Source organism: Sphaeramia orbicularis, chromosome 21 (assembly GCF_902148855.1).
Source record: "Sphaeramia orbicularis chromosome 21, fSphaOr1.1, whole genome shotgun sequence".
Lineage (NCBI taxonomy): Eukaryota > Metazoa > Chordata > Actinopteri > Kurtiformes > Apogonidae > Sphaeramia > Sphaeramia orbicularis.
Genome location: NC_043977.1, coordinates 34,609,243 through 34,681,331, shown reverse-complemented (window position 1 = coordinate 34,681,331; position 72,089 = coordinate 34,609,243). Strand labels below are relative to the sequence as shown.

At 36.1% G+C, this 72,089-nt stretch overlaps 1 protein-coding gene across 3 annotated transcripts; it reads right to left on the bottom strand.

Moving 5' to 3' along the window:
- Positions 1-41,758: 41,758 nt before the first annotated feature.
- rrp1 (ribosomal RNA processing 1) lies at positions 41,759-69,610 on the bottom strand. Of its 3 annotated transcripts, none has more exons than XM_030125328.1 (17): positions 69,406-69,610; positions 67,950-68,032; positions 67,045-67,102; positions 66,877-66,962; positions 65,136-65,197; positions 64,924-65,053; positions 62,510-62,574; positions 62,054-62,268; positions 59,774-59,904; positions 57,819-57,916; positions 54,442-54,461; positions 54,201-54,350; positions 48,377-49,791; positions 48,191-48,310; positions 47,015-47,185; positions 44,201-44,267; positions 41,759-42,518 (listed from the first exon to the last, which is right to left on the bottom strand). In XM_030125328.1, exons 1-17 carry the CDS (start codon positions 69,530-69,532, stop codon positions 42,313-42,315), a joined length of 3,204 nt encoding a protein of 1,067 aa, XP_029981188.1. In that variant the 5' UTR covers positions 69,533-69,610; the 3' UTR covers positions 41,759-42,312. The 3 variants fall into 3 exon arrangements, with proteins under 3 accessions (XP_029981188.1, XP_029981189.1, XP_029981187.1); XM_030125329.1 differs by having other exon boundaries at positions 48,191-49,075; positions 49,364-49,791; XM_030125327.1 differs by having other exon boundaries at positions 48,191-49,791.
- Positions 69,611-72,089: the final 2,479 nt, after the last annotated feature.

The following is a 72,089-nucleotide window of genomic DNA, read 5'->3' as shown; positions in this document are numbered from 1 at the left end:
TTTCCCAAAATGTAATCAGATCTATTCTGGGTCACTGGCAATCTATAAACCCAATTTGGTATGAATTCAACCAATACTTTTGCTGCTAGATTGTTAACAAGCAAAGAAACAAAGAAGCCAAACCAAAAACAATACCCCTTGCCTCCCCTTTGGAGGGTGGGGTAATAATAATCCTCTACCTGTCTGAAAAACCCTCTATGGGGCCAAAACCTCCTGTTACAAGGTATATTTTCTACAGTGTCCAGAGCTCTTTCTTGTTTCTTGTAATACCACTTTTACAATACGCTGATCAGTTGCTATGGAACTATCTAGCACCAGATGACTTCACACATAAAGCATTTCGACTTTTTCCAAAGTAGTTTTAGTGTATTCTAATTGGCGGAATAAATGATCCATGCACAGTAATACCAGACTTTACAGCTACAGTCCCTTTTTTCGGTTCATGTTGCTGGTCTATGTTAGATGTCGGTACAGCTGGGGATTCACAGTCATTTGGTCTAATTTCAGGAGCATTTTTCAGCTGTAAATCTCTCTGATTGCTTCATGTTGTGTTAAATGATGCATACGATGACTGGCAGGCAAAGCTACAGCTCCATCTCACAGAAAATAATAATCACTGCTTCACACGGCCTGTGACAAGTAAACGCACACAAAGCCATGCAGTCAGACATGTATGTATTCCCCCTCCCACACACAGCTGTAGGACAGTTAGAATAGTATTATATGTAGAAACTACTCACAGCGGAGGTAGCTCTGACGTCAATAGCTCATTTTGTAATCACGATTTCTTCATGAGGATACAAAAGACATGGTTAATTATACAAGACCAAAGAGTATTATTCAAACAGAAGTATAGGCCAAAGAAAGGGGTTTATTTAGTCTGAACAATGAAGTAAGAAAGACTTGCAGGTATAGGGAAAACTGTCATTTCTGTGCTTTTTGTGTGGAGTTAGAATTGAATGAATGAATGTTTCTCTCTATTTACACTTTCTTATATGATTTATCACCATTTATTATAATGTTATTCTGTATATTTTTCACTTTTCACTGTAAATCACGTATTTTCCTGTATTCAATTTCCTATACTTAATTCAGGGTCTCATTAAAACTCACAGTAAATTCATGGGTTATTAGATCAAAACAGAAAAAAAAATTAAGAAAAAGTTACTTTTATTTATTATTTATCATTAACCCAGTGCTGCTTTTGTGTTAGTTCCCAAATGAATTTTTCTCTATTTTGAACCTTTCCTATATGATTTATCACCATGTACTCTAATATTACGTTCTGTGTTTTGCATCTTTAAGTGAAAATCCGGTATTTTCCTATATTTAATTCATTGATCATGGTAATGTTCATTAAAGCTCAGATTAAAGTTAAGTGTTTTATTATCCACAGAACACGGAAAAAAAAAAAAAAAAAAAAAAATTCTGTAAAATATATCATTAACTGAACATAAAATAAGTGTCTCCACTCACTGTCATTGATCCAACTCCAAGGGTTTTACTGGTGAATCAATGTTGTAGAAGATGATGGTGTTTCCACGGTAACTACGGAGCCTCTGAGCATCCAAATGGGTCATATCTGATGACCATGAATACATGACAAACTGTATTTTACACTAATTATTTACATGGATTGATAGAATTAATGGATCAACGGGTATTAAACAGTTTAGATCAGTAGATGCTTTTGGTCGACGTTGGCTGTTTGGGGGTTAATCTAAATTGCTCATAGGTGTGAATATGTGAGTAATTGGCTGTTCATCTCTATATGTCAGCCCTGCGATGAACTAGCGACACATCCAGGGTGTACCCCTCCTTCACTCGAAACGTAGGCGGGATCAGCTCCAGTACTCTCAGGACCCTCTTGAGGATAAAGTGGTTCAGAAGATGTATGAAAGAATGAACAGTTAATCCAATATAAAGATGAGAAAATGTGAGATTTATTAGATTTTAGTGATTTTTTTCTTAGATTTTAGCTTTGGTTTGAAATTTCTGTTTAGTTTGAATTATTGGTGTTGTTTTAACCCTTTAACCCCAGAGACGTTATTTCTGCTGTGAATTGTTGTCTGTTTCAGTGTCATTAAAGCTGCTGTGAATATGTGTTTGTGTTACTTTTCTTCAGCGGTTTTGCTTTACTGTGTGTTTTAGGGTCAAAGCAGGGTGGAAAAACAGAAAAAGACAAAGAGAGGAATTGAAATTTCATAGGTTTTTACTAAATAAGGCACTCTGAATGTACACCAGTAAGAGATTTAGGATGTTGAACATGAACTGTGAACTGGAACACACTGAACAACAACTATCTGAATTTGGGCCCAGCAGTTTTTGTTTTTTCTGTTTTTCTAAATCAGTCGAGCTGCTTTTTGGCACCTGGTTGAACTCCAAAAATGCAGTTACATGGTCAAAACTCGATAAAAACAGTAAAAATGAAATAAATAAATAAATAAATAAATAAATGAAAATCATAACAACACTGCAAACGACAGTGAAAACAAAAAAAAATTACAAGGAAAACGGTGTTAAAAAAAATCGTCTATTTTTTTTTAAATAGCAAATTGTGTTTTGCCCCTTCCATTCCACAGGTGCACTGAGCATGCTCAGACACCTATAGAAGGAACAAGGTCTATTCCATCAGCACATTTTAAATTTTTTCCTATTGAGCAAATTGTTGAATTTTTAGGAATATTTAAAATAAATCATACATACAGAATGCTCACCACAGACGCATCAGGGGTTAGTTATTTAGTTAGTTAGTTAGTTAGTTAGTTAGTTTGATCCACATTAGCTGCTGCACACCACAGCAACTACGCTTCCTGGGGTCTTTAACAACATAAAAACAAAGCACCACAATTTCCCACAGCTCACTCAACAAACAGGATGTGCATACACTCAACGCAACAACACAAAAACCAAAAATCAACAACAGCACACAATACAAAACAATAACAATAATAATACTAACAACAACAACAGAAAAAAAAGAATAAATAAATAAACCAAAAAAAAAACAGAAACAAAAAACAAAAACAGCTCCACAACAAACGAAAGAAAAACAAACCATCTAGATGATGTCACTATAGGATGTGCAATAGCTCAATTATTCTTGGTTAAATATGAAAATTCTCAACCTTTTAGAAAAACTGCTTGAATTTCTGAAATTAAAAATTACACTGAAGATATTAACAATCAATAGTGTAAAAATCATTTTATTTCTGGTTCCATACATACACATATAAACCAATTAGATCTCAGTTGGGTCAGACCAGAAAAATATTATTATAACAACCTATAAATAATGACAACTGCAGATTTTAATCTTTGTTTGAGTGTAAAAAAAGTACAATTTTATGAAAATGTTTACATTAACAAACTATCCTTTTACGAAAAATGTAAATAACCTGAAGAAATATGAACAACATGAAATGTCTTGAGAAAAGTAAATGCAATTTTATCAGTATTATACCTGTTACTAAATGTTTTGTGTGTTTGTAATTGTAATGTAAGTTGTAATACACATGTGTAAATGATAAACTGATGCAGAATATTGTTAAACATGCACTTGTTTTTCTTAAGACATTTCAAGTTGTTTACGTTATTCAGATTTTTAAGGAAATGCTGTAGATATAAACATTATCATAATGTAATTTTACTTTTTTCACTGGTATTATTTTACTGGTCTGGCCCACTTGAGATCATATTGGGGTGAATGTGGCCCCTGAACTAAAATGAGTTTGACACCCCTGGGTTAAAGGGTTAAAGAGCTGTGTAGGTGGTGGTATTCCCATGTCTGGTTTTATAATGCAGTCTCATATATGGAACTCACTGGGATGGTTGAAATGGGGCGTGTCATGGAAGACATCAGGTTGTACCAGTAACCTGTTGCAGCAGTAATGTGAATAAAGTACTCTGCAGGGGTTGATGATGAAAAGTGACCCGATTTTGCAAAACTATTTTGTTTTTGTAAATCACAGACCACTAACACAGTCCAACAGCAGAGTCAAACAACATGCAGTTTGATTGAAGATGTGATGCTACAACAAACTATATACACTGGTCTTTCAAGGAGATCTCAAATACAACAGTGTATTGTACCAAAAAAAAAAAAAAAAAAAAAAAAAGAAACCACCCAAACCTCACAAGAATCATCAAACACAGGACTAAAAGCACCACTTATGCTGAACCCTGAAACCTTCAGAGCCTTGTAGTGAAAATAGACTCCACCACTGATGCTCCATTATGTTTTCATTCACTTCAGAGAAACATCCATTTTGAAGAAGTTAAAATATATATATTCAATACTGCTACTTCTTTCACTTTATTTTATTTTTTATCCTGTTTCATTACTACTACTAAAAATAAAATAAGACTACAGTAGAATTAGATGAACAGAAATAAGACGACTCAAATAGTTAATCAAAATCATTTTATAGGAACGATCATCAACAATTTCATGATATGACAATGATAATTACAATGTGATGAGTTGAAAACAAAAGACTTCAAATCACTGATGAGGGAATGCAAAAAGATGCATATAAATATAACTGTAATTAAAGGAAAAGGCGGGTCCTCTCCTCCTCTCTGTCTCCTACGTCTGATGAATGGTGAAAGATGATGCCAAAGCTGACATTAAAAACTCAGTGTGTCTACCTGCTGCAAACATAATGAAGCTTGATTCACTCTTGACCTTTTACAATGACAAACTGACAGATTAAAAACACCCCCGTCCTATTCTTTCCAGAGGTTTTAGCCACATCTAAGATCTCAGCTGTCGCCATGGAGATATGATGCACAGTAGTAAGTCAGGGATGATGTACAGAGAACTTGTTAATATAGAGAAATACATTTCTGACCAGGTGATGAAGGATATTGATCACCTTGATGGGCTTTATTTTTGTTTAATTTGGCTAATTTACTTATATGACAAGTCTACTGAGGACCTAGAGTCACTGTCAGACATCGGCACAGAATGCAACTCTGTTCATTAGGGCTGCAACTGACGATAATTGTAACTATCAATTAATCTGTAGATTATTTGGTAACACTTTATAATAAGTACACACTATGAAGCATTAGTTAAGCATTAACACATACTGAATCCATCATTTATAAAGGATATTTCTGACATGAATACTCATTAGTAAATGGTTTATCAGCGCAATTATAAATGTTCTACTAATAATTAATAAGAACATTAGTTATGGATTAACAAATACTTAATTCAGCATATATAAAGCATATTTCCGACATGAATACTCATTAATATATAGTTTAAGGCACAGATATAATGGTTTTACTCATTATTAATAAGCTCATCTACAATATGCTTAATGATTGTGTTTTTAAACTTTATAAATTATGGATTCAGTGTTTAAAAATGTAGTACTCAGACATGTACTAATGGTTAGTGAATATGTCAGTGTGTATTTTATACTAACTCACACATTTATTTTTCAATAGATGTCTTATAAACAGTTATTAATACAAGAATTCATTATTTCAGGTCATTATAAAGCACTTACTACTCATTAATTAAGTCTATGGTGTGAGCTCATGTAAAGTGTGCACTATCTATGACATTTATAAATGAGATTTAAAGGTTGGCAATGCCTAAAGACTCACAAAAGTGTCAGTTATTCTAATAAAGGAAAGACAAAGCACATGGGATTATCAAACAAACTGCATGATTGAATGATGAATGATTATGAATGATTAGTAAAACATTTATAACTGTGCTTGTAAACCATATACTAATGAGTATTCGTGTCAGAAATATGCTTTATAAATGATGAATTCAGTATTTGTTAATGCTTAACTAATGCTTCATAGTGTGTACTTATTATAAAGTGTTACCGATTATTTTAATAACTAATCAGTTCATTGGATAAACACAAAAAACTCAATTCTCAATGACTGGTATTTAACCTAAAGCTTTACAGGCTGCAGACAAGTCACTAATGATTACATCCCCACAATAGCTTTGGGTATAGTTAGTGAGCACTAGCCTGCTACCTAAACTTGTTATGACTAGAGACTACCAAGATATAGTCTTCGACCAGCTCTGGTTATAGGCTATCAAACTAGCATTGTATGTATTAGTTCCAGTCAGTGATAGGTAACGTTAGTCTGGTGGCCTGATAAATGGAGATGGATGGAAACGTGTCTAACTAGCTAGCAGGCTAAAGTAATCACGACATGTAGGCTATCTTAAAACAGGTTGACATTGTGTTCCTGGTGGCCTGTTTGCCTGAAACGTAGTGCACCGTGGGATTTTGACCATTTTTTTCTCCATATTCAAGATTTGTTACATAAACAACGCACTACGTTTCAGACAAAGAGAGCTCCCATGGCCTCCGCAAACCTAATGTAAACCTAGCTTTAATAATCTGGTCCGGCATCCGAAGCCTCAGTCATGCTGCTCTGTGTTTTCCAGTGGCGGCTGGTCGTCTTTCAGACAGGGGAAGCTCATTGTCGGCTTACATTAAAAAAAAGTCATGTCATTTAAAAGTAAGTTCGGCCCTCCGTTCCTTTTAATTAAATGGTCAGTGACCTTATCGTACCAACTAAACAAGAAAACGCTGAAATTATGTTAAATTGAAACAAGGAAGTACCATGAGTGTATTTTATTTACAATGCAAGAAATCAACAAGTAATTTCGTAGTGGTTTCTCTCTCCATTTCACAGCAGAATGCGCCGCAGTATTAAACTGAACTCTGTCATGTGAAGGCGTAGATCTCAAAATAGCTGTCAATCAAATGGGATTCAGCCTTTCGACTGATCCTCCAATCAGCATCTGGAAGCTTGGCGTCCAGCCCAGCCAAGGTCCGCCCACAGCTCCATTCACCCCCAGAGATGCCGAGCGTCCAGGGGCAGGAAAACAATGTGGCATTTATCCAATTACCGTCCAGTTTTGAGGCAATAAAAAAAACTGTTCCACTCAGTCCCATTGAAGTGCATGGACGCCGGGCTTCTATGAGCAAATACACTGACCATAGATCGCATGAGAAAACAGCGCAACAGGAATGTATGAGGAGTGAACAACATCAAGTCCATTGATTTGTGATAAAGCTGATTCTGAACGAACTTGTCTTTGAGATGAACGTGTTCTAACACATTTGTAGTCAATGAATTGTCAACACAACCGTACATATTTAACCATTTAATTTTCGCAATTTTAGGGGAAGCCGAGCTTCCCTTGCAGTCTATGAGAAATCGCCTCTGGTGTTTTTCACTGTTACACTACACAGCGAGCCTCAATATAATGTGTTGAAGACCCAACAAATGAATTGCTGAATTCATTGCCAACTTTTTTACAAATCGATTTGGATCGATTTAATCAATTCATTGTTGCTGCTCTACTGTTCATTTCTATAATTGTGATTTTACAATGTCAGAAAATCGTGTTATGACAAAGTGAACAATTTTAGGATGGACAGACTCTGAAGAATAACTATAAAAAGACTTGGATAAAGACTTAAGAGTTGGGCAGCTGTGGCTCAGGAGGTAGAACAGATGAATCCTGCTCTGTCCTAGTCATGTGCCATTGTGTCCATGAGCAAGACACTTCACCCACCTTGCCTCCAGTGGTGCTACTCACACTGGTGTATGAATGTGTGTGAATGTTTGGTGGTGGTCGGAGGGGCCCCAGGGCAGCTGTGGATACAGATGTAGTTTACCACCACCAGAGTGAAAATGTGTGAGTGAATGACTAATGGATCCAATGTACACACTTTAAGTATGCATTAACCCTTTCATGCATACTGGTCACTACAGGGGACAGCTATTGTTTTCTTGTTAAATTCATGGGTTTTGTTGTTTAAGTTTCATATTATCCAACACAGTGGACATGTAATGCATCATCCCATACACTGTAATTCACACCATTACTGTGACTTTGCTTTTCTTGATAAACCTGATCTGCAGTAATATGTTTTAGTGTAAATCAATTGTTAATTGTTATAAGACTATTAATAAAAGTTGTCTTAATCAAAAAGTTGTCTTTTTTTTTTTTTTTTGCATATTATCTCCATGAAGTGAGTAATAACTAGTGTTAGAGTATGATCAAATGTGACAAAACATCAGCTACATGAAAAATGTTATTATTTCATAGTTTTCACACAGTATATCACTTTCTGATGATGGGTTTTAAATACATGTTTCTTTGCTTCAAAAATGAAATGCATGGTGTTCAGATGAGTGGACAATTTTGTAACTCCATGAAAAATAAGTTCATAAAAAAAGAAAAGAAAAAAAAAATCAATTGCATCATTTTTTCATGCCTAAAGAGGAATAAAAACAGTAAAAAAAAAAAAAAAAAAAAAAAAAATCTCGACTAATTAATTCATGCATGAAAGGGTTAATAGAAAAGCCCTATAGAAATCTAACCCATTATTATTAATGCTGCCATTGACCATGATGAAACTGCATGGACGATGGCCTTGTCTACAGTCCACATCCACACTGTGTCAATGACCCTCTGATGAACACTGAAGTGAAATTTGATTAGAAGTGTAAGAATACTTATCTTCTGAAAGGCATCTAACCCCATGCAATGCTTTAACATCCAAGGAAACTGGTCCACTTTCATTACAGAGCATAGGGGCAATTTTACAAAGCAGACATGGACAAATAAAAGTAACATACACATGATTTCATTGGACTGCTTTTAGCCCTGATTACAGGATGCATTCATTGCGGCACTACATTGTGTTTTGTTTTGGGTTTTTTTTTTTTTTTTTTACAGCGTCTTGTATTGATTATAGGAGTCAGACTGCTGTGTAAAGTCTGCTCCAGTAGATCCTAACGATTCTCAATGGAATTCAGGTCTGGACTCTGTGGTGGCCAATCCATGTGTGAAATTGACATCTCATGCACCTTAAATTATTCTTTCACAAGGTTAGCCCTGTGAGTCCTGATATTGTACAGTTAGACTATCACAACTCCATATGGAACTAGACATAGTGAATTATACAAGACCAAAGGGTACAGTTCAATCAGAACTGTAGGCTGATGAAAACAAAGGCATGAAAGGGGTTTATTCAGTTTGAACAATGATGTAAGAAAGACTTGCAGGTATAAGAAAGAAATAAAAAAGGACTGTTCAATACTTTCTGCCTCTTCTGTGTGGAGTTTGCATGTTGTCCTGTGTTTGCGTAGTTGATCTTAACCCCCCTTAGGTGTGAATGTGAGAGGGACTGGTTGTTCGTCTCTATATGTCAGTCCTGTGATGAACTAATGACACGTCCAGGGGAGAACACCACCTTCGCCCAAAATGTAGCTTGAAAAGGCTCCAGCACCTCCTCGACCCTTTCGAGGATAAAGCACTTCAGAAGATGAATAGCTAATTCTCTACAGAATTCACTATCTCCTCTAAAATATGGATTTATACTGTTATATAAAAATTATACCCTTGGATTCACGAAGAATAGCAATTATTATACTATTAGCAATATCATTTTTGCCGCATTTTTGTCAGAATTCAGATATGTTTTAAGGACTTATTCACAAAATACTTTGAGTTAATGACAACACATTATCAGACAGCATCTGAGCTTTTAATGTTGGCAAAATTATTATGGTGAAGCAGGTGGGAAAATATTTCTGACATTGTGATGTTGGTTTGACTACCATAATGAAGGAAGGACTCTGAAGAACTATTTTTCTGCAGAAATGAAAGAAACCTTTTGAGGCTGTGGGAGTGAACTGTAATTTAGACTTAAGTGGACAAAAGGTGACTAAAGTGGGAGAGTGACTCCATTACAAGAAGATTATTATTATAATTATTATCATCTTACTATGTAAGTGTTACGACCTGGTATGACACACTCTCATGGATTGAGAGAAAATGTGTGATAAATCTTAGATTATTTAAGTCAGAGTCTGGACACATTATTTTGCAGAGGCTGTGAATCTGATAGCGACAAGACAACAACTAATTCCCCTGTAACTTCTGTTTTGTTTTGTTTTTTTTTAACCCTTATTGTTTTTTACTTTTTAAGTGAGTTAGATCTCCACATGATGGTAAGAGTCTAGATAATCAGATATAAGATTTAGTGACGCAGAGTTTGTGTCATATTTATGTGACTTTTGGTCAATTCACTTTAAAACAGAGAAATGAAACATACCGGAGATGTAAAAATGTCTTTAGATGACCAGCAGTCCTGTCTGTGGATGGAGTAACAACACCTTTAATGTTTAAACCACAGAGTATGACTAAAATGGAGGAAAACATAGTCAACTCATACATTTATGAGTAAATGTTTGTTCATGATCATCAGTCCAGAGCAGAAACATAATTCTTTCATAAACCAGAGGCGATTTCTCATAGACTACAAGGGAAGCCCGGCTTCCCCTAAAATTACGAAAATTAAATGGTCAAATATGTACGGTTGTGTTGACATTTCATTGACTACAAATGTGTTAGAACACGTTCATCTCACAGACGAGTTCATTCAGAATCAGCTTTATCACAGATCAACGGGGTCAATGATGTTCACTTCTCATACATTCCCTCTTTTCTCATTCGATCTCTGCTCAGTGCATTTGTCCGTAGACGCTCAGCATCCATTTACTTCAATGGGACTGAGTGGAACAGTTTTTTTCATTGCCTCAAAACTGGACGGTAATTGGACAAATGCCACGACATTTTCCCGCCCCTGGACACTCGGCGTCTCTGGGGGTGAATGGAGCTGTGGGCGGAGCTCGGCTGGGCTGGACACTGAGCTTCCACGTGCTGATTGGAGGATCAGTCGAAAGGCTGAATCCCGTTTGATAGACAGCTATTTTGAGATCTATTCCTTCACTGACAGAGTTCAGTTTAATACTGTTGTGCATTCTGCTGTGAAATGGAGAGAGAAACCACTACGAAATTACTTGTTCATTTCTTGCACTGTAAATAAAACACACTCATTGTACTTCCTTTTTTCAGTTTAACATAATTTCAACGTTTTCTTGTTTAGTTCATACGATAAGCTCACTGACCATTTTCTTAAAAAGGAACGGAGGGCCAAATTTATGTTTAAATAACTTGACTTTTTTTTTTTTATGTAAGCCGACAATGAGCTTCCCCTGTTTGAAAGATGAGCAGCCGCCACTTTCATAGACAGAACACACAAAGAACTGGGTTTTGCTCTAAATCCAACATCTGCCACTTGGAATCCAAGTGTAATTTAATATGAATTACTGTTTGGAGTAATTTGAGAGTGAGTCCATCTATCAGTTGTTGATAATGTTCCCAACTGTTTGCGAGAGCCAAAACTAAAACCTGAAAAATCAGTGTAAAAATGGAAGACTTCAAACAGCTTGTACTCAGTTCACTTTTACACCACTTTACACAAAATAATCCCCAATGATGGGAGCACGCCTCAATTCTAAATCTCCCAGGATTTTATTGTGACAGTGAAAATTTGTCTCTGACATTGAAACCACATGACAAGTCATCTGGGCTTCACTGTGTGTATTACATACCAGTTCTATTCAACATTGTAAGAATGTAGATAAAGTTGAAATAAAGGTTTAAAAAAAGGACTTTAACATCACGCTCAATGAAATCTCAAAAACCATCCAAATGTATTAACTTACAATACTTTCTTATTACGACATTTTGCCTTTGTTTTGTATTTCACTTTAATATTTATGTAAAGGACAATGATTCTGTTTACTACAAGATGTGAAGATGCACACATGATGAGAAACAAAAGTAGGTTAAGATAAATAACAATAAATCCAAATGGGATTCATTATTTTCTTTGTTTTTCACACTTTTCAAGCCAAAATATTAAGCTTTCTCTGAAGGAAAATGTGTCAAATCTGACAGATGAATTCCGCAATTGCAAAACAAAAGATTCCTTAATTTTTTTTATAAGACGTGCAAAACAATCACATTTTTTATGACTGTCTAAACCAGTAAATCATTTTTAAAAAATGGATCACTGAAGCATAAAGTGAAGAATTACAACTTGTTTACATCATTCGGAGATGTCATGTTTTCCTTTTTGGGGACAGTCATTTCAGATGTGTGTGCAGCTGGCAGTGCTGTTCCCCAAATCCAATTATGCTGTGCAGGGAGAGGCGCTAACAGAGGAAGGACGATGAATATATTTGCCAAAGCTTAAGCGCTACATTCATAAAACTGCATAAATCCTACATCCTTAGCCTTCTGTCATTACCAGCAGCATCTGGAAGACTACTGTAAGTGCTCTGTGTTGGCTGTCTATGTCAACACCACGAGATTACTTCTGTACTGAGCGACAGAGAAAAAACTGAACAGAATAGCAAAGGGCGGTGAGCCAAGAATACACCAGTGCAATTTCACAAACCTATCTCCTACAGCTGTAAAAGTAAACATGTTTCCTGTGTCAGAACCACTAAACATCAATCAGTATGTTTCATGGTTCTAAGATTGAGTCTGTACCCCACTGCAAATACCTCTGTATTTTAATCAGTAGTCCTCGCTCCTTTATACTTCATATTCAGCTACTGGTGAAAAGAAAATGACAATAGATTCTTTTTATTGTAGAATCAAGTTCTGCCTTTCCTTCAAAGCCAAAAGCAAATGGATGGTTGCTATGTTTATGTCTCTGACCACAGTAATGTAACATACATGCATATATCTTTTCAATGCTCTGTATACAGTACAGTCATACATGTTTAAAGCCTTCAATTATAAACAGTCTATGCGGAGAAAAATGTCTTTTCTTTGTCTTTGTGGAAAATGTAAAAACAGAGTAGTGGCCCAAGCATGAAAAAGACGTGTAAATAGTAAAATACTAAAGTAGACTGAACGCAAATGCCTGGATTTTCCTTCTTGGTGGAGGTTTGTTGTGTTGCGGTTGTATTTTTTTTTTTTGTTTTCTGTTTCGTCGGATTAGACTTCACAACCCACAAAGACCCAAACATCCACCAAAATCATGTACTGATATAAAATGTTTAATAACTGCTGATCCACTAATCGATACATGTAAATAATTGGTGTAAAATACAGTTTGTCACCTTTTCATGGTCATCAGATATGACCCATTTGGACGTTCAGAGGCTCCGTAGTTACCATGGAAACACCATCATCTTCTACAACATTGATTCACCCGTAAAACCCGTGGAGTTTGATCAATGACAGTGAATGGACACAGTTGGTTTATGTTCAGTTAATGATAGATTTGCTGAGAAAAATCACTTTTTCTTCATTTTTCACTGTTTCTGATATAATAACCCTCAACTTTAATCAGAGGTTTCATGAACATCTACATCAGGGGGGTCCAAATCCGGTCCTCGAGGGTCGGTACCCTGCATGTTTTAGATATTTCCCTCTTCCAGCACACCCGATTCAATTAATGATCAGCTCATCATCAAGCTCTGAAGAAGCCTGATAACGTAATGGCTTCCAGTTGTGCTGGAAGAGGGAAATATCTAAAACCTGCAGAATACCAGCCCTCGAGGACCGGATTTGGACACCCCTGATCTACATGATCAGTAAATTAAATACAAGAAAATTATTGATTTAAAAAAAGACAGGGAAAATACAGAGTTTAATATTATTATAAGTAATGATAAATCACTTTAAAAAGGTGAAATCTAGAGAGAAATTTATTTAGGAACTACCACAAAAGTAGCACTGGGTCTTTATGGGTTAATCAGGCATCTCCAATTTTTTATTTTTATTTTTTTCTGAACAAAAGAAATAGTTTTCTTGTTCTGCTACCAGTTATTCCATAGGTGTCAAACATGCGGCCCGGGGGCCAAATCCGGCCTGCCAAAGGATCCAATCTGGCCCGTAGGATGGATTTGTGAAATGCGAAAATTACACTGAAAATATTAACAATTGAGGATGTCAAAATCATTTTAATTCAGATTCCACATGCAAACCAATTAGATCTCAAGTGAGTCAGACCAGTAAAATACTATCATATTAAACCTATAAATAAGGAAAACAGCAAATTTTATCTTTGTTTTAGTGTAAAAAAAAGTAAAATTACATGAAAATGTTTATATTAAAAAACTGTTATTTTACAAAAAAGGTCAAAAACCTGAAATGTCTTAAGATAAGTAAATGTAATTTTACCAGTATTCTGCCTGTTACTAAATGTTTTGCGTAATTGTAATTGTAATGTAAGTTGTAATGCACATGTGTAAATGATAAACTGATAATCTGAGGCATAATATTGTTAAAATTGCTCTTGTTTTTCTTAAGACGTTTCTAGTTGTTCGTATTATTCAGATTTTTGTAGATTTTAACATTATCATAATGTAATTTTACTTTTTTCACTGTTATTATTTTACTGGTCCGGCCCACTTGAGATCATATTGGGCTGAATGTGGCCCCTGAACAAAAATGAGTTTGACACCCCTGAGTTATTCCATTACTCTTCCTAATATTGTTTCCTTATCAGCTAGAGACATAGTTAGTGAACACACTGAAGCAAAGTATTCATATTGCTATTATAACAACACTAAGCCAAGAAAGCAGGCATGACAAATCCACATTTTTGACTTAAGCCAGTATTTCAGCCTTTCCCACACATAAACCCAACCCCAAATGCCACTCTAAGCCCTGATCACTGAACTTTCACAGACTTATCAGCTGATGGGTGAATTAAACAGGCTTTAAAAGGGGTTTTATGTAGTATTAATGTCCTCAACTGGATGGGGAATGCTAAATAAACACTATGCATCCACAGACTGTATCACTCACTTAAAAAAGTATAAACCTCATTCTTTACCCACAGCTGTAGAATGGAATTATCAAGTTTTCTCCTTCAAGTTAAAACCTCACAGTCAGTTATTTTCACAGTCGGTAACAATAACACTGTGTCTTATGATCTCATGGAGGTTGTTGCACAAGTCGATAGTTTACATTATAGCTCTGTTAGCTTAGCTCTGTTTTTAGACAGTAAAACCACAAATCACCTCCATTTTTGGTGTAGTTTATGTTGTCAGTAACTACATTAAAGGTCTGTTTGGAATCGTCCAAACAAGGTCAGGACTGTCACAGTTTAGTCAGAACCATGGATCACCAAACAGTAAATTAAGCAAGGATAACTAGAAAAGCACTCGGAGAGCATAGACCTCTGCCAAGGCAGATCAATGCCCCCCCCCCCAACAATACTGAACAGTATTGTACTGCAGAAAGTAGTGTGTTACTATAAAAGTGGAAAACAGGAAAAGGCAATTAATGATAGAAGAGAGACAGACCATCATAACACTTAAAAATGTAGGTCTGTCCTACAGAGAAATTGCCAAGAAAGTCAGGGTGTTAGTAAATCCAGTTTCCTTCACCATCCAAAGGCACTCAGAAACTGGGGGGAATGCTGACAGGAAGAGGTCTGGCAGAGCCAAAGACACAACAGAATCAGAAGACAAGTTTCTGACAGTCAACAGCTGGAGTGAGAGGAGACTCACAGGACAACAGCTTCAAGCCCAGCTCAATAGTGGTCGGAGTAAGCAAGTCTCTGTTTCAACTGTGAAGAGAAGACAGTTGCAGGTTTAATGGGTCGAGTTGCAGCAGAAAGCCATTGCTGAGACTTCAGAATAAGAAAAAGAGGCTTACCTGGGCCATGAAACACCACCAGTGGACTACTGAAGACTGGAAGAAGGTGTTATGGACTGATCAAACCTGCAACTTGTAAATTGTACTTACTGACACCTTGACTTTCTTGGCAATTTCTCTGTAGGAAAGACCTACATTTTTAAGTGTTATGATGGTCTGTCTCTCTTCTATCGTTAATTGCCTTTCCTCACCATTTTTGTAGTAACACACTACTTTCTGCAGTACAATACTGTTCAAATAATGCTCACAACGGTATGGTACCAAAGTGTGTTCCAACACTACTTTTCTGCAGACACGGGGTTGGAAGGAATTCACAAACGTTGGGACACCTGGAGGAATTGGTAGCACCAACTTTCGAGGCTTGATCAACCTCCATTGCTGCAGAACTGCTTTAAGTTGTTAACCCATTTCTTGTTCGTCTTTTTGTATAATTCTGAAATGTACATTATTTTTCAGTTTTGTTTAACCTTACCTTTTTTTCACCTCTGGCAGTTCACCACTTACCTTTGTACCATTTCAAGCTGTTCATTGGACTTGAACTGCTTGAATTTCAATACAAAACTGGAAAAATTGGGGTTTTCTAAAACTTTTGACCGGTAGTGTATGTGCCAAGTCTGAAGTAAATTGAAACAAAATTGATGTTTTCATAGACATGTGAAATTTCACCCATTATAAGTAAATGGGAGAAAAAAAGATCTTAAAAATTCATTAAAAAATTTTGAATTCTGACCTACTGTTCTCAAAATGTAACCACATCTATTCTGGGTCACAGGCAATCTATAAACCCAGTTTGGTGTAAATTCAACTAATAGTTTTGCTGCTATGGACATTTGAAATTTTGCCCATTCTAAGGAAATGGGGAAAAAAAGGATTTTAAAAATTCATAAAAAATTTGAACTGTGACCTACTTATCCCAAAATGTAGTGAAATCTATTCTGGGTCACTGGTAATATATAAACCCAGTTTGGTATGAATTCAACCAATAGTTTTACTGCTAGAGCGTGAACAAACAAACAAGTGGTGCCAGGCACAGCAAACCCCGCCCCTCGCATATATTGTAGCTTATTTTGGCATCGATCCAGCTGATGTCATCATGTCTATGCGTGTGCTGATGTCAACATATCTATTACCTCTATATATGTGCCAAGGTTGAAGTAAACGGAAACAAAATTGATTTTTATAGACATGTGAAATTTCACCAATTGTAAATAAATGGGGAAAAAATGTGAACTTTGACCTACTTTTCCCAAAATGTAATGACGTCTATTCTGGGTCAGTGGCAATCTATAAACCCAATTTGGTATGAATTCAACCAATAGTTTTGCTGCTACAGTCTTCACAAACAAACAAACAAACAAAACAAACTGAAAACGATACCATTTGCCTCCCCTTCAAGGGGCCGGGTAATAAGCTGAAGAAAAGAGAGTACATGTAATAATGTTAAACATTCAAGTGAGGGTTGCATTAGTTCAATTTGGACTTGTGGATTATTATTTTTTAAGTTTCCTGCAGTTTTGCACTTTTATTTAACTTTTGTGCCTCACTTTAAAAAAGTTTATATATATTACATTATATTATCTATTCATGTTTTTTAATTGTGGAAAATGGGAAAGTCTTGAAATTTTGAGTCAAGAGACACACCTGTACCGAATGTTATCCATTTGCATTAACTTAGGTCAAAGGATCAAAGAATCCAAACTTAAAAAGCCAAAAATATCCTCAATGAGGAACAGCGATTGTATACTATTTCTCATTAATTCGAGGAGAAAATGGCAGAAAAAACAATAAAGAAATTCAAAGTGTGGCTGAAAAGAACCTTCATCCTATGAAGATGAAATAAGTCAGAAAAGTACTTCTTTCAGGTCAGGGAAAAAGCTTTCTTCCTGACCTGAAAGTATTTTATTCAGTCAATTTGTCCTAACAGTCTATGGTTGGCTGGCAGAAGGCTTTTATCCAACACCATCCAAACTGTGACATTTTCACTCACAGGTGCTTTATGTAAGTGTTTTCAAAGAAGGAAAGTTACACTCCTAAAACTAATGATTGTCAGAAAAGAGAAATGGAACATTTTAGACATACTTTAGGATGCCCTAAAGACACAAATAAAGAGAAATGATCGCAGGAATAAATTTGACTGATACCTCTATAGTAAATTAGCAGAGGAGGGAAGTTACAAAGTTATGCTTTTACTGTACTTTAGGGAATTTATTTTTCTGACAACTTTTGACTCTAACGTCATACATTTTAACACATTTGCTTTTCACTTCCTCATTTTCAGAAAGGCTTTGTTCATGCAACCTACTGGGATGTTTTATATTACAAAGAGCCTGCCCTGAAGAGGATGAAGCTGATACTAACATGAAAAAAGTCGACACTAACCCAACAGACACGTCTAGTTCAGGCTAAAACTCAAACAGCCACAAGTAACCATATAATCTACTGATCTAAAACGTTTAAACTTTGGAACCACTCATCAATACATTTAAATAGTTACATTTGTTAGTATCAGATATGAGCCATTTGGACGCTCAGAGTCCAACACCGTCATTTTCTGCAACACTGATTCACCAATAAAACCCATGTAGTTTAACAAATAGCAGAACTCACAGATGCTTTGTACTCCTGCAACCGATGTCAGAACCTGTACCATCTGTCTATGTATCTGTCCATCAGTGTCAATTGCCCCATCTCCTTCATGTTTGGTATTTGGTTGCAACTCAGGAAACTCTTGGGTTCTTTGGGCATTGAATGTTCAACACCAAATCAGAGTCAAGGTGTCAAATTTGGCCTTTCATAATCTTGGTTTGTTTATTTTCACTAGACAGCAATGTTCATTTTTCAGGTCTTTTTCAGTGTATGGTCATGGGTGCAGATAGGAGGGGCTAGCACAGATAAGGTGAGGGAATAGTGGTACTGGTAGGGGAGCAGGGAGCCAGAGGAGCATAGGTTCAACCGTTAACCCAAAAAGACCCAGTGCTACTTTTGTGGCAGTTCTAAAATACATTTTTCTCTATACTTAACCTTTCTTAAATGATTTATCACAATTTATTGTAATATTATCTTACTTATTTTCTATTTTTTCAGTGAAAATCTGGCATTTTCCTGCATTTAATTCATGATCATGTAGATGTTCATAAAAATTCATAGTAAATTCAAAGGTTACTGGATAAAAATCAGGAAAAAAATTTGGAAACAGTGACTTTTCCAACAAAATATATCATCAACTGAACATAAAACAAGGGTCTCCAGCTACTATCATTGATCCAACTCCATGGGCTTTACTAGTGAATCAATGTTGTAGAAGATGACGGTGTTTCCACGTTCACTACGGAGCCACTGAACGTCCAAATGGGTCATATCTGATAACCATAAAAAGATGACAAACTGCATTTTATACCAATTATTTACATGTATTGATAGGATTAGTGTTTCAGCAGGTATTAAATATTTTAGAACAGTAGATGATTCTGGTTGCCAGTGTCTGTTTGGATCTTTTTCTGCAAAATACTGTATATCATTAACCGATAAAGTCACTTTTTCTTTGTATATATAGGAAAATACACAATTTTTACTGAAAACTGCAAAATGTATTTGGATTTTGAAGGAAAAACAAATCACTTTCCCCACATTAAATGTAGAGAAAAGTACAAAAATAGTTAACTATGAAGCAAACCAACATCTAGTAGCACTACTCTGCTCTCACAGTTCTTTTGCAACTTTTCAACTAATTATTTCAACTATTCAGGCTACGTGCGACAGGATTAAAATAAAAATATCACCATGTAACAACCCTGGGAAAGCGAAATAACAACATTAGCCGTGGGAGAAAGGAGCTGGCAGGGAAATGGGATGTCACAGAAAAACAATATACAGTGGCATCATTTCAAAACGTTAATTAGAGTCGTAGTCAGGACAGTGTGTTCATATCCAGCTGCTTTAAATGACTCATGTACTCTCACGTTTCATTTATGGAATGTCTCGTACATTCATATCGTCATTATACAGTTGAATCACTCACTGTTGAAGTATGTGTTAATACTGATGTCACTGGCCTTGTGTTGCTATCTTGCATGAATCATGCATGATGTGGCCTGTGTTAATGTAAATCATATGTATAAATTAGCAGTCTGCTGTGAACATTTTAGCATTTTTAATTAAATTGAAACACTGCTTATTGTGGAAATATTTCCCTTATTATGTATAACATTTTAGCGCCATTCATTTATTATTTTATATTTGATTTGGTTTGGATTAATTGATTTCTTGTGAAAATAAAAGAAATATGCTGTAAAAATGAATGCACATTTTCTCCGCATAACTATGATGAATGTGTCTGTATATGCACAGTGATAATTTCCAAGTGAATGAGGAAATCATACCACTTTTGTGTCATTATACAAGTCTGATAATACAGTATTTCACTTTCTTTACAGGTGAAAAAGCTCTAATGTGAAGAAAGGTCACATAATATTATCTTAAAAAAGAAATCCAGCCAAAGAGAGACACCTTTGATAATCATAATTTCACTTATAAATATGCTGGATCCTTTTAAAATTGTCATTCACAATTGCTGAAAAGCCTGTCAGAGAGGTTTGAAATGATAAATCCTATTCAACAGAAATTTAAGCAAAGCAAAAATATTTTTGCTTGGTGAGAATATAAGCAAAGCTGTTACAAAAACCTGTTTGCTGGTGGGAGCTAACATTCCATCTATTGGTTCTTTAATCAGTTGTAGGAGAAAATGAAACACACAGAAGCACCTGGGATCTCTAATTTCGATGGTGAAGGTAAAATACAGGTTCATACAAAAGATGAAAACAAATGCAGAGAAGTATAGGACATGACATGATAGTGAGCTGTACTCTGTAAAAGGCTCTTGTATCCTTCCATCTCATAGTGTGTGCTATTATGACCAGAGGTGTCAAGTAATGAAGTACAAATACTTCATTACCTTACTTCACCCATAAAGACCCAGCGTTACTTTTGTGGCTATTCCCAAATGAATTTTTCTGTAGATTTAACCTTTCTTGAGTGATTTATTACCATTTATTTTAATATTATTCTCTGTATTTTGCCTTGTTTTAAGTAAAAATCATGCATTTTCTTATACTTTCATTATAATTTACTGATCATGCAGATGTTCATAAAACTTCAGATCCAGTAAAACTTAAGATGAAGGGGGGAATTACACTCTTTAATGCAGGTGAAATTTTTTTGACAGTTCCAGACTAAGGTTATTATCGTTAACGAAAACTAACGAAATGACGAAAACTACAATTGTAAAAACATTTTTGTTAACTGAAATAAATAAAAACTATAATTAAAAAAAAAAAAACAATAACTAACTGAAACTGTATTGTGTGCTTACAAAACTAACTAAAACGGATAAAAATTCTGAATAAAATTCCCTTCGTTTTCGTCTTTGTCAGTGTCAGACTGATTTAAAATCGATTTATTTCCCTCAAGCAATTTTTAGCTGCTGGCACCATATGATATTTAACCGTCCATCACTTGTTGTCACTTGTGGTTTAGAGTCGTCTTCTGGTCCCCACTCTACCTGGAAACATGGAGACTAAAGTTGGGAGAAAGCAGCAGAGTCCTGTCTGGGATTTATTTGAATACGATGGAGAAGAAAAGAAAAGATATATTAAAAAAATAAATAAATAAATAAAACTAAGCATTTAGAAAATAACGAAAACTAATAAAAACTAGCAAACCTGCTCTAAAAACTAATTAAAACTAACTGAATTAGAGAAAAAAAAGTCAAAACTAAATAAAACTAAACTATAATGAAAAATCCAAAACTATTATAACCTTGTTCCAGACTCTCTGCAAAATAATGTAAATTGTGTATAAAAGAAGTTAACCCATAAAGACCCAGTGCTACTTTCATGGCTTTCTTAATTGATTTATCTTCATTTATTGTAATATTACTCTCTTTATTTCATGTTTTTCCAATGCATATCATGCATTTTTCTGTATTTAATTTACTGATCCTGTAGATGTTAATAAAAACTCAGCTGCTCTTATGTGTTCATATCCCCTATGTAACACTGATATTCATTTTTTTAACCTTTGATTTGAGGCAAATGCAAGTGTTATGTTTGTCAGGGGTAGGATTGAAAAGTCGAGTGTGGGAAAGGCAGAAGATACTTTATATTCATATGAGTAAGATAAGATAAACTGGACATTGTAGGATTTGAGTAACTCCTGGATGGATGGATGGATGGATGGATGGATGGATAGATGGATAGATAGATAGATAGATAGATAGATAGATAGATAGATAGATAGATAGATAGATAGATAGATAGATAGATAGATAGATAGATAGATAGATAGATAGATAGATAGATAGATAGATAGATAGATAGATCAGGGTGAGAAAGAGAGCCAAATGAAATGATTACCCATCATGCCTAGTGCTTTAACACTGTTCAGGGTCAGTGTGTTATTGCACATGGAATAGATAATAGCTAATACAAAAGACATTCTATTGTTGAATAGAGCAGCACATACCTAATGACTAATGTAGTGGTGTAAAGGATGTAAAAACATAAAACAGGCAAGAGAGAGACTTGACCATGGTGAGCATTTTAATGAGATGCCCAACACCAGGATAGCTATTACTGACATCCTTTTCTATAGAAATATAACTGCCTGGTTAGAAAAAAAAAACAAAACAAAAAACAATCAGTATCATGTTGCCACAAGAAAGGTTTGTTATATAAAATAAAGTGGTGGAAAACATTTTGCATGTGTGATATACACTACAAAAATCAAAATCTTACCATGTGTATTTTTCTCATTTCTAATAAAATATGTCATCATACTTAAAATAATACAAAATTTCCTAAAGAGTAACTTTTCAGTGAGAAATCAGAATTTATTTTTAGACAACAGATCTTGAAAATCTTATTTCAAGAAATCTTACCAAGATAATTTTCACTTGTTCCACTGGAAGATTTTTTTTTTTTTTTTTGCTTAATTCAAGATTTTTTTTTTTTTTTTGTTTAATTCAAGCAAAAAAAAAAAATCTGCTAATGGAACAACTGAAAATTATCTTGGTAAGATTTCTTGAAATAAGATTTTCAAGATCTATTGTCTAAAAATAAGTTCTTATATCTCACTGGAAAGGTACTCTTTAGGTGATTATATCTTATTTTAAGTGTGATGAGATATTTTGACTAGAAATGAGAAAAATACACTTGGTAAGATTCAGATTTTTTCCAGTGTATCGCGTTAACAGTCACTCTTATGTCATTGAACTCTGCTATTCTCCAAACCCATGTACTCCCTTCTACAAGTTATTTTTTCAACAAACATAAAAAAAAAAAAAAAAATCACGTGCATTTGTTTGCGTCTAATGCAGTCACACCTATTGAAACACAAATACTTCATGATAATATCTGAGATTGTGTAAAATTTTAAGGGTGTCCTATAACTTTTTTTCACTACTGTATGATAATTCATGTTGTTGAAATGTAAAAATGTTCAAGTTATAAAATGATAACTGCCTATATTAAAATGTGAAACTCATGTTTAATGAGATGCTCCATAGACAAAATGAGATTGAGCTGTTATTGAGTGCAGTGGGTGATATTGTGATTAGTTTGTTCACACAGAGGGTGATTTTCAGATGTATGGGGCTGTAGAGAAGGAAGAATGAGCTGAAGCCTCAGTGTCATGGATTCATCATTACAACAGGACTCTTTAGTGCATGTGCATCCATATGCTCAGAGGTTCATGATCCTCCAGCTGATCAATGACAAAAAGTCTCCTGGGCTGATGCTTCATTATGTGTCATTATCATGTGCAGCAACAATATCTCTGTGTGCTATGGTGTATTATTATAAAGAAACAACTTTATGAGTTAGACATGCAAAATGAACCCATAAAAACCCAGTGCTATTTTTGTGGGAATTCCCAAATTATTTTGTCTCTATTTGTAAGTTTTCTTAAATGATAGATTATCGTTTATTCTAATATTATACTCAGCATTTTGCATTTTTAAGTGAGATTCAGTTATTTTCCTATATTTAATTCACTTATATCTATCTATCTATCTATCTATCTATCTATCTATCTATCTATCTATCTATCTATCTATCTATATATATATATACAGGGTGGGGGAGCAAAATTTATGTGGAGTGTCCATAAAGACTGTTTATAATGTAAAGAAGAGAATGACTATGAGCAAAACTATTACGAGAAAGTCTGGAAGTAGAGGAAGCAACAAAAAACGTACCAAAGCTTTTATTAAAGCTCTCAAATCCAAAACCCTAAAGGATCCAACCAAATCCATGAGAAAAATGGCAATTGAACTTGAGGTAGACAACAAGATCATTAGAAATGCAGGAAAATATGATTTGAAGTTAAAATCTTACAAAAGAACACCAAAACACTTGTTGACAACAGCGAGAAATCCAACTTCAGCAATTTTTGGGAATCATGTTTATGGCCGCCTTCTAGCCCAGATCTAAACCCTCTAAATTATGCTATTTGGGGTGTTTTAGAACATGCTACCAATAGAACATCACACAGGAATGTTGACTTTCTTAAAGATACTATTAAAGAAGAATGGGAGAAGTTGTCACCCGAATATTTGAGGAACACTTGCGCAAGTTTCAGGAAGCGTGTGAAGGCAGTTATTGAGAAAGAAGGAGGACACATAGAATAAAAACATTTTCTATTATGTCAGTTTTCTTGTGGCAAATAAATTCTCATGACGTTCAATAAACTAATTGGTCATACACTGTCTTTCAATCCGTGCCTCAAAATATTGTAAATTTTGCTTCCCCACCCTGTATACATATATATATATATATATATATATATATATATATATATATATATATATATATATATATATATATATATATATATATATATATATGGGGAGGCAAGGGGTATTGTTTTTGGTTTGGTTTCTTTGTTTGTTTGTTTTTTAACACTCTAGCAGCAAAACTATTGGTTGAAGTCATACCAAATTGGGTTTATAGATTGCCAGTCACTCAGAATAGATGTCATTACATTTTGGAAAAAGTATGTCAAAGTTCAAATTTTTTATATCTTTTTTAAATATTTTTTTTTTCCACATTTACTTATAATGAGCGAAATTTCAAATGTCTATAAAAATATAAATTTTGTTTCAATTTACCTCAAAGTTGGCACATATACAGGGGTTGGACAAAATAATGGAAACACCTTAAAAAATCAACAAAATATAATTTAATATGGTGTAGGTCCGCCTTTTGCGGCAATTACAGCCTCAATTCTCCGAGGTATTGATTCATACAACTTGTGAATTGTTTCCAAAGGAATTTTAAGCCATTCTTCAGTTAGAATACCCTCCAACTCTTTTAGAGACGATTAGCGGTGGAAATCGACGTCTTACTTAAATCTCTAAAACTGACCATAAATGCTCAATAATGTTGAGGTCTGGGGACTGTGCCGGCCATACGAGATGCTCAACTTCATTGGAATGTTCCTCATGCCATTCTTTAACAATTCTAGCTGTATGGATTGGGGCATTATCATCTTGAGGTGAAGGTGTTTCCATTATTTTGTCCAACCCCTGTATGTAGAGGCACTTGATATGCTGACATCAGCACATGCATAGACATGATAACATCAGCTGAATCGATGTCAAAAGAAGCTACAAAATGTGTGAGGGATGGGGTTTGTTTTGCCTGGCACCACTTGCTACATTATAATAATGATAATGGATTGGATTTTTATCGTGCTTTTCTAGGCACCCAAAGCTCTTTACATTATTGACCAATTATTCATTCGCTCTCACATTCCCCCTCTGGTGGTGGTAAACTACACCTGCAGCCACAGCTGCCCTGGGGCAGGCTGACAGATGTGAAAGAATGATGTGAAAGTTTGTTTGTTGAAAAAATTAATCAGTATCACTTGATTAATTTTTATTTTTCTGACTCAGCAGCAACATGCCTTCATTCATTCATTTTTTCTTTTACCAGAGTAATTTTTTTCATAGGTATCTATACTTGAGTAAAGATTGTATATACTTTTGCCACATCTGACTCTAATAGGTTAGTTTTACATTGCGCTGCTGATACGTCAACTGTGAAGGATCTGAATTCCTCCTCCAGGATTATTAGTTTCAATTGGCGTCATGCTTCCCAACAGGAAAACTGCCATTCACATGACTAGAGAAGAATTATTTGCAAAAACAAAAAACTAAAATATGTTGAAAACCTATGAATGCAGACACTTAAGCCTTCAGATTCCTCTCTACAGCAGCAGTGTAATTACATGCTGCAGGGATAACTGCAAGCTAATTTGGACTGATTTTCATTTCACATGGAATTACATGTAAATGCCTTGAGAGCATGTCCTGGAGTCTTTGATTAGCAGAAGTAAAGAGGGGTCCTCGAGGCTGGAAATGTGCTGTAGGTGAAATATGCAATAGGGGCTCCTAATCCTATGGTAAATATCAATCATCTCTTCATAAAAATGAGCTTATGCCAATAATAAATCTCAACTAGGGGGATGGGTAGACAATTCAGCGTTGGTAGAAGGGTCTGAAATGTGGACACAATCAGAATGTATCTGTTATGAGAGCAGGAGGAGGGACAGGATGATGAGGAATACTGGTCATAGCTGCAGGAGGTTTTCCATCACAGCTGGAGGGGTACTTCGAGGGAGGCATTCATAATGAATAAATGATCTTCCAGCTCATAAATTAGGCTTTGTCTGGTAAAAATTCAAAGCTAAAAGTGACATTCAAATGTACACAGTAGAAGACAACATATCCAAATACAGGGGTTGGACAAAATAATGGAAACACCTTCACCTCAAGATGATAATGCCCCAATCCATACAGCTAGAATTGTTAAAGAATGACATGAGGAACATTCTAATGAAGTTGAGCATCTCGTATGGCCGGCACAGTCCCCAGACCTCAACATTATTGAGCATTTATGGTCAGTTTTAGAGATTCAAGTAAGACGTTGATTTCCACCGCCATCGTCTCTAAAAGAGTTGGAGGGTATTCTAACTGAAGAATGGCTTAAAATTCTTTTGGAAACAATTCACAAGTTGTATGAATCAATACCTCGGAGAATTGAGGCTGTAATTGCTGCAAAAGGCGGACCTACACCATATTAAATTATATTTTGTTGATTTTTTAAGGTGTTTCCATTATTTTGTCCAACCCCTGTATGCACAATACTTTAAAAAGCCAAAAATTTCAACAGCACAAAACATATTAGAATACCTTCTTGTACTAGAAGTATCAGTATAAAATTATGGTTTAATGATATTTGCTACTAAACTGGGTGCTCCAGTTATTTTACCCCAAATATGGGTTAAATGGTAAATGGACTGCACTTACATAGTGCATTTTCTACACCTTCATGGTGCCCAAAGTGCTTTACAAAGCCTCACATTCATCCATTCACACACACACTCATACACAAGTAGACAGCTGCTGCCAATGCAACGTGCTTCCAGGACCTACTGGGAGTGTTTTCAGTGTGTTGCCCAAGGACACTTTGACATGTGGACAGTCGGTGCCAGGATTCGAAGCACCAACCCTTCACTCATTGGACGACCTACTCTACCAACTGAGCCACAGCCGCCCACTGGTAGTGCACATTGGTTAGGAGGGATAAGGAGGGGGGGAATAAAAACATCCTTCTGTCTGTCTGAGATTTTGTCCAACTGATTTCTTGGACACAATTCACTTGATTTTTTTCAAATTTCACACACATGGTCTTTAGCTCTAGAAGAGGCACTGTGCAAGGTTTGATGGTTAAATTTCAATTTTTGGATTTTTTTTACAAATTTTTGAACGTCAACTTAGAAAATTTGTCCAACCAATTTTTCAGACACTATTCACCTGATTCTTTTCAAATTTCACACATGTTCCTCACATGTGCCTTTCTCTACATTTTTTTTTTTTTTTTTTTTTTTACACATTTTTTAAGAGTTCTTGAAAGATAGAAAGTTAAGACCCAAAAGTAATCCCTGGGTATCCAGGATATCAGTGAGTAGGAGGGGTATTAGTAAGCTCTGCTTTCTTTTTTATTTATCTGTTTCCACTGCTTTCAGGCAAACCCGCTATCAGCAGCATAATACAACCACTTATGCTAATTAGGCCAAAGTGGAGTGAATGCATAACTAAAGGTTTCTGTTTCAAAATGAGCAAAAACCATATTATCAGACTGAAATTGCTCCTCAGGTTATATATTATCTATTCACCATGATGATTGGTGTGAATCATTGTCTGACCATATTCAGCTCTCCTGTCAGTGGTTATTATTAAAGGTTAAAGGTTAACTAATGTAATTATCCCATAAAATTCTGTCTGCAATTTACCCTGACAACACAGCAACTACCATTAGCATTACTGATTAAGATTAGCATTTAACCCATTAGTAGCAGTGAGCTGCTATAGAATGTATCCTGGCCTAGAGCTAAGGTACCTGTAAGGAGAACCAACCTACATATACATGTTTTGATGGCATTAAAGCGGGTGGAAACAGGCAAACTCAACACAGAAAGACCCTAGAATAGAACCTTCAAACTGTGAGGCAGAAGTGCTACTAAAATGTTAAAGGTTATTAAACCCCATAGGGAAATTCATTCTGTGTATTTTACTCATAATACACACACAGAGTGCATTAGCATGAGAAGACTTGAGGAGCACCAACTCCAGATGTTCATCAGCACTGACAAGAGAATGAACCTATATGTACCTGTTTTTAATGGCGGGGGAAACTGGAGGAAACCCACATGGCACGGAGTGAACAGGTAAACTTAATAGAGAAAGGCTCTGAAAAACAAAAATAGAGAAACACAATGTGGATATTTTCTAAAGCATAAAGAAATAGACTCACATCTTTACACAACTACAAGGGAGGGCTCTAAATGATACAAGCACATGCCTCTTCCTGTCTGTGAGTTAGACATAGACTGAATGCTGTCAGGCAGGAAAAAGCACACACAAACCCTATGTTTTCACATTTCCTTTCTTCTGAATTTTGGAAAATTCAGTTAAAATGTTAAATACAATCTGATGGAAATGCACCCACTGTGCCCAGAGTCCAATCTATAGGCTATTTCATGGTCTTTTAAAACCCAGAGTGTCCTTTAACACTATGCAGAGCTAATCTACAGGTGTTTTTCTGACTTCTCAGACACCCTGAAATAACATTTTAAACCTATTTCCCAAAGTGCCACATCTACAGGAAGCTGGACAGGACTAATTTGTCATTCTGCACAACACGGAAAAAGGAAACCTTATTTTTGACACTGAAAAATATAACCTTCAGTTCATACAAAAGCTTTACTTTACACTCCCTGTTTTCTTCTTTAAAAAAAAAAAAAGTCTGCTTTCAAAGAAAGCTTCATATTCAAATTCCTGGGTGTAGCAAATAGCAATAAAAGATCTGTATTTTCCTGTCACAACCAATAACCCCCAACCAACCCCCAGCAATTTAGTGGTAATTTAAGTGAAAGGACTTTTCAATCAAACATTGAAGCAGTTGGCAGCGTCTTTACAGAATGATATGGAAATTGGACCTCAAGATTTTCATATATGAATGTTTAGCCATAGACAGAGGTGGATGGAGGACGGATGGTGTGCTTTGGTTGTCATCTTGGTATTTTGGAGGCAGAAGTGATCACATTTGAACAAAAGGGCAGAGCTGGGGAAGTGTGAGGATGGATGCTTGAACTACTGCTGAACATGGTATATATATATATATATCACAGTAGAGATTGAAATCCAGTAGGATTCGTAATCCTACTAGGACAGATTTTAGTTTGTCCTAGGACAAACTAAAATTCCTATCTGTCCTAGGGTTAGGGGTTAGGGTTAGGGGTTAGGATTAGGGTTAGGGGGGGGTTGGGGGGGGCGGTTAGAGTTAGGGTTAATCTTCATATCTAATTTCTTGTAGGATTTCAGTTTGTCCTAGGACAAACTAAAATTTCAATCTGTCCTAGTAGGATTACGAATCCTACTGGATTTCAATCTCTACTGTGACATATATATATATATATATATATATATATATATATATATATATATATATATATATATATATATATATATATATATATATACACATACACACACACACACATATATATATATATACATATATATATATATGTATATATGAAACGCTTTCCCCTGCAAAGGAAATTGCATTTTAAAAAATCTATCTGAAAAAACTGTTGAAATATGTTGTTTCCAATCAAGACAATTATTTAATGTACAAAAAAAAAAAAAAAAAAAAGCCAAGACTTTTCCTTTACTGGGTCTCAGGACGATATTGTAACCTATCAACCCAACCACAATTAAGCTGTTTGTTGGAAAAAAAATGTTTTATTCAATAAACATAAGATGAAAGCAAAATGTCAGTTGGCACTTTCTGGAACAGGAACCTTGTCATATTTCATAAACTGTCTTAGAAAGCTCCCCTCTTTGTGGTCACACTGCAGTAACTAGGGACTAGTTAAGCTTTTAACCCTTTAAACCAGGGGTGTCCAATCCTGGTCCTCGAGGGCCGGTATCCTGCATGTTTTAGATGTATCCCTCTTCCAACACACCTGATTCAAATGATAAGCCTATCATCCAGCTCTGCAGAAGCCTGATAATGATCATCAGGTGTGCTGGGAGAGGGAAACATTTAAAATATGTAGGATACCTGCCTTCAAGCACCAGGATTGGACACCCCTGCTTTAAACCCTCAGCCTTAAATGGTCCGCCTGGACGTTTTTCTTATTTGGACAAACTAAAAGGTTAGAAAATATGCTGTGAGTGAGCCCGTTTGCCCATTTTTCCAGATCTTTCAGAATCTTGCAATCATTTACAATTTACTGCATGTCATAATACTGCTAAAATGGCTTCTTCTTCAGCTTCTAGCACAGGCATGAGTGAAATTACTGTAATGACCCAATAAATCCTTATAAAGTGCAACGTCTTAGGTTTCAGAAACCGTTGGAATTTTTCCAGTTGTACAAACCGTGAAAGAGTTACAGCCATCCAAACTGTATATGGTGAGTCAGCAATGACACATCAGGTTTAAAAGAGTTAAGGGGGTATTTTTTGTATATCTTTTCGAACCATCGTTCATATTATGAGTACTTTCAAACAGAATACAAATATTTCACTGTGAAGAAACAAAGATTTTCTTAGCTTTTGCACCACAAATCAATAAAAATCGACAGTAATGCTTAATGTCTTCTCACCACATTGTTTACGTTTGTATGAAGCACAAAAACAATAAAGATAATGAAGTGAAGCACAATGTGTGGAGCAGCTCTGATAAACAACTCAGCTGTCAGGATAGTGAGTAGTTTCTGTGATGTGAACATCATACAAATCAGATCCATTACTGTGTATGTCTTTTTTCCTGGACACTGGATGTGGATTATTGCAGCAAAGCCACCATTAGGTCTGCAATTCTGTCAAAGTTATAATGGCCATACATATCGGCTAAAATTTACTTAGGGGGTCAAATGAGTGGCCATTTTTGTCAAAAAAAAAAAAAAAAGGTTGTAAGAAATGCATAGAACTGTGTTGAAATAATGCTAATACCTTTGTGCACAGACTACTGATATTATTTGACAGTGGAAGCTATATTTTCAGAAATATTGGATTTTGAATAGCACGTGTATGTGAAAACTTTTGCTGGTGGACGGACGTGACATTACCCATGATGCTCTGGTCAGTACTAGTACTTTATTAGTAATAAACTTATATACTTACTATTGCTAATTCTCCTCTTATTCATAAATGTTAGTATTGTGGATCTAAAACAATAACAGCTGACGCAAAAGCACAAAATATGGCAGTGGACAGATGTGACATGGTTGTTACAGATCCCATCATACTGATGCTTGGCAGCCATGTCACCATTTACACAAATGATCCCTGTGCAAAAACTAGGATCAGAATTATTTATTGTACAGTTTATCATCATACTAAAGAGCAAATAACAATAGAGAATTGTTATTTCTTTTTAAATTTGCTTATTATTAGGAAACTGTTGATTTAAAAAGTGACATGTGACATTCTTAATGTATGTATTGGCGTAACATAAGCAGGATGGATCAGCACCATACTCCATATTGCAACCTGTAAAAATCAAACATGTGATATGTAGTATATAATCTTGTAAGAAAAACTGGGGAATCTAAAAGAATAGAATATTTGTTTTTCAGGTAAATTCAGTTAAAATGTAACTTGGCCATTTGTGACATGAAAATATAGCATTAATTATGATGAAATTGGACATTTTTGACCTGAAAACATAGTTCATATGACCATCAACATGTTGAACAGAACTGAAATCCTGTAAATTTGCATAACTTGCATTTACCAACACAAAGTTCCTTTGGGGATTCACTTATATTGATTTCTTATGCACAAAGACATAAATAAGACCTCTAAGCAAATTTTAGCTGATATACATTCACTCTGTGTGTCAAATACAATTAGGAAAATTCCAGAAATCTCTAGACAAATTTTCAGAAAAAAGCCATTTTTGTTACAGACTAAAGAATCAGATATTTAGTGTAATCACCTCCACTAATCATCTGGTGTTTTACTGCAGGTTTCATCCATCACATATCAACTGAGGTCTGACTTTTGCCTTTACAAGACATTTTGGTTTTTTTCACGTATTATCTTGTATCACCATAAAGAGTCTAAGAGATAGATATGAATGCTCCTCACAATCCAGACTGGAGACACACAGGCTGCCGATGAGACTCCAGGTGATATTGAATTCATTACCGTTTTTCTTGAACAGGATGGTGTGACAATATTCAGGTCTGTTTTTTAAACTAGTGCCGCAACTGTCACTACTTTGCACTGCCTTGTGAATAATTCTGAAGTATTAATCACTCCCCTCGTATGTCAAGGCCTTTAGAGCATTCTTACCAGTAGATGTCGAAACCTTATAATGAGCATAAAATAATTTCAAGCTGCAGTTGATCCCTTTGACTTGAAAATGAACTTGGGCAATTTATTTAGTCATTCAAAAATACAACTGTCATATGTTGTTGCTGTTTTCATTTGCAACCCGAATTCTATTAAGATGTCTGTGTAGGTTCTCATTGCCCAGGTCATCATTCTTTAGAGCAGGGGTCTCAAATTCATTTACTTTCAGGGGCCACATTCAGTCCGATTTGATCTCCAGTGGGTCGGACCAGTAAAATAATAGCATAATAACCTATAAATAATGACAACTCCAGATATTTGTCTGTTTTAGTGCAAAAAAACCCCATTAAATTATGAAAATACTTACTTTTATAGAGTATCCAAACAAAAAAGATGTGAATAACCTGAAAAAACTGAAATTTCTTAAGAAAAATAAGTGCAGTTTTAACAATATTATGCCTCAACTTATCATTTAAACATGTGCATTATGGACCTGATCTACAAAGACACTAAACACGTAGTAACAGGCAGAATATTGTTAAAATTGTGCTTAATTTTCTGTAGACATTTCAGGTTGTTCATGTTTGTTCGGGTTATTCACATTTTATTGTTACAGGATAGTTTGTAAATGTAAATATTTTCATAATTTAATATAATTTTTTGCACTAAAACAAAGACAAACATTTGAAGTTGTCATTATTTTTAGGCATAGTGTAACATTATTTTTTTCACATCAAGCCGAGAAGAAAATATGGAGTCATTATATCTTGCAGGTTATTATTATTTTACTTGAGCTCATATTCATCCTGAACTAAAATGAGTTCAACAGCTTTGACAGTGGAATTTTTGCTCTTCACAAATTCATCCCATGGGCCACATTGGAACATTTGGCGGGCCACATGTGGCCCCCGGACCGCATGTTTGACACCTGTGATCTACATGATCAGTAAAAACAGAAAAATAGCTGATTTTCTCAAAAATACAGAGGATAATATTAGAATTAATGGTGATAAACCACTTAAAAAAAGACAAAAACCAGGAAAAAATCATTTGGAAGTTACCACAAAAATATTTCTAGGTCTTTACATGACATGTTGCAGCACTATTAATGTGACTCTTTGCAATGGTAGACTATATTAGACTTTTTTATATGACGTTTTGCAGGATTGGTGCATGTATTCAGTGACGTATAGCAGTGAAGTTGAGTGTACCCTGTAAAAAGCCCCATGTAGGAGATATTAGCTGTGGTCCACTTTCAAATATACTGTACCTTAACAATGGATAAAACCTGGTATAACAACAAAAAAGTGGATGAGGATGTCAGTTCAGAGCTGCTGTAGACTCAGTGGATGACAGCCCACTCCCTCATTAGAGACATGGCAACAAAAACACTATGATTCTAATTGTTTTGCTGTTATATATCTATGAAAACAACTGTAATTAGAACCCTCTAAATCTTACACATTGAATCTTTAAATTCCATGTAATGGAAGTTAAATTACAGTTCATCAGTGGACTCTGGAATAGATAAAAAGACCAAAAAGTACTCCATCATCACATTTCACAGTAGAAGTAGCCCATTACAGCTTGTATACTGATGGAAGGTCTGATACTCACAGGAAACAGCTGGAAATGACACATAGACGCAGAAAAGAGCAACGAGGAGAAACAAAGGCTCTGGCAACATGTTTCAGCTGCTCCTGTTGGAAAATGAGACACGAATCATGAAATGAAATCAAACTGCAGGAAGAAAATGTGTAGACTTCTGTTAGTCACATATCCTCCTGAGACCCAGTAAGTTAACATTTTCACCATTTGTCATTAAATATTTGCCTTAATTGGAAACAGCATGATGCAACAATTTGGTCAGATACATTTTTTTAAAAATATAATGTCCCTTTCAGTGAACATTTTTTTAATTTTTCATTTTAACCCTTTCATGCATGAATTATGACAACCTTAATCAAGATTTTTTTTTTTCCTGAGTGTTTTTATTTCCTTTTTCCTTTTTCTATTCCTTATTTCTTTAGGCATGAAAAAAGCAATATGATTAATTATTTTCTTTTCATTAACCTATTTTTCATGGGATTACAAAAATGTCCAGTCAGCTGGACACCATGCGTTTACTGACATACTGTGTGAAAACAATGAAATACATTTTTTCAATGCTGTTAATCTGTTCTCACATTTTAACATTCTATAACCTCCTGAGACCCAGCAATGCATTTTTGTCCTCTGTAGGAGACAAGAGTTTTACAGCTTTATAAAAAAAAAAAAAAATGTTGTCCACTGCAAAGGACATTCCATAATTAACCCTTTCATGCATACTGGTCACGACAGTGGACAGCTATTCTCCAGCTGTTCTCTTGTATATTCATAGGTTTTGTTGTTTTAATTTCACATGAGCCAACACAGTGGACGCTTATGTATCATCCCAAACACTTCAATTCATATCATTACTGTAACTTTACTGTTGTTGAAAAATCTGATCTGCAGTAACATGTTTTATTGTAAATCAATTGCTAACTGTTATTAGACTAATTAACAGTTTTCTTAAACAAAAAAAATTATTTTTTTTTTTTCCTCAGATCTCCATGAAGTGAATAATAACTACTATTAGAGTATGTTAAAATGTGAGCAGTAGCAGCATTAAAAATGTTTTTATTTCCTAATTTTCACACAGTATAACACTTTCTGATGATGGGTTGTAAATACGTGGGTTTTTTTGCTTCAAAAATTAAATGTATGGTGTCCAGCTGAGTGGGCATTTTTGTAACTCCATGAAAAAAAGGTTCATAAAAAAAAAAAAAGTCAATTTTTTTTCAAGCCTAAAGAGGAATAAAATCACTGAAGAAAAATATATTGACTAATGTTCTCATAATTCATGCATGAAAGGGTTAAAAAAAAAAATCATACTGTTTCCAATCAAGACAATTATTAAATGTAAAAAAGCCTAAACTTTTCCTTTCCTTGGTCTCTAGTTATTACTCAGGTATGCAAAAAAAAAAACAAAAAAACCCCCAAACTGTTAATTACAGTCTAATAACAATTAGCAATTGATTTACACTCAGATATGTTACTGCAGATCAGGTTGATCAAGAACAGTAATAGTATGAATTGCATTGTATGGGATGATGCATAAGCGCCCACTGTGTTGGTTGATATGCAAGTAAAACAACCAAATCCATAAATATACAAGAGTAGTGGCCACTATGCATGAAAGGGTTAAAATAAAGCTGTGAAACTCTTGTCCACTACAGAGAACTAAAATGCATTGCTGGGTCTCAGGAGGTTATTACTGTATATTACATTCTTATAGTACATGTCAGTCACTATGAGCAGCCTGGTGTCAGCATTAACTCAAAATGCAGATTTCAGACTCTGATCTAGGATGGAATTTTGACTAGAACTGACTCAAATAGGGTTAAATAGTTATTCAAAGGCACACATTGGAATTAGGATGTGGATAAATGATGAATCCATGGCAGAAGATGATAGTAGTGGAATAAGAAGACACTACTTCACCACTTACCTCAGTTGTATTTGTCTTCATAACCCGTTGGAAGTGATGATCAGTGAGGAAATGGAATAAAAGTAGACAGATATCCGGATAAAAACAGAATCCCAAACTGTGCGTGTCCAACCGTGCGTCCGCGGTTCCATTTACAATCCGAGACCTGGAACGGAGCTGGTGGTGTGTGTGCGTGGATGTCTGTGACTGTGGAAGAGAGGGGGAGACAGCGGAGACAGCACTTATAAAAAAAAAAAAAAAAAAAAAAAAAAAAATCACCAGTCAAATCCGTCTGAGGTTTCTATAGATTCTAATATCACTATAATAATAACTATGATGGTGCGTCTTTGTGGACACGTCCCGTCAGTGTGGTTTCCAGTCGGACTTTACTGAATCTGAACACACAAATAAACCACAGAAGAATCGATCCGAATATGACCAGAGGAAATCAATACCAACTGATAGGATTAATCTAATGAACAACAGTAGCAGCGGTGGAAAAGAGCAGCACCACAAAACAAGAGTCAATAACTGTCAGTGTGTGTCTCCAAAACACATTCACATCCATTTCCATTCGTAAACTTCTAACCTTTTATACCAAACACATGCAACATCATCCACTCCATGTCTTTCATACATATGTCCACCCTGTCCACTGCTGCACCAGACTGGAAATACAATCATTAAGACACTTTTATTACACCCAAAAAAAAAAAAAAAAAGGGGGGGGGGGGGGGCAAGGGGTATTGTTTTTGGTTTGGTTGGGTTTGTTCATACTCTAGCACAGGGGTCTCAAACATTAGTGATGTGACGTTCACGAACGAATCGAATCTTTTGAACGGCTCTTTGAAATGAACGATGGGAACCGAGTCGTTGTAAAAGGGGCGTTCTTTTTTTTTTTTTTTTTTTTTGATTAACCCTTTCATGCATGAATTATGAGAGCCTTAATCAAGATTTTTTTCCTCTTTAGGCATGAAAAAAACAATGTGATTTAAAAAAAAAATTATGAACCTATTTTTCATGGAGTTACAAAAATGTCCACTCAGCTGGACACCATGCATTTTTAATTTTATTTTTATTTAACCTTTATTTACTCAGGGAAGCAATTAAGAACAGATTCTTACTTACAAAGGCAGCCTGATGATCATTTACTGACATACTGTGTGAAAACTATGAAATACTTTTTTTTTCAAATGCTGCTAATCTGTTCTCACATTTTAACATATTAGATCCTCCTGTGACCCAGCAATGCATTTTTGTCCTCTGTAGGGGACCAGAGTTTTACAGCTTTATTATAAAAAAAAAAAAAAAAAAAAAAAAAATGCTGTCCACTGTGAAGGACATTCCATAAATACTAAAAAAAAAATCTATCTGAAAAAACTGTTGCATCATGCTGTTTCCAATCAAGACAATTATTTAATGTAAAAAAGCCAAAACTTTTCCTTTCCTAGCTCTCAGGAGGATAAAACTAGTTGTTACTCACTCAGATATGCAAAAAAAAAAAAAAAAAAAAAAAAAAATTTTAAATAAACCCTGTTAATTACAGTCTAATAACCATTAGCAATTGATTTACACTCAAATATCTTACTGCAGATCAGGTTTATGAAGAACAGCAAAGTTACAGTAATGGTCTGAATTACAGTGTATGGGATGATGCCTAAACGTCCACTGTGTTGGCTGATGTGGAACTAAAACAACAAAATCCATGAATATACAAGAGAACAGCTGTAGAATAGCTGTCCACTGTAGTGACCACTATGCATGAAAGGGTTAATAACAGTGATTAATCACTGTTGTGTTTTGTGCAGTTTTTTTTCCATATGTTTACACACATTTATTGTTCTTGTTCTGAGGGAAAATGCACTACAGTTGTTAAGGTATTTAAGTAATTGCAATGATAAATCGCTTTTGTGTTTTGTGCATTTTTTCTGTATGTTTACCAACATACTGTTCTTGTTCTGAGAATTGCACTACAGTTCAGGTATTTAACTAATTGCAGTGATTAATCACTGTTGTGTTTTGTGCATTTTTTTTCCGTATGTTTACACACATTTATTGTTTGTGTTTTGAGGAGAATAAAATGTTATTTCATGAGAAAATTTTTTATTTTCTTCTTCATTTTTAGGCTACAGACTAGTCCACATAATGTACCATGATGGTTTTTTTGTCAAATTCCGTCATTTGCCTACTGTCACCTCTCATGTCATGTATTTAGCCCACACATTTTAACTATTCTTTTTTGCCGTAAGATAATATTTACTGCCGCGCCAATTAAACACCTTTAAAATGTAATGTCAATCATCACATGTAGCCTATTTAATCATTAAAACATTGGTGTTTCAAAATAATGCAAAAAACATAAAAGAGCCAGTCTTTTGAACGGCTCTTTTCAGTGAACGGCTCCTGATTAAACGGTTCCCTTCAAAGAACCAAAAGTCCCATCACTATTGGTTTGTTAACACTCTAGCACAGGGGTCTCAAACATGCAGCCTGGGGGCCAAATGCGACCCGCCAAAGGTCCCAATGCGGCCCCTGGGATGAATTTGCAAAGTGCAAAAATTCTACAGTCAAGGCTGTGGAACTCAGTTTAGTTCAGGTTCCACATACAGACCAATATGATCTACAGTCAAATAATAGTAAACTTCAAAAAATAATGACTGTATTTTCTTCTTGGTTTGATGTGAAAAAAATTATCTTACATTATGCCTAAATAATGACAACTTCAAATTCCTGTCTTTGTTTTAGTACAAAAAAATAACATTAAATTATGACAATATTTACATTTACAAACTATCCTGTAACAATAAAATGTGAATAACCTGTAGAAATATGAACAACCTGAAATGTCTAAAGAAACTTAAGCACAATTTTAACAGTTTTCTACCTGTTACTAAATGTTTAGTGTCTTTGTAGATCGGATCCATAATGCACATGTAGAAATGATAAGTTGAGGCAGAATATTGTTTAAATTGCACTTATTTTTCTTAATAAATTTCAGTTTTTTCAGGTTATTCACATCTTTTTTGTTTGGATAGTTTATAAAAGTATTTTCATAATTTAATGGGGGTTTTTGTGCACTAAAAACAAGGATGAAAATTTGGAGTTGTCATTATTTATAGGTTATTATGCTATTATTTTACTGGTCCGGCCCACTGGAGATCAAATCGGGCTGAATGTGGCCCCTGAAAGAAAATGAGTTTGAGACCCCTGCTCTAGCAGCAAAACTATTGATTGAAATTCACACCAAGTTGGATTTGTAGATTGCCAGTGACCCAGAATAGATCTGATTACATTTTGGGAAAAGTAGGTCAATGTTAAAATTTTTATGCATTTTTAGAATCGTTTTTTCCCATTTACTTACAATGGGCGAAATTTCACGTCTGTAGCAGCAAAAGTTTTGGTTGAATTCATACCATATTGGGTTTATAGATTGCCACTGACCCAGAATTTACATTTTGGGAGAAGTAGGTCAAAGTTCACATTTTTTGTGAATTTTTTAATCTTTCTTTTTCCTCCCATTTACTTATAATGGGCAAAATTTCAACTGTCTATAAAAACATCCATTTTGTTCCAATTTTCTTCAAACTTGCCACATATATAGAGGCAACTGATACGCTGACATTAGTACACCCATAGACATGATGACGTCAGCTGGATCAATGCCAATATAAGCTGTAATATGTGGGTGTGGTGGGGTTTGTTGTGCCTGGCACCACTTGATTACTATTAAATTTAACAAATGCATATTAGTCTGTGTAGATTTTAACACTTAAGGGCTTTACATTCCTTTGTTGATCATTTTGGCTGTGTTCATGCACACGGCATGGATTTTCACAAGATCGTGTATTTTTATTTTTATGTTGTTATTTCCAGCTTAGATCCTGCAGTAAATAAATAAATAAATACTGTGTAGAAACAAGTTACACTCATTCAATTAGGTGCAGAAAATGCATGAAGAGCACTGTTTGTGAGGTTACATGCAAAATTTATGACATTGGATGTGATATTTATGAGATAACATGATAGACTGATGCGATTATGTGTGACAGTAATTAGACTAAATGTGAAATTTATGAGAACACATAATACATTTATGGGATTGCATGTTATATTTATGGGGTCACATGATACACTTATGGACTTGTATATGAAATGACATTGCGTGTGATATTTATATTACATGACGACTATTTAATTACTTGTGAAACACAGAATTACAGGTACATTTTATAGGTGTATGGTTTTAAGGACTTATATGAATCCCATGTTTTAACGTAGTAAAACAGTAATTACCACGCCCCCCGAAGGGGAGGCAAGGTGTGTTGTTTTTGGTTCGGTTTGTTTGCTTCTTTGTTTCGTATGTTAACACTTCAGCAGTAAAACTACAGGCTGAATTCATACCAAATTGGGTTTATAGATTGCCAGTGACCCAGAACAGATGTGGTTACATATTGGGAAAAGTCAGTCAAAGTTAAAATTTTTTATGAATTTTCAAAATCTTTTTCCTCTCACATTTACTTATACAGGCTTTTTTTCACAATTTCACATCTATAAAAACATCAATTTTGTTCCAATTTACTTCAAACTTAGCAAATATAGAGAGGCAAATGATATGCTGACATCAGTACACGCATAGACATGATGACATCAGCTGGATCGATGCCAAAATAAGCTACAATACATGCAAGCGGTGGGGTTTGTTGTGGCTGGCACCACTTGTGTATCTGGTCTTCATACATCAAATGACAAAAATGATCCAATACCACTTTTTCTAAAAATACATGTAGTCACACGTGAACAGATGTGGAAAATATTGGAAATTCAAGTGGCTTGCTGTACTTATGGCCAAGAAGTCCCATATACCTTAAAACTGTAAATAAAGCTTTTGGAATGTACCACACATTATACTTTAGTAATAATAAGTCAAAATAATAATAATAATTATAATAATATAATACAACCAATGTCCCTGTGGCTCACTGGCATGTTCTATCAAGAATCAATAAGAACTTGAATGTGTGTGGTTGCCAGGTTCTGCCCTATGTTAGAGTCCTGTGGTGTTGATGCAGGAGATCAATCTCAAACTAGAAGTGGGTGGGACTTTCACTGGAAGAGAACTCAACTATTTAAATCAAAGTCCATATGTGACTTCCTATCAGTGCTCAAAAGTAACTACATTGACATCTCTAACCATTTCCATTTTATAAGTCATCAGAATACGGCCCATTATAAGTACTTCAAAAAATTCAAAAATCTAAATTTCTCATAACTGTGAACAAACTTCGTAGACATTGTCCCACATCAGCTCCATAAAACACTGAAATGAATCTGACTGGTAGTTTTTGAGAAGAAGACTGTTGAAATACACACATTGAGAGCTTGACCCTGACCCTCTAGGTCACTAAAAGAATATTAAAGGATTATAAAACTCATGACTTCAGATGTATTGAACAGCAACAGCATTTTGACTGGATCCCCAAAATGAAGGGCAGCTCAAGGACACTTTTTTCCATCTACACAAGCAGCTGTCAGTACAACCTGCTTCCCTCCGAGGTTAGATGAGTCTACATTGAAGCAGGAAAATCATGACGGTACACGATAAACACTTTTTTTTATTTGTATACTGTGAGTCAATATAAAACTATTTCAAATTTAAATATCCTCAATATAACTTTAAACAGATGTATGAGTATGTCTCAAAATAAGATTAGCCCATTGCCTGATGGGAGACCAGCGGTAAACCTCATATCCACAAAATGCTGCCGATGCAGTTTTTTTCTAAGAAATGTCTCGGTGGCAAGAACATAATATAAATGGAGTCTGCAGTGCCTTTGGTGAGTGGATTACTGCCTCATCATTTCTCCATTGCCGCCTAAAAATGCAGAATACAAGCAGGATCTGTTTGGCAAATGCACTGGACGTCTGAACTGAACTCACTTATGAAATGCTTTCGTTTAATACAAGCATCAATGATCAGCAGGGTTACAGTACGAGTAGGAATACTACACTACAAATATACTCTGTAGCAGTAAAAGTGCCAATACTGCACAAGAGAAATGTGTAAAAGTACAAGTACAAATACTGCACTATAAAAATACTGTTACAGTAAAACCCAGTCATGCTCTACTATACACAGATGGCATAGTAAACTATGTTTATGGGAACGCAAACCCAGAGAAAATTGGAAAAACCAGAATGAGTCACTTTATTAAAACCCACTCAAAAATGCAAAAACGTAACGCTGATAACAGATGAACATAAAAAATATTTTTTTAATCTGTCACTGTTGTAAATGAGTCAGAGTTCAGACGGTCTAGGGTCTGTATCAGTCTGTTAGAAGAAGTCTGCAGCAGACGGCCGCCGTTTGGGCGTACTCTTTGGAGTACTACAGCTCTTCTTCTTGGTGGTCGGAGTCTTTCTGACGGCTGGTGTAGGTGGAGACTTCAACACCCCACACTTGGGCTTTTGTTCCGGGTCAAAGGGTACTCGTGATGAACCGTCTGGACTCAACAGCAGGCTGCGATCGGTTTTCTTAAACTCTGGAAGACAGAAATAAGGTGATTTACGTCGCATCTTTACACCGAAAACGTGTTCTTATTTTAACCAAACTACAGATGGGTGACAAACGAAAGGATAAACCAACACTCATTCATTCATTATCTGAACCCGCTTTATCCTCACTAGGGTCACGGGGGTCGCTTGGAGCCTATCCCAGCTACTTCTAAGTGAAGGCGGGGTACACCCTGGACATTTCGCCAGTTCATGGCAGCAACACACTCCAACATGGAGTGTGTTAATAGGGTGTTGCTTCTCCGGTGTCACTGCTCTCTGGCACTTATTTTAGTGTTTTGAGCGCTGTCTCACCTCCCATCGTGATAAGTTATGTTGAAATCAGGGGCCTCGCGTATAACTGCTGCACATGAAAAAAAAGTGTCTGAATCAAGTGGAATCATAAATACTGAAAGCAGCACTTACTTGTGCCTTTAGTGATGAACTAACTATCCCACAGGGTCCTTTCAACTCTAAAGACGTAGAAACCAGCTTGAGATGCCACTTGATATTCCCATCAGTTCTCCCACCATCACAACCTCCTCCTCCAGAGTGTGGAGTCCACTCATAGTCCAGTAGTGGAGCGTCCCACAGCTGGATGATGCAATGAAGCAGGAGGATTCAGGGGAGTCCAAGTAAGAGGTAGGCTGTAACTCACTGAATTCTCAATGTACTTACGTATTATATTAGATTTCCTGCAGATGCACGTGCACAGTTTATAAATCAGTTTGCATGTTGCACTAATAATATAAATGTCTGATTACATTTATTTAACTTGAGCACAATTTTTGGTATATTTGTGATAACTCTGTAAAAACAGTTGAATAGAGCTGTCTGAGGATCTTTTTTTTTTATTCTTTTAACCATTCATTATCTCAATACATCACTTCATGTCAAGGTTATTCCCCCCTATCTATCGGCATCTGTTATATTTAGGGTTTGAACTCATTTACGTCAGGTCTGTCCTTTGCAATGTTGGTTTATGAAGCCAAAAAAGCAAATAGAAATGATTTTTTTATTTGTGTGACATGGTGTTTATTACCAATAATTGAGTTGGCTGCTTCTTTCAGTGTACTCCGTTTACAGTCGTGGAAGAAATTATTAGACCATCAAAAATCATCAAAAACAATGGTTATGCATTCAAGTACTAACTCCTGTGTGTATCATGTGACTAAAGCAGACAGAAAAGAAAACATGGAATGCCTAAAAGCACTGTTTTGGTCAGTACAATGCCATAGCTATTGATTTAAGAACTTAAGTGATTTTGGTTATTATCAAGAAAATCATAGAAAATGGATAGATATCAGCTCTGAAATTAAACTGTTATGAGCTATTTTTGTTGTTATTGTTATATTTGTCCAAACAAATGTACCTTTAGTTGTACCAGGCATTAAAATGAACAAGAAATTGAGGAAAACAAGGGTGGTCTACTAATTTTTTCCGCAACTATATTAAAAAAAAAACAAAAACAAAAAACTATTGTTAGGCTTGTATAACACTAGAGGCATTCAACGAACAGAAGGACAGTAATCATGTCAAATAACTAACCATCATGTATAATTTCATTACTGTAACATGTATTTGTTGAAGACCATTTTGGGGTTTGTGTACATGAAATCTTTCAGTCTGGTTTCCTTTCATTTATCACCTGTCTGTGCATGCACCTTCTTACCAGCTGTTTTATTATTCTTGAGGCCGAAGGTCACTTTCTTGGAGCCAGATTTGGGAGTCAGACACTTCTGTAAAAGAAAAAAGACAAAAACAAAATCCTCAAAAAAGGTCACAGATGGCAATTAAGTCTCACGACAACAACATCATGCCAATCCGCAAACGTTTAATATCGTTTCGGCCTTTCGTCCACATGACACCGGTGTTGTCGGTGCCCTGAAACGGTATTTTTGGAGAACGGGTCCCAGAGCGGGAAAATCTCTCAACGCCGCATGGATAGGCAAAACACCACTTTTTGGAAACGATGACACCATAGTACCAGGTGACCAGAAGAAGAAAACCCTGGATGAAACCTCATGCACATGTTCACCGCATTCTTCTGTGATTTTAGTGTATCCCATCCTGTGGCTCTGTCTGTGTTTGTGTACAGCGCCACATATAGGTGTAGCATAAGTATTACACCATTTTAACCCAGTTTTCCTGTTTCCACCTGGATGCAGATATCTGAATGAATGAATTGTTTATTTTGGTTTGTACATTAATCATTGCACATAGTACAATAATTAAAAAAATAAACATAAAAACTTAAAAAGGAATAGGCCAGAAGTAAAAGCTTATTTTTTGCCTATCCTTTTCCTTTGATACACTGTTTACGTAAAATTACATGTGTACAGCATCGAGCATTCTCATTATAACAAAAAAATAAAAAAAAAATCAACAACAAAAACGCATCTACCATCTCAACTTAATATTCTTGAATGATTTTATACTTAAGGCATTTTTTAAACTTTGTCAGAGAAGTGAACAACTTAAATTCATCAAGTCAATTCCATAATTTCACACCCGCAACCAAAATACATCTAGTCCTCACATTTGTCCTCACTTTCACACATTCAAAAACACAAAGACCTCTTAAATTATAGTTACTCTCTCTTAATTTAAAGAAATCTTGGATGCTATTTGGAACAATATTATTTTTTACTTTATAAATCACCTCTAATATATACAATATCCTGCAATTTTAAGCTTTTAAGTTGAATACATAATTAGCTGCTTCAAAAATATTCTACTTTATTAATTATTCTAATAGCTCTTTTTTGTAATTTAACTAAGGTATCTATAATAGTTTTTCCTGCATTTCCCCATATTTCTGCACAATGTGTTAAGTAGTATTTCTTGAAACGATACGTGTATGGATGCCAAACTTTTAGTATCCGCAAAAGAAAAATATCACGAGCGTTGTTGTTGGGACGTAGCCTCGGAAAACGGGCAGCCCTGTGCACCAAGGACACGAACCTTCACACTCAGATGACAGACCGAACTTTCCCAGATGCACTTCACGTACTTCTTTATGAAATGGTATTTTCAAAAAAATTTTTTTTTTTTTTAAATCAAAGCGCAACCTTGATTCAGTTTCCCAATTTTTTGCCGTAACGCATCGGCTCTGAGACATTGAAAAGAAATGTTTTGAATTAATGTCTTGAATTATAAAATGTGAAGTACCCCTAAGGCCTTGGAAACTCAAGACAGATCCGCATTTCATTTGGATCGAGTATAAAGATGAAAATACTTGAATATAAAACACATGAAGGCAGAAAAACACACTGTTTCCTACAGACCACTGAGTGATAAAACATGCTCAGACACTAATCCATCTTGTTGTTCAGGCTGACCCATTAATCTCCTGATTAAATGTACCCAGTAAGGTATTTAAAACTGCATAGAATTTTTCAGTCGTTTCATTAAAAACAACAGAGGAGTCATTACAGTCCCCCTCATTTAAAAGCAACCCTGTACTGTGAGATGAAGCTCAATTTATTTCTCTCCACGGCAAACAAATGCAAAGAGGATTTGTTAAAAATATGACAATAAATCTTCTGTAGAGCTTCATTCATTTGGACACATACTATTTAAAGGCTGCAGGATTATTCTTTTACCTCCAATACAAGGTGCAGACTGGAGGAAAGTTCAGCATTGATTTCATGAGGAAAATTCAAAAGCATATTATCCTTTTTCCAGCATCACGCAGTAATGAACAGCTTTCATGGAATCACTCAAACTTAAGGATGGCGTGTTCCTTCACTGGTTAATTTTGCCGCGTTAATTATGACCACTGATACCAACAGTCCATCGGACCCTTTGGGTCGTTGGACTAAAAACAGACTGTGCTTATTGTGCTCAAATGCAGACGTGGGGTGTGCATTTCCAAATCTCCACAGGTTATACTAGTGTGAGCAGGGCTTAAAGAAAATATACACAGTTCGCAGTTTCTAAAGAGGAAACAGTCTGAGTTACTCGTCTAACAAAAAGTAGCCAGGGGACACTTTGAAGATACACATCATGCTCAGGTAAAACACCGACCAGGACATTATTACCTCCGCCAAGGAGGTTATGGTTTTGCCAGGGTTTGTTTGTCTGTCTGTTTGTCTGTCCGTTAGTGTGCAACATAACTCAAAAAGTTATGGACAGATTTTGATGAAATTTTCAGGGTTTGTTGGAAATGGGATAAGGAAGAAATGATTAAATTTTGAAGGTGATCAGGGGTGGGGGGGCCCACGGGGGGGGCCACTGATCAGCCTTGGCGGAGGTCTGCGCTCTCCGAGTGCTTCTAGTTGCATTATGAGATTATTTCTTGGTAAATAATCACACAAAGCATTTAACCAAATAAATAAACCAGTTTGTTCATGGGCGTTGCCGTTTCATCAGGGAATGCTGTATTCAAACAACTGCATAGAAGGAAGGAAAACACTGAATGCTCCTTAATGAGTAAAATTATGGCCACCTCATATATACTCATGTTGAATAACACTACTGTTACCTTTTTACTGGACAGCGGTGTGCTTGGGCTGCCCTTAGTCTTGCAGAAGAGTGGCGTCGGGACCGTGGTTTTGTCCTGGAAGGTGATGAAGCTTTGCGGCGTCCCCATACGATTCTTCACCTTCTTTGGGGACTTCTTGGTGCTCAGAGGAATGTCTGGGGTTTCAGCATCCTGAAATGGAGCACAAGTTTCTAAGAGAGCTCTCTTTTCAAATAAGAAGAGAACAGCATCTGAAGGTAGCAGCAGCACACAGCAAAACAGAGACGAAGTTTTATTTTTCTTAACTTAACGCAAAGTAGCTTTGTTAGCGTTACAGAAAGTTTGTGGATGAGAGGATGTGCCTCTCCTTCTATACCAACATTTCAACCCAGTAATTTAGGATTGGGACCCAAATTTGGTTTTATTGGGTCCACAAATATCAGAGGAGGTTATAGGAGGTTCATATAGGTATAGGACAAATAAAGCTGACACTGACTTTTGACTTGAATAGCAACATGTGAATTTTTCCTAATCAAAGCAGGGGACAAAAGTTCTCTGAAAAAAACATAAAGTTGACCTGAGAGACATGTTACCTAGAAGAAAAGAAAAAAGACGAAGGAACAAGAGGACAGTGACATAAAAAACTGACATGGGATAAGTAGCATACCTAGGTAGAAATGATGTAAAAAATGCAACAGGATGAAAACTAAATGAAAGATTTAAATCCTGTAATAAAGCGCCAGGGTTTTGACTGTGGAAGAATGAATAAAAATGTAAAACTATAACAATTCATGAAGTAAATATGTAATTTGTTTGGGTCCTAAGGAGTCTCTAATTGTTTCTTTTGGGTCTTTAGTTGATAAATCAGGGTACTATTGTTCTACATCAACCCTCTGTGAGTTCATGCCCATGGACTAAAATGTGAAAACATCTATAAAATTCACTGAACCTTGTAAAATCTTGTGCAACAAACCAAGCCATTATAAGCTGAAACACATTTCCTGAATCAAGTGAAAACAGGGTCACTGGATGGAATAGAATATTTCAGCCTGTGAAATGTACAAAAGCTTATGATGCATCAGAGAGTAATATGAATGTTTTCCAATTTTGCACCAGAAACATGAGGACAGACAGACAGATGTGGATGTAACCCCTGTATTCAATGTCAGAGGGGATGAAAGCTCAATAAATACTCACCGCACCCACTTTTGCTTTCTTGGCTGCTGTTGCTTCTTGTGCAACCCCGTTCGAGGCCTTCGCAGCCTCAATCTCATCAGCTTCAAACTCAAACACCACAGGGATCTTCCTCTTTTTTTTCTTAACCTCAGGACTCTCCTGCTGCTGTCCTCTTAGCTCATCTGTCTGGTTCTTTTTCTTTTTTGCTGGTGTCTGGTTGCTGTCTGCTTCCACTACCTGCTGTGGTAGTGCTCCATCCTCCTCCTCTGTACTCTTTAATTTATTTTTGGGCTTCTTTTTCTTCGCTGGGGTTGTTGTGCTTTTATCTACATCCTCCTCTGGCATCTGATATCCTTTAGTCTTTTTTTCTGCGGCCTGGTTTTCCTTTTTAACAACTGGAGTTTCTTGTGGTGCCTTTTCATCTGCTTCAGCTTTCAGGTTTGTTTTCTTGCTCCTCTTTTTGGCAGGCGTCGTGGTGCTGGTCTCTGTAGCCTCAGCTGTGGTCGCATCATCTCCTGCTACTGCTGCTGCCTCCGTCTTTTCGCTTTTCTTCTTCAGGTCCTTCTTCTTCTTCTTCTTCCCTGGGGTTGTAGCTTCGAAGCTCTTCTCCGGTGGGACAGCGACGTCTTCAGACACCTCACCCTGCGATTCTACCTCCGCTTTCTTCTTCTTCTTTTTCTTCCCTGACTGTGTAGCACCTTCTTCAGGGGGCGTGTCTTGTTGTGCTGTCCCATCTGCGGTGGCTTCTTCTGGGGTAACAGGAGTCTGCTGCTCCCCTGCATCATCCGCCTCTACTGGACTAGGCTGCGATTGGCTGGTTCCTTCTGTGCTTGTGACACCCACAGATGAAATGGAGGTTTGCGTCTCTTTAATTTCCTCTCCTTCTCCCTGCTCTGATTTCTTCTTCTTCTTCTTCCTTTTCTTTTTCCCTGGCTGTGTAGCGTCTTCTTCTGCTGGTGTTGTCCCCTCTGAAGTGCCGTCTTCCTGGGTAACAGGAGTCTGCTGCTCTGCTGGTTCGATTACCTCAACTACACTGGGCTGTGATTGGCTAGTTTCCGGTGTGACCGACACTGAAGGTGGTTTGTTGACCTCGGAGAGCAGCAGAGTTTCTGTTTGACCATCTGTGACTTTTATAGATGAGATGGGCGTCTGTGTCTCACTGATTTCCTCTCCTGCTCCCTGACACCCTGAGTCCTTCTTCTTTTTCTTCCTCTTCCCCGACTGTGACAGATCTTCTTCAGGGGGCGTCTCTGTCTGTGTTGTCCCCTCAGGAGTGCCGTTTTCCTGGGTACCAGGTGTCTGCTGCTCCCCTGCTTCAACCGCCTCGACCGTGCTGGGCTGTGATTGGCTGGCTTCCTCTGTGACTGTGACCGATGGCAGTTTGCTGACCTCAGACACCAGCACATTTTCTGTACTGGCTTCTGTGACTTTTATGGACGAGATGATCTGTTTGCCTTCTGTCTCTTTCATGTCTTCTCCTCCGCCCTGTTTGGCTTTCTTCTTTTTCTTCCTTTTCTTTTTCTTCTTCTTGTTTTCATCACTGGCGGTAACATCCGCTGGTTCACTGCCATCTTTTTCTGACTTGGTATTTTTCTTGGTTGAGGACGGGTCTTTTTTCTTTCCTGCGAGAGCAGAGAAACAGATTGATTACTTCTCTGCAGGGCTACAACTCAGATATTTTCATCATCCGTTTATATGTTGTTCGAGCTGCAGAATTCCATGGACTACTTCAGTGTTAATAAGCTGTGAAAATCAATAAAACTCTTTTTATGAATATTTTTGTCAAATTATTGATTACTTTATTATGGCTGTGTAATAAGCTGCATAATTTATTGCCTTTTGGGGTTTATTTTACAATATCGAACAAGCTACATTATATTACCTTTTCACAACTTATCAATAAATTTCTAAAAACAACAAAAACAATACTGTTCCAACCATTATTGTTAAAAAAAAAAAAAAGAAAAAGAAAAAAACTACAACCAAAAAAGACAAGGTATGAAATAGATTTAAGAAGTCTTAAAAAACTGAAATAGTATGCGATCCACAACTATTAAATAATTATACATAGTGTAGAGCTGCATGATATATTGTTTGACCATCGTCATTGCGATGTGTGTGGAATAGTCACATCGCAGGTCCTGCAATGTAGGAGGTAAATTAACTCAATGTGTTCTCATCTGATTTCAACTCATAATAAAGAGAGTAGAATATCAAGGCGAGCCTCATATACTTTATGAAGTTTCCCTTACAAAGCAAATTTGTTCAGCACCAAAAGGCAGCCAGACTACCATTCTGCTGTTATGATGCTGGACAAGACAAGCAGAAAAAAAAAAAAAAAATTTCAAGGGTATGTGACACACACTGTGTGCAGTGATCCACCTATCACAATCATTTTCAGTCAGTTTGGAGTGAGTCGCTGGTAACAACACTGAAAAATGAGCAACACACAAGAGAAAATCACCGTAAAAGGATGATGTGGTGCCAAAGACAAAAGCAACGTCAGTTATCTGGAATTATTTTGGCTACAAGAAAGATGACACTGAAACACATGTTCTATGTCGACAGTGTCTTGCACCGGTTTCCACAACGAGAGGTAACAGCCAATTTGTTTGACCATTTACGTTGGCACCACACAGTTATTATATACACTCCTGAGTATTTTTTCATATCGCACTATATAACGCAGTGTTATAAAGACATCGCAATGTCAGTTTTTTCCACTATCGTGCAGCCCTAACATGGTGTAGTCACAATTATTTGTACTAGCTCTATGCATAATCTGCTAATCTTGTCATCCCGTTGTGGCCCTTTCATCTAAACACTTTAAATATACAAAGGAATTACTGATTATGACAAATTACTCTTCATATCAAATGTCTTGAATGTTTGTCCACAAATTCTAAAAATGTATAAAACAAACAGAATTTTCTTTAATATTTTCCTGTGTTCAACAGTAGTAAATGGTTTTTCTGCTTCATTACATATTCTTTGTCTGTATGAAGAACAATCACTGTTAGGCTATTAGTGTTGTAGCAGCAAAATGAACAGAAGAGGTCGATTGAATTGTTAATTGCAACCGTTTTGAATGCCAAATGTTAACTAACATATAATTATTGTGACAATTCTAACGGTATACAAATTCTAATTTCAACTCTATTAAAAGAGCATCTCTAACCTTGTCCTTTGTTTTCAGGATGTAGAAAAATCGATCCTGCGAGGCCCTGTTTAATCACAGGTGTTTTCATTGAGGTGGTGGGGGAATGTTGTTAAATATGTGATTGACAGCAGCAATTACTAATCGCTGACCAGATTCTGCGTGACACAACCTTGACATGACTCTTCTGTTCTAGTCCATGTTTTAAGACAGACGTTTGGAAAAATGGCTCCGTGTGTTTCAACAGCATGAAATTAAATCGGGTTCTATTCAGTCTTGTGATTTGGATCGAGGAGAGAGCTGGAGAAGGAAGGTGTACATTATTAAATTTTGGCATTTTTCCTGCTGTGCTGTAGTTTTCTACTGGAAAAATAAAAACATCCTTCCATGAAAATTAATTGTCACAAATGTTGCTTTAATTAAGTTTTTTTTACAATTATTGCGATGAGCTGTAGTTTCTAGTCGTCTCTAACGACTCTATTGGTGATATGTCATCACTAAATAGTTACATGTCCAAACAAGTGGTTCCAGGCACAACAAACCCCACCCCTTGCACATATTGTAGCTTATTTTGGCATTGATCCAACTGATGTCATCATGTCTATGCATGTGGTGATGTAAGCACATCAACTGCCTCTATATATGTGGCACGTTTGAAGTAAATTGAAACAAAAATTATGTTTTATAGACATTTGAAATTTCGCCCATTGTAAGTAAATGGGAGAAGAAAAAAGATTTTAAAAATTCATGATGGGAATTGGGCGACACGGTGGTGCAGTGGTTAGCACTCGAGCCTCACAGCAAGAAGGTCCTGGGTTCGATTCCAACACCAGTTGACGGGGGGTGGGACCTTTCTGTGTGGAGTTTGCATGTTCTCCCCGTGTCTGCGTGGGTTCTCTCCGGGTACTCCGGCTTCCTCCCACCATCCAAAGACATGCACTAATAGGTTAATTGGTTAATCTAAATTGCCCAAAGGTGTGAATGTGAAAGTGATTGTTTGTCTCTATATGTCAGCCCTGCGATGAACTGGCGACTTGTCCAGGGTGTACCCTGCCTTCACCCCTATGTAGCTGGGATAGGCTCCAAGTGACCCTAGTGAGGATAAAGCGGGTTCAGAAAATGAATGAATGAATGATGGGAATTGTCGATGAGATTTATGTTATGGAGAAGATATCCCTTTCCCTCAAAGTTGAAAAAGAAAAATTTTACAATATCTGGTCTAAATGGACTGAGTACGTAAAACCAACCAGTTCTGATTTCATTCGATTGTATTTGTGCTTTGTGTTAATCTATTTGCTTTTATGTGACGTTAGGATTGTATGAGGTGGTGCGCTCTCCTGTTCTGTTTTGTTGTATTAATGTTTCAATAAAAATTAAGGGTCCATAAAAAAGAATTTAGAGAAGGGCAATATGGATATAATGATCTAAACTTTCTGTATCCATCCTATTGTTGTTTTTTTTTTTTTGAATGATTATGTAATTAATGTATGTGATGGACACTTGCCTTTCTAATAAAATGATAATTAAAAAAAAAAAAAATCATGATAAATTTGAACTTTGACCTACTTTTCCCAAAATGTGATCACATCTATTCTTGGTCACTGGCAATATATAAACCCAATTTGGTATGAATTCAACCAATAGTTTTAAATTAAAGAAACAAACCGAACCAAAAAAAAAAAACCCTTGCCTTTCCTTCAGAGGGGCTGGGTAACAACACCTCTAAACCCCCCAAATAACGCCACACATTTTAATTGGAAAGCGTTAAATAATGTTGATGACTAAGGCCTAGGGTACTGTAACGACAGGTCACCATTACATCTTGTGTTTATGGTTTATATTTATATACTGATAGTGACAGCGACAGTAATGCTAAATGTATCTAACACAGGGAAATGATACCCACTCTGGGTTTTAAATTAAGATATTTAGTGAATATTAATGTTTGTATTTTGCAATACTGTGGCCGAGTTTGTCCAGCGAGTGGATGCCGACCTGTTTGCTCTGCCGTCCTCTTCACTGTTCCTGCACATAACGCACACGAAGACAGCGCATATTAATTGAATGATTTATACAGCGGTTGTGATATTATGTGTAGAGTTAAATCTATTGTGAACAGTATTGTTTTAAAGAGTATTGTAAAAAACGCCCATCAGACGCCAATTTGCCTGTGTGTGGTTCCACTTCTGAAGTTGTGTCTGGCCAAAAAAATCCCCGGGGGGCTTGGACACTACTTAAAGGTTTCGGGAGGGTGAATGCACACAGGAAATTTAAGGAGGGGTTTCTGGTTTTGGGGTTAAATGTAAATATGTGTTTGGTATTGTGTTGTTTTGGGCATTTGGGTTTGCATTAATATTTGTAAATAGTGTTTAATGAGTCTGTGTTGATTTTTAAAGGAAGTAGTGTGTAGTTAAGAGTGTATATTTTGTCTCCCCCTGTGTAAATGATTTGCCCAGTTAATTGCACAGTGCACATAGGTATATACGTATATGGCAGTCAGTGTCTGTATGTTGTTGGTGGAGGTTGTGTTGGTCAGTCTGGTAAGAAAATTAAAAAAAAACGTGCTTTTGCTGCTACACCTTGGTCCAAACTCCTTCTTAAATGCGCTTTGACTGCTTGAGCTATCACAGGTACAAATGGAGTATGGCATTTATATGACACGTAACATTCTGAATGATAATCAGTGATGCGTCTTCTTCCTCTTGACTAGAATATTTATAACTCACATCGGTCCTTTGTTTTTCTGCGTCTCTAAAAAGTCCTGATGCTTCAAAACAACCAACAAAAACAGCATTAATATGCAACTGTGTCAGAATGCCTCCTTTTAAAACTTTCATAAGTCTGCTTCATAGTTAAGTTTCAAGTTTAATGTACCTTTACTTTTCTTGGATTTTGGGCCTCCCTCTTCCTCATCATCGCCCTCCATTTCATCAAATCTCCTCTTAACCCTCTTCCTGCTGCCGAACATGTCGTCGTCCTCGTCTGTGGAAACCTCCTCTGGATAGTCGTCTTGAGGAAAGATCCCTGAGTGGACAACAGGCCAGATTTTAGAAGCATATTCTTGTTTTCCAAGATTCTCAAACTCTGCTGGAAAAGATGCGAGGGCGGAGCTTACCTTCACTGAGGTCACGTAGCCTGACAAACCAGAGCGAGGAGAGGAGAGAAAGAAATGTCAGTTTGGGTTAAACATTAAAGAAAGAAAACACTTATATGATCAGAAGAGGAAGTTTTACCAAATACTCAAACTCTCCTGACAGACTGAAACTCACAGAAGTCATATTAGTCATCATTGGTTTTCCCAAAACTAATACGTCTAGGAATAAACACAAAAGCATTAAATTATTGGGAAAACAAATAAGTATTGACTAAATAGGGCTAGGTTGAGCTTCGACTGGTGTGGTATTTAGTGAAAACTAGAGGGGAAGCTGTGGTTGGAATCTGTACAGAACTGCACGACTTAACTTGGACAAAGAAACATGAATACATTACACCTGTTTAACTTCTACACCGACTCCCTGTTTGTTTCAGAGTTGATTTTAAAGGGGTCATATTTTGCTGAATCCACTTTTATTAGTCTTTGGTACATTTATTTGTGTATTTGGACCCTAACAGTTCATAAAGTTTGAATTTGAACCCTCCAGGTGCTGCAAAGCTATCTTTATACTAATTTTGGCAAAAATCGAGCGGATTTCTACAACCTATTTTAATTCCTTCTTAATTTGTTACGTCTATAACTAGTTATGTTACGACATTTGCACATATAAGGTCAAGACTTCCGAAGAACATTTCTCCGAGTACGTCATAATTGTTTGTCAGCAGCAGCGGTTGTAGTCCAAACTGAAAACATGTCAAAACTTTGAACCGATTACCTAAAATGTTCAGTTGTTGGTTGTATTAACAAACACAAGTGGCTGAACGGGACAGAGCAGCACAGCTAATAACCTGGAGGCGGTGGGGCATGAAGTAGCTCATTTGCATTTAAAGGGCCAGTGCTCAAAACGACCTTTCTGGTGTCATTACTCAGAAATAGGGTTGAAGATGGACCTGTGGAGTTGAATTAATGAAGAATTCAGAGCCAAGCATAGCATTTACAGTTTATGTAGACCACAGGGAAATGTTTTAAAATGCATAATTCCATTTTTAAAAAAAAGCAAAATATCACTCCTTTAACATTTTATTGATCACTTTTAAAACTGTTCACGGCCTAGCTTCAGATTATACTTTAGACATTTTAACCCTATGTCAACGTGTGCAGCCTGAGGTCCGTCTGAGGCAGTGGTCTTAGTGTCCAGACCAAAAACTCACAAAAACGTGATTGAGTTTTCTCAGTCATGACCCAAAAGCTCTGTCTACTTTTAGGTTTCTTCTTAAAAGATATTTAAATCCAGGTTTTATCTGAGCTGTGTGTTTATTTTGTTGTTTTTATTGACTATTTAATTCTCTTACCTTCTGTATTTTATCAATTTCCTTTGTAAATCACTTAGCACATTGTTCGAAAAGTACTGTAAAAATAAAAATTATCATTGTCATTACTAAGAAGTGATTAGTTTTCTAGCCTGATTTCTTGTTGATAAAGGCTTTCTATGCACCTCCTAGTTCAGGTCTGGATGTTCCTGCACTGTCTAAGGGGAGTATGACAAGTCCAGCTGGGATATGTCTACACTCAGTCTATATACATTTACAGTTTCACACATATGGTTACAGAACAGCTGTGGTAATGTCACTGTAGTTGAGGGTGAGAAATAGGATGATGTGTGAGCAAGAGCTGATGACATCCACTTTGAGTGTTGCCTTCTACACTGCACAAACACATTAAAACAAAAAACCCACAAAATCACCACTGTTTCTGCTTCTATGTAAACACTTGAAACATGGTGTACAGACTCTTCAAAGCCCTGTTCTGTCAATAGTCCCTTAAATCAGCACAAAGTTAATTAAATATTCAACACAGAGATTGAGCAACACAAACAGCCTGTTGCTTTGTTACTACCAACATGTACATTGGCTGAAAAAATAAATAAATGAAGTGTTCTTTTTATTTAATACAAAAAACCAACTATTATGGATCGAAACAAAATTAATTTTCCTTTTTTTGGGAGTGGAATCTTGGTGGCAAAACATTGAGATTTTTTTAATGATACATTTCAATTTATACAAGACTTTTTCTGACTTTCATGAATCTCACCTCTAACAGCCTTATTATAAAAAGACTAGAACTAGGCTACTAAACTAGGCTATAAAAAGATAAAACATAGTATTTTTGAAATAAATAAATAAAAAAAACAAAGAAAGGTCATAGTCCTGTATATGATGGTAGTAAAATGTGCAACTTCTTTCTTTAGTATCTTTCATAACCTCTAAACTTTGACTTTGCAACCTGGAGCTTTCATTCTCAGATATATTCTATAGGTTGGAAAGAGAGGACGCAAGCAACATTGGATGCATTTGCATAAAATGTTAGGCGCATTTGATGCAAACTTTTGAAAAACAAAATGAAAATTTGAAGTGCATTTCCATAAACCTGTTTGGAGGTTCCATTGCATTGCGGGCAGGAGGGGATGCAGGCTATATTATACGTGGGTATCATAAACAGCAGAAAAAGCAGAGTTCTGTTGTTGTTTTTGTGGTAAAATGCTTGGATGACTTTTTTTATGAATGATTCAGAGGAATAATTTGATCTCATCACGACCTGTTGAACCAGACTGAGACACCGTAAACAGCTGATCAGTCAGCTGATTAATGTGAGTGAAATGTTTGCAACATTCATTTGAAAATGGAGTTTCCATTTCCTCTATGCATTACTATTCTTAGACAAAAAAATGGCAAAAACCACTTCAAGCAAATGCATATTAAATGTTTTTTTTTAATCTCCTAAGACCCAGCTAGGGGTTTTCTGTCCACATTTGTGGACAAGAGTTTCACAACTTTATACAAAGAAAAAAAAAGAAAACTGTCCACCACAAAGGACATTCCATAAAAATTTTAAAAACTGCATCTGAAAAAACAGTTGCATCATGATGTTTCCAATATAGGCACTTATTTAATAAAAAACAAAAAAAAAGCTAGTACTTTGCTGACATTTCCTGGGTCTCAGGATGTTAATGGGAAAGCACCTGATGTAGCAGTCTACAAAAGTGTGAGAAACAGAATGTGTGATAACTGCTGGAGATTTAGTATCTACTGAGTTTTAATAAAAGCAATAAAATAGGACATGAAAGAGTGGCAAGTTTGTTTCACTTGAGCACAAAGGAAAAAAAAAAGGAAACTTAAGCATTATCTGAAAAAAACAGTTGAAAAAAGACTGAAAAACTTGAATGGTTCCAATCACAACCTGCAGAATTGAGGGCTGGTTTACTACATCAAACTGAGGCTTCATGAATCCTGAATGGAACTGTGTAAAGAACCAGAACTAATCTATTACAGAGGGCCCATCATTGAAGGAGACAATTCAAGTGAGCCCATCCTCTTCATAGAATGTGTGAAAATACTCACACTTTGATGATTTTGTAGAGCCTCTTTCTGTTGTGGCTTGGTGTGTTGCTGCGACTTGATAACGCCAACAGTTTGTCAGCCAACGCTCCATAGTCAAACTAGAAAAACACACAAAAAACATTCAAAGTGAAAATGCATCATCATTACATGTCACTGTCAAAGTGAAATCTGTATACCCAAATGACTACATGTGAAATTTTCCATAAATGTCAAAAAAAAAATATGGTAATAAGTGACAAAATACCCAACCATCATAAGACCTCTTTCTCTGCATAATGTAAGATGCAACACTAGCTGGGTTTCTGTTATAGTTTTCAGCAAAATAAAAGCAATATTTCTACAATTTCGACAAAGCACAATTGCTACTTGTAGGTGTTTCCATTGAAGAGTGTTTGGCTTCTGATGCGTCTCGCAATCAGAAGCAACACATCGTAATTCTCATAAAATACTGTATAGTTCTCGGAAGACGCTCATTTAAGGAAGGTGGACACCCTGAGTTTCATGCCAAACCTCCACAGTGTTGCCATTGTAGTGTCGGCTGCATCTACTACTATTGCAATGACTATCTTAAAGGTGCGGGAGACTTTCGTGACCAGTTTTTCATCAGATCTGTAAAACCTCAGTCATAGCTTAAGTACCACGAATCTGTAAGTCTTTCTGTGATTACTCACCTGAATCTATTGCATTACGGTGAACAATTTCGAAGTGCCATCCACCATAAACAGTCCATATGTTTACATCAAGAGCCGGGAGGTAACTTGGGCATCTTTGGAATTTTGTCGCGACATGCACTGTGGGAAACACCGGTTTGCGCCGCTGTCTCTACAGACACGAGGCGGAAAGGGCAGGAGCTCCCTTCAGACTATGCATATCCCTCCAGCTGTTTCTGCGTTTCAGCTGTTTCTGCATCATGTTTTTTTCATCCATATAATATCATATGGTCTCTGACAGCGGCAGCGGGAGCCTTCGCTTCCCACAATGCACGTCGCGACAAAATTCCGAAAATGCCCAAGTTACCTACAGGCTCTGTTTGTAAACATATGGTTTGTTTATAGTGGACGGCATTTCGAAATTGTTCACTGTAATGCAAAATATTCAGGTGAGTAATCACAGAAAGACTTACAGATTCGTGATACTTAGGATATGAATGAGGTTTTACAGATTTGATGAAAAATTAGTCATGAAAGTCTCCCGCACCTTTAAACTAAAGAAGAAAGGAACATATAATCATCCCAAGGCAATTTATGGCAGCGGCCATGCAGAACGGATTTCTAGGAGATAATTGTACATCAGGAATTCACCAATGAGTCGTGGATCCAGAATTTCCGAATAACCCGGGCAACATTTAATGAACTGTGTGATGTTATTGTACCTCTCGTGGCACCAGACTTGTCATGCCCTCAGGAAGCAGTTCCTACACAAAAGTGAGTGTCTATTGCCTGATACAAACTAGCACCTGTTCAGGGTCGTAGGTGAGATGTTTGGCCTGAACAAAACCACCGTGCACAGATGTGTGAAAATGCACAAAATGTGTTTCCATTACACTTTTGCGCTATACTTTTATAAATCGAAACATGTCAAAAACCACCTCATAAGAGTGTAAAAACTTTTTTGTGATCTTTGACAGTTTTGGTGACATTTCGAGGTTTCCATTACCAGTTTTCTATTCCACAATCTACATTTTGCACATTTCTGAGGCTAATGGAAACCCAGCTACTGACAGATGAGGTGAAAGAGCTTCTACTGATTCAGGAAGAATCTACTGTTCACTGATTTCATACCATGTTGGATGGGACAGGTAACAGGGGCAACGTGGTCCAAAAATCCGCACTCATTCAAGTTCATTGACACATCTATATGTTATACATTCCAATTCTCTCATGTAAAAACTAAAACATATTTAATTTAAAAACACTACAGAAAGCATTTCACCAAAAACTGTCAGAAGTTTTCACCTGTAGGACTGGTCCCACATCTTCATTACATTGCATTTCTGCGTCTGTGTCATCCAAATGATGAAGCTCATCGTCTTCATCGTCATCATCCTCGTCCTCATCTTCCTCATCTTCTATGTGGGATTTTTTGCCTGAGAACAAATCAACAGTAAACACTATGAACTACTCACTAAAAATAAACATTTTACAAAGGAACTGCCTCTATGTTACCTGACATCTATATTCATTCTCCGAATATCTGACAAAATAGTTTAATGTTACATTTGTATCAGCAGATATGACGTTTGCACTGGATAAGATTAACTCAACATCACCGATTCATAATTGCGGTGAAAAAAAAAAACAAAAACCCAGAACATAGTTTGTTGATCTGTAAACAAACCAGGTTAAATTAAAGAACATTTCAGGATATTCAGAGTGTGTACAGTCTCCTGATTTTAGTCATGGTGTAAAGTAACCAAGTACAATGAGTTTAAATATAAATTTGAGGTACATGTTCTTGATCTGAGTATTTCCATTTTCTGTACCTTTACACTTCAATACAACCACTTTTCAGAGGAGAGTTTTCTATTTTTTACTGCACTTTCTGACAGCTTTTCATTTGAAGGCTTGACACAAAATAATAGAAGAAGCTTTTAAAATTCTACACACAAGTGGTTTCCAACCTTTTCGTCTGACATTTTATAAAAAGTAGTAAACCGTTTGCTTACATTTCAGATGTTTTTTTCCCGATCTGAACCTCTCATATACTTTTTAGAAACAAAGAACAAAGTGCATGTTTAGATTTGTCTATCAGCACTTTTTCTTGCTTTGTGAATGTGATTCATTTGCTGTCTCTGTTCATAAAACTTGATTCAACTTCATTTTGTGTGAGAAAACAGAGCGCCCACAAAAGTATGACATTCACACAAAACCGTATATACATCCATAAATGCTTCTTTAACCAATAAAGACCCAGTACTACTTTTGTGGGAGTTCGCAAATGAATTTTTCCCACTATTTAACCTTTCTTAAGTGATTTATAACCATTCTTTATAATATTGTCTTTTGTATTTTGCATGTTTTCGTGTATTCAATTTACTGATCATGTAGATGTTCATTAAAGCTCAGATTAAAGTTGAGGATTATTATATCAGAAACAGAGAAAACTGAAGACAATATTATTTTTTCAGTCAAATCTATCATTAACTGAACATAAACCCAGTGTGTCCATCCACTGTCATTGATCCAACTCCATGGGTTTTACTGGTGAATCAATGTTGTAGAAGAGGATGGTGTTTCCACGTTCACTACAGAGCCTCTGAACAATGACCATGAAATGATAACACACTGCATTTTACACACATTGATAGGATTAATGGATCAACAGGTTTTAAACAGTTTGGATCTGTAGATGGTTTCGGTCACCAGTTGCTATTTGGGTCTTTATCAGTAAAGAGGAATACTGTAAAATGCCACTAGAAAGAATAACTTAAAACCAACAAGATTTTAAAAAAAGTGTTCCTGATTAATAAATAAGTAAATAAATACATAATCAATTGTTTGGAAATGAGCCAGACACCCAGACTAACTCAGAAAGCTTAGTATGTGCGAGTACGAAGCTTGACACCTTTTGTTTGCATATTGGGGATCTGCATTTGCATCCTCATGGTAAGTAAGTGTAGTAATTATGGAATAAGTGTCTGTAGCCCTGCAATAATATTACTGTTTAATCTGATGGTTTTGGAGTTCATCCAGCTCCAACAGTAACATACCACCACACCTCAACGATTTAACAATGGCACCTCAAAGAATAACATCCATCAGAGGAAACCAAACCAGGACTTTTACTGAAGGCGTTTACTTCTATTTTGCTGCTACTTTTACTTCAGGAGGACTCTTTTTTGTAGAACTAGGAGTCTTTTTTACATTGTTGTGAGTTGTTTGAGTTAAGTAAAGGAGCCAAATCCTTCTTTCACTAGTGATTCACACAAAACTACCAAATGACAACACTCTCTCTTAAACTGGAGCTGACAGTATGCACTTTAAACCCACTGTGGAGGTAAACAAATCCAAGTGATGACACCTGCGTCACTGTCCAAATACTCACTGAAGGCACAAGACAAAATACTCTTGTCTAATATGAATATGAATAAGAAGAATAGCAGAGAGCAGCAAGGGCCCGAACTACAGAATGAAATGTGTGATAAATATTTCAATAATATTTTAAGACTGAAACTAAAGAGTCGAAGCTCTAAAATAATACAAAGAAATAAAAAGTCTGTTTCCGTGGAGATGTACCGTTAACGAGCCTCCCCGAGTCTGTCTTTTTGTTCGCTTTGCTCTGAGTTTTCTGCCGAGGCTGCTCGTCTTCATCGCCTTCAGAAGCCTGGCCAGAGTCGCTGTCTGATGCCTGGGCTCCTTTTATCTCCTTCATCAGATCCTCTATGGCAAACGGAGCCTGATCGATGATGGTGCTGAAGATACTGTTGCAGAGAGCTCTGAAAAGAATTTGGCTGAACACACAAACAGCAATGCCATGGTTAATACCAAAGAAGAAGCTTTAGGCTGTGGTGGATTCCACAGAGACAGCAGAGGTTTGAATCACTTGTGGATGACTTCAGAGGTCAGTTTAATATTTCCTGCTTGGTTTTTCTCAACCTGTGTTTGCTAATATCTGCCAGTGTTGCATCACTAGCCTATATAGTTTGTTATTTCACTGAAGGGATCTCGCTTTTTGCATTCATGAAGACTTACTCTTTGGTTCTGGCAGCTGTTTTGCAGAACGGCTCAATGAATGTCAGGTTCTGAGCTGCTGTCAGCTGCAAAGAAAAGGAAGAAAAGGTTACTGTGGGTGGCAAAAAGACGTGTGGAACAGCAGACGTTGGTCATCCCTCAGTGATTTTAACCCTCAGTGGGGTCAGCGATCTGATGATCTTACTTGGTGGTGGATCCTCATTTCAGTGAACCATACAGATGGCTTTATTTTCTGTCATCCTACTGCTGTTTCCAAACATTTAATAATGTGGACCTGCACTACATCAAAAATTGAATAAAGCTGTATGCATTATTCTACTGAATGGACTAGGGATGTAACGATTACCGGTATAATGATAACCGCGGTAAAATGCCAGACGGTTAGTATTACTGTGTCATATTTTAATTATCATTAAAACCGTGTTTAATTACCACACTTTGAAAAACTCATGGTGATACTGCTCATTTCCTGGAGAAGCAGCAGCACTCCAGGAGCACATGTGCAGTTTACAGTGTTTAGCCTCTGAAAACATGGCGGAAGGCACCTGCACGGAAAACGCTCCAGAGGACTTTGTTTAAAATGGTAGTGTTGCTTTTATCTGCACATTTGAATTCTAGAATGTGTGTTGTGTCCTGTTGTTTTATGCATGTTTATGGTACCTGATTAACCTGTTTTGTTTTTTTTTATCTTATAATTTAATCATGCTTTTAGATGTAAAGTACTTTAGGCAACTATGTTGGTATAAAGTGCTATAGAAATAGCCTTTGATAGATAGATAGATAGATAGATAGATAGATAGATAGATAGATAGATAGATAGATAGATAGATAGATAGATAGATAGATAGATAGATAGATAGATAGATAGATAGATAGATAGGGCAAATGAAACAGTGAAAGTGTTGTTTCTGTACCAGTTCTTAAATCTGTATGACTAGATCTAGTCTTGAGCGCTGAATGTAAAGAAAAGTGTTCTTGGTTCTTATCTACAATTTGCAAAAAGTGCAGTTACCTCTTATGACCATAAGGTGTCATCTTTAATGTACATTTGTATGTTTGATGTTTACATGTTAATATTTTAATGTTTCTGCCACCAGAAAGTACATTGTGTGGTTTTTTATTTGTTTTTTTCCAAAATAAAACTTGGTTAAATTATTTCAATGTGTGTTTAAGTACTTTCTGTGCACATTTCAACAATACCGTGATAATACAGATAACTGATCATTTTGGTCACAATAACTGTGATATGAAACTTTCATATCGTTACATCCCTAGGCTGGACTGATTACTCTACATCTCTTTCTTCACTGTTGTAAATTTATGTCATATTTTAACAACATGGCTGATGAGCAGCAGTTGGGGGTATGAAGGCCTGTATACAAAGCCAAAACAGAGTGGGATGTTTGAGCAGCCAAGTACATGTGACCAAGGTTCCAAATCCAGGCAAAAGGACACAGAAATGTTCACTCAGCAAAGACATTTATGGCTGTTCATAAGACTGATGTGTACGATATGCCAAGAACATGTCATTTCCCCCCTTTATGACAAGTGTCGACAAATGACTGAAACAAAAGGTGTCAGAATTTGAAAAGTGCATGCTGGGATGTCATTTATCATCAAGTCTGCATTTAAAAGAATAATACTTTTGTTAGTTTTACTATGAGTTTATTATTAACTTGCCGTTTTGTTTTGGTCATTCATTGCACTGTTGCTATTCCAACTCTTTATTTCATTAACCGATAACCTGATCATAATGACCCATAGCTGAAATAACACTTTAATGTAATACTGTGTTTTAATTTTAAAAAGCCATCAGCTGTTATATTCTACAGGTCTTTTCTTCACAGAAAAATCACAGTTCGACTCTGGATTGTATTTGTGATTAGAACATTGAAATATGGTCTTCTGGACAGATTTTATGTTATAGTACAATAACTTTACACTTCTGAGCAATAAATCAGTGCACTTTCTCCTGCTATTCAACAGGCCTCAATGGAAAATTCCAGCATGTGTCCACGTGTACTGTGTGTAAACTGTATGATGTCTTATACTTGTGCTTTGCATTATTCTGTCAAGATTTATGGCGCCGGGGATGCCGGCAGCCTGTTACGTCTTGTGCTGTTACTGTAACAAAGTAATTTCCCCATTGTGTGGATCAATAAAAGTAAGTCTAAGTCTAAGTCTAAGAAAAGATGAGACCTTTGTGGATAAATACATAAATAGATCAATGACTGAATTAATACATATATACTAGCTTTTTTAGGTTCTATGTGTGTTGGAGGGGGGTCTGGATACTTTACCATGACCCTTGTGTGGCACAAAGCCTTAAACAAAGCTTTAGTGTGTCTGTTGCAACAATGGGATCTACTATGGCAGCATATTTCAATAACACACAAAGACAAAGCAGTGTGTACCTCAGCTGAACCCACAACTGCCAGTTCAGTCATGTAAAGGTCCAGGACGTGAAACTGCAGACCCATGGGTGCTGCGCTGCTGCTGTGCAGAAGCTGAGCTGTCAGGAGCTCCAGAAACCTGCTGATCAAACTGAGGAAACACAGTCGATTGGTTATTCACTACATATTCAGACAGATACGATGAGACAGAGTGAGGAGATCTGACGTATCACCTGCTGTCCCAATCGCTCTTCTTCAGAATCTCGAAGGTTTGCCTGAACATGAAGCGAACCAGCTGTCAATCAAAATGAACAAAAATAGGTTATATGGAGCCGTGATTTAATAAATGAAGCACTATGACAACAGATAATGTGATAACAGTGGTCATAATTTTGATGCTAATCTTTGACATGTCCAAGGCTCTAATCCCCACCAATGCCCCATCCACCTACTCATTATTATATGGAAAATATGTATATAAAAATTTTGTTTTTGTAATAAATAATTAATTATTCAAAGGATTATTGTTCAGTAGTTTAAAGCAGGGCTGAAGTTGTTTAAGGGATTTATGAAACAAAAAAACCTGAAAAGAAATATTAACATATAATGATTTTATAACAGTTTGTTTGTGCATGTACATTTAATTTCATAATTTATTTCATTGAATGAGGTAACCAGAGGACACAAAACGCATCAACAGGATATAAAACACATGTAAGGGTAAAAAATAACTGGATTACAAAATATGACTAAAAAAACATTTCATGCCGAAAGCTGCAACACAGTCAAAACAATCACCAAATGGAAAAAAAAATTGGGAAAAATGTATAAAAGTGCATGAGCAGGACCTAAGTCTCTCTGTGATTACGCCCCTGAGTATTTTCCCTCATGGTGAACAATTTCAAAGTGTACTCCCCACCTGACAATGCACATCGCGACAAATTTCCAAAAATGCCTGAGTGACCTACCGGCTCTGTTTGTAAACAAATGGTTTGTTTATGGTAGAGTACACTTCGAAATTGTTCACCATGAGGGAAAAGATTCAGGTGTGTAATCACGGAGAGACTTACAGATACATGATACTTAGGCTATGTCTTGGGTTTTACAGATGAAAGAAAATTGGAGACGAAAGTCATATGCAGCTTTAAGACCAGAATGGAAGTAATTTACATCCATTAGATGCTGCATATGTAAAATACTGAACACTTCTATTCATCTTTTGCATGTCAAAACTGACACCTGTGATCAAACACTGGTGCTGTTTTCTTATTAGTCAGTGTTTCTTTCATGATTCTTACTAAAGAAATGTGTAACTCAATGTAACAGCAAAGGTTGGTGATATGTTTTTAACTGATTTCAGACAACAGTGGAGCCATGTACTGAAGAATAAGCCAAATCAGACGAGACAGGACACAAGGATGCATTCATAACTCAGGTTTCCTACAGGTTTCTACAAGTTATTTAAGACTTTTTAAGACCTTTTTAAGACTACTTAGAACAGAATTTAATGCCCATATCACAGTCATACTGACAAAAATTTGTGACTCCTCAAATTTAGGAAAATGCATTTTTTACTTCAATGCCATGATTCCTACCGTTCAGTCATTTCTCACTGGGGGCAATAATTGGTTTCTAATTTCAATATAAATTATCGAGTTGGAACACGAACTGAATAGACTAACGTTATTTTCTTTGCAGTTTGGATATTTAACAGACACATTTAAACACAACAAAGCCACCAAGTTACCATATCAAATTTAATATCTTTAAAAGACTATTAAATTAAATCCATTAATTATTAAATCCAGATTTGTACATTTAAGACTTTTAAGACCTCATGGGAACCCTGATTACTGATGTTAGTCTGCAGATAGGATTTGATAAGTACAGTACAGAAAATCGCTGGACTTAAAGCCAAAGCCCCCCACACACACACACACACACACACACACACACACACACACACACACTAACCTGGTAAAACTTGTCCATGCGCAGCCGGTCAATACCTGTCCACTCTCTTTTGAAGGTCTGCAGGAAGGTCTCCAGATATAACAGCTCTGCAAGAAACATGGCGAGTAATTCACCTGTTCTTTTCTTATTAAAATGTATCATATTATCAAATCAAAGAGGACAACTCACGTCCATCAGTATTGTGGAAGCTGTGGAGCAGGCTGGAGATCTGGTTTGAAAGCTCCTCCTGAAGAAAAGAGAATCCGTCAGAAAATGGAGCAGCAGCTGAGTACAGCCACAATCACATTAAAAGCCTCCTCCTGCTCTCTCTGCTTCTGTCCTTCACACATCTTTCCATTTCTGGCCTGCAAAGATAAAATGTGAACCAGCAGCCACTTCCAAGCTGCTGCAGCACAAAGAGCATTATTCTGCACTCTGTCTTATTTCTATGTTGGCAAAAGTGGTGATCTTATCCCAATTTATCATGGATTTTATGGTTTTACCTGGTGTCATGTTTTGGACATCCATTTACCACCAACTGGTAAATCACTGCTTACTTTTGTACACCAGATATCCCTTTGCACTGAGGATTTCAGTTTACATCTTTGTTTGCAAAATCATATTTAAAATGCACAGTATGAGGCTTTACTGGGTTAAATTCTGTGAAATTTTCAGCATTATGCCCTTACACATATGGAGAAAACCATAATTTATTCACTGAAACGATATGCTTTGTTGGGTGGTCTATCAGTGGAGTTGTTTCCCTAGAATGAAAAGACATGTGAATAAAACCACAAAATTTTTTATTAGGTTACCGCTCGATTAAAATGCTCTGAGTGACTAGCTTCGGTCATACATGTATATGTTAAGGGCTCTTATCATGGCTTTGGTAGTTTTGTCCCCTGTTATGTCTGAGGCATTTGGATGTTTTTTTTCATATGGAGTCACACAAACTATGAGAAATTAACTGCCAACACATGTAAATCTTTCCCTTATGTTTTGATCTGGGTTTAATGCAACAGGTCACATTATAATAACAATAATAAATGGGATTTATCAGAATCAGCACTTATAGCGGCATGAAAAGCACCCACCTGCAGCAGTGGTTTGTCCTGCATCCACAGGCAGTAGAACAGACCCTTCCATAGTTTGAGCAGCTCATCGCTTGTAAATCCACCTGAATAGGAGACATGTGATAACATCCACCAAAATTAATAATCAAACTACATAACTCAACCAAGTAATCTTATATACACAGACAGAATTCTGATAGACTTTTGGTATTTTCTTAGAATAATTATTTAAACAAATACTATGCAGCAGGAAGTGTAGGGGATCAACAGTATTATTTTAGTGACTATTGTAGTGAAAACTATGTCGTATACTTGTCGGCTAAAATATACTTAGGGGGTCAAATGAGTGGCCATTTTTGTCGAAAAAAAAAAAAAAAGTTGTAAGAAATGCATAGAACTGTGTTGAAATAATGCTAATACATTTGTGCACAGACTACTGATATAATTTGACAGTGGAAGCTATATTTTCAGAAATATTGGATTTTGAATAGCACGTGTATGTGAAAACTTTTGCTGTTGGACGGACATGACATTACCCATGATGCTCTGGTCAGTACCAGTACTTTATTAGTAATAAAGTTATATACTTACTATTGCTAATTATCCTCTTTTTCATAAATGTTAGTATTGTGGATCTAAAACTATAACAGCTGACACAAAAACACAAAATGTGGCAGTGGACGGATGTGACATGGTTGTTACAGATCCCATCATACTGATGCTCGGCAGCCATGTCACCGTTTCCAGAAATGATCCCTGTGCAAAAACTAGTATCATAAGAGTAAATAACAATATAGAACTGTTATTTCTTTAAAAAATGCTTATTATTAGAAAACTGTTGATTTAAAAAGTGACATGTGACATTCTTAATGTATGTATTCACGTAACATAAGCAGGATGGATCAGCACCATACTCCATACTGAACCTGTAAAAATCAAACATGTGATATGTAGTATATAATCTTGTAAGAAAAACTGGGGAATCTAAAAGAATAGGAAGTTTGTTTTTCAGGTAAATTCAGTTAAAATATAACTTGGCCATTTGAGACATGAAAATATAGCATTAATTGTGATGAAATTGGACATTTTTGAGCTGAAAACATAGTTCATATGACCATCAACATGTTGCAACAGAACTGAAATCCTGTAAATTTGCATAACTTGCATTTACCAACACAAAGTTCCTTTGGGGATTCACTTATATTGATTTCTTATGCACAAAGTCATAATTAAGACCTCTAAGCAAATTTTTGCCGTTGTATGAGTTGCTACATAGCAGCTCATGTGTTGCCCTACTTGCAGGCTAACACAACTTGACACACGTTTACTACCAGGACACATCGGTGTTGACACGTTTAGGGCTGAAAAATAAAACATTTAACACCTACAGCTCTTTGTCACTTCATTTAAAGCGTTATTCTCTGTACAAGACGTTAGCTCTACCCTGAAGTAGCCGGCTAACAGCAGGTTAGCTCACCTGTCGCCTTCTGTGACCTGACACTTATATATTTCCTCAGTTTCTTCACAGCTTTGGTCCGGATCGGCTTCTCGTTGGAGGCCAGTCTCTGGGCGAGCTGGACCTCCGGCTCCTGAACTAACGCCATGCTAATACGGACTCACGTGGAGAGTCCTCCGGGTTGTTTGCTCTTGTCTCTCCCCACGTTTCATCCACAAGTCGCGGAATGATGGCGTCATCAGACCACCCTGTCTACTTCATTGCTGTAACTGGTGGATTCAAAAACAAAGCAGAAGATGCAGGTCGCCACCTACTGGATTGGAGTATATAACTTCATACACTATGCGCTTATCAGTTTTATTTTATTAGTTTTTTTTTTTTTTTTTTTTTTAAGAGAAATAATTAATCATATTATATCATAAAATTCATTCAGTAATTCATAGCTAAACCCATAAAGACCCAAACAGCTGTTGGCAACCAAAGTATCTACTGATCTACAATGTTTAATACCTGTTGATCCACTAATCCAGGGCTGTCAAACTCATTTCAGTTCAGGGGCCATATCCTCCCAAAATATGTTCTGAAGTCCAGTGAATTAATAACATAATAATATATAAATAATGCCAACTCCAAACATTTGAATGTGTTTTATAGTGAAAAAAGTAAAATTACATTATGGAAATGTTTACATCTCTAAACTGTCCTTTTAAAAAATGTGAATAATATGAACAACCATGAAAAAACTGAAATTTTTTAAGAAAAATAAGTGTAATTTTAACTCTATTTTGCCTCTGCTTATCATTTGTAAAGGTGCATTACAACTTACAGATCACAATGGATCTGCAAATTTATAAAATATTTTAATAACTGGCAGAATATTAGTAAAATTGCACTTACTTCTCTTATCACATTTCTAGTTTTTCATATTTTTTGTGAAAGGCTAGTTTGTAAATTTATACATTTTCATATAATTTCACTTTTTTTACACTAAAACAGAGGAAAAATTTGGAATTGTCATTATTTGTAGGTTTTTATGATAGTATTTTACTGATTTGACCCACTTGAGGCTAAAGTAGGGCTTTTGATGGACCCTAAAGTAAAACGACTGACTGTTAAAATCTTGAGTGTAATTTCTGCATTTCACAAATTCATCCTATGGGCCAGATTGGACCACTTGGCTGGCTGGATTTGGCCCCCGGGGCACATGTTTGACACCTGTGCACTAATCCTATCAATACATGAAAATGATTGGTGTAAAATGCAGCTTGTCATCTTTTCGTAGTCATCAGATATGACCCATTTGGACGTTCAGAGGCTCCGTGGTGAATGAGGAAACACCGTAATCTTCTACAACATTGATTCACCAGTAAAACCCATGAAGTTGGATTAATGACAGTGGATGGAGATGCTTTATTTTATGTTCACTTAATGATATGTGTGCAGAAAAAGTCACTTTTTCTTCAGTTTTCTGTGTTTCTGATACAATAACCTATGGATTTACTCTGCGCTTTAATGAACATTACATGATTAGTGAATAAAATATCAGAAAATACATGATTTACACTATAGAAATGTGAAATACTGAGGATAATATTTCAATAAATGGTGATAAGCCAACTACAAAAATGTTAAATACAGAGAAAAATTCATTTGGGAAGTGACATAAAAGTAGCGCTGGGTCTTTATGGGTTAAGGAATAAAGAAAAAAGTCTAAGGGTATTTCTTTTTCAGGCATTAATACAAACTTTAAAATAATTTCTAAATAGTTTAATGCTTGGAGGTTGTACTAAAAATCTGCAGTTTTATTTACCATCTAATAATCATTGTGTTGACGTGGTAAATACTTATTGTCCTGTCTGTTTTCATTTATGTCAGTTTGTTTTTCAGTAGTGAGCATTTTACAATTTTCTGTCTTTCTTTTCCTACCTTCCTTTATGTACATTTTTTTTAAACTTCTTTTCTCATCTATTTCATAGCGATAATTTATATATCAGTTGTGAAGCTTTCATTCTGTGACTTTGTTGACCCTTTTCTCAATAAAAGGGTCAGAGGCTCACTACGGAGCCTCTGAACGTCCAAATGGGTCATATCTGATGACCATGAAAAGATGACAAACTGTATTTTACATCAATCATTTTCATGTATTGATAGGACTAGTGCACAGGTGTCAAACATGCGGCCCGGGGGCCAAATCTGGTCAGCCAAAGGGTCCAATCTGGGCCATAGGATGAATTTGTGAAATGCAAAAATTACATTCAAGATTTTAACAGTCAATCGTTTTACTTTAGGGGCCATAAAAAGCCCTACTTTAGCCTCAAGTGGGTCAGATCAGTAAAATACCATCATAAAACCCTACAAATAATGACAATTCCAAATTTTTCCTCTGTTTTAGTATAAAAAAGTGAAATTATATGAAAATGTATAAATTTACAAACTAGCCTTTCACAAAAAATATGAAAAACTAGAAATGTGTTAAGAGAAATAAATGCAATTTTACTAATATTGTGCCAGTTATTAAAATATTTTATGAATGAATGAATGAATGAATGAAAAAAAAAAAGTACTTTAAGTTTAAATTATTCAGAAATATTGAATTGAGATGGCAGATGTGTTTTTGTTGTTGACTTTTTTTTTTATTTTTTTTATTTTTTATTTGTTATTATTATGGGGTAAATGCTCGATGCTGTACACATTTAAGTTGATGT

What these genes read in the sequence shown, in the direction of transcription:
- rrp1 (XM_030125327.1), bottom strand. Translation starts at nt 69,532, where the DNA reads ATGGCGTTAGTTCAGGAGCCGGAGGTCCAGCTCGCCCAGAGACTGGCC. An exon ending in CAGGTCACAGAAGGCGACAG is followed by an intron (nt 68,033 to 69,405) that starts GTGAGCTAACCT and finishes TCTCCTATTCAG; the next exon opens with GTGGATTTACAAGCGATGAG. An exon ending in CTTCCACAATACTGATGGAC is followed by an intron (nt 66,963 to 67,044) that starts GTGAGTTGTCCT and finishes TGTTTCTTGCAG; the next exon opens with AGCTGTTATATCTGGAGACC.